The following is a 71665-nucleotide window of genomic DNA, read 5'->3' on the forward strand; positions in this document are numbered from 1 at the left end:
GCCCCTCAGCCCCCCTCCCACTCTGGCTGCCTCTCCAGGCCATTCTGGATTCACCTCCTGCCCCTGCTGCTACTCCCCCCCATACCAGTCGCCCAGTCAGTTCCTCCAGGCCCCTCCTTAAGACTCCGCTTTGTGCCAAGGAGCTGACAGGAAAAGGGGAGGAAATGGCTGGGAAGTGTTTGTCCCCTGTGTGCTGTGCTTCCCTGCTTGATCAGCGTCCAGCCTCCACCCCAGGCCACCACCTCCCTCCCAAAATCAGGGGCATCCAAAGGGGACATCCAAAAACTAATCCCAAAGTCTCATTAGAATAACACATTTCAGTGCTGTGATCCCCTCAGACATCAGCCATCTGGGGGAGCCGCAGCACATGCTTCAGGTGGAAATGGGTGTGCAGAGGGGAACAAACCTGGCTGTGGAGGGTGTTTGGCAGAGCTGTATGCCACCCATCCTCTGTGGATGTCCATGTCCCAGATCTAGACTCTTCAGTCATTGCAATACATTCAGATTTTCCAGTGTTGCCTCGAGGTGCAGCTAGACTAACCCGGGTCTTGAAATCTTCCCGTTAACTGTGAAGTGAGTGTGTAGGACCAACAGAACTTCTCAGGGAACTATTGAAAATGAAGGTCAGGTCTTCAGCAGGTGTAAATAGTGCAGCTCTGCTGCCTGTACTAGTGTCTAAAGGTTGAGCATGCAGTCTGCACATTAAAACTGTTCTCTACAGTAAATGCACATCAGGAGCTGGCATATTACCTGTATTTTTTGACTTTGTTTCTATTCCTACCTGATTGTTTATATCTATTACGATCACAGTTTTGGCAGAGTGAATCATTTGCAATGCAAAAGGTACCAGTTCCTCCAGGAAATAATGCACTGAACAGACACACATCTTCACATACCAAAATTTTCGTCTCTACTTGCCTTTCCCTGTCCATTTTGTGACACAGCAGTGGTCACAACAGGGCCTCTCCAGGAAGAAGAGGAGTGACAGGCTGTATGTGCCCCATTGCTTGCCGATTTGTGAGGGAATTAGTAACAGAGATTCGGTGGTTCAGGAGAACAGATGCAGAGAATTGCCAAAACAGGAGAACTAATGTCAGTGAAACATCAGCAGGTACAGTTACTAACGAAGTCATTAGGCACACATTTAGACAATAGATAGTCGACTGCTAGTCCAGACAAATTCAACAGCCACAGCAGTTGCGATGTCCTGCAAGGAATTATGGAGAAAATCTTTGAAGAAATAACTAAATAACTTTCCAGAAGCTGTAAAAACAAGTTGGTGTGTCAAAGCTCAGATATAACAGTCAAGAACACTGAAAAATTATTGTGGAATAGAAACTATGCTATATTTAGTAACTAACACAGTAGTTGCTCTTGTCAACGCTTGCTTATGCCAGCAAAAAGAAGTATCAGAGGTAAAAGGCCTTATTATCTATTAGAAAGTTCATAGTCCTGTGCAACCTCATTATATAAGTTGCATGTAATCAAGGGGCAATCATGCTACCAGAAGATATACAATAAAGTAGGAACAAGTAAGTGTCTTTTACAGCTCTTCATGTGTGTCATCTTGATACTTTCTTCCCACCTATTTTTCAATCCTATTCCTTACCAGATTCCTCTACATTTTGCTATCTCATGTAAATTTGGTTCATCCGCTATATATTACATACACAAGCAGAAATATACGTTGTAATTAGCTAAAAGTTAAAAAAAACCCTTCAGAAAATCTAAATCAAAGTGCTATACATATAGATTCATGCATAATCAGGGGAAGCAGATGCACTTTGACTTCTTTTCAGGTGGTTCCCAAGATGGCTGAAGGCACACATATTGGGTGGATTCAGTGGTCTCAGAGGCACTGGTATGCAAATCTGAAGTGGGTAGGACTGTTAAATCATGTGTTTGTCCATAACTCCAAAGATCTTTTACCTAGTCCCATGGCAATGTTGTGACCTATCCTTTCTCACTGTTAATTTCCTTAAAAGTTATCAATGTCACATAGAAAGTAGAATAACTTACAAGAGTCTTGGTAACAAAACTGAGGCACAGCTAACAGTCCTTCTCTTGCAAATGAACAGAACTGCAGAGTTCATCATACTTCTCTCCCCTTTATTTTCCCAGCAGAGTCTTATTAGACAAAGAGCACGCATAAAACACAGTTCTGTACTGTATCACAATAGAAAGTAGACAGAAGTTTCAGGATAAATGTTTTACACTCTGTATTGCTCATTGCTCTGTGAGTAGCACCCACTTCATCTGAGGCAGCTGTCTGGTGTGGGATCTTGGGTCAAGAGTGAGAGATATCTTACCATGGGGTGAGCTACTCTCTGTGGATGCTTGTCTCTTTTCATGGCTACTGGAGGAGCCAGATGGTGTGTTCAAACTGGCCACCTAATTTTTGATAGGACAGATGAATCCCACCTTGGTCCCATCTGATTGCTATCACAGTCATGTTGTACTGGTCTGGAGCAATATAGGAAAAAACTGACCCAGCTAAACATACCTGCCATTGCTCCAAATGCTCTTCCACAGCAGCCTGCTTTTTCCTGCTTTTTCCCAGCAGCCTTCGTGTTCATCTGGATTCAAAGTGCCCTCCTTCTTCCTCTGAGGGACACTCAGCTGTATATCCTTCACAGTCTCCAGCAACAGTTACTGAGACAGGAGTGATCTCACTGTGGTCAGGTCCAGTCCCTTACCCTTGCAAACAGCCCTGCTGCACCTGTGTCTCCTGAGGTTGTCCTCCTTTTCAACATGCACTCATACACATAAACACACAACTTCACCAATTCCAGTAGAATGAAAAATTAAACTGATGAAAAATTAAAATTAGACTGAGTTGCTCAGTGCTACCAAAATAAATGTATCAGAACACAACTTGTGTTTCAGCTGAGCAGAAGTTTGTTTGGCACAATGAACAGAACATACTCATTTCCTCACTGCTTTTCAGTTTAGTTATTCAATCAGGAGGCACCATACAAAGAACAAAAGAACTATACAATTTCTTATTTTTGGGATTTCTATAATTAAAATCATCTAAAAATTGCATATGTTTTTCTTTACAGGCACAGCTAAAGAAAATAAAAAAGCAGAGACATAGTAATATTCATTGTTTTATTGTATCCTTTTATATCACTGACTAGAACGCCAGATTTAATAATATTGGATGCAGGTATAAAAATAATCCAATCCTTAAAAATTATATTTTGCTACTACAGTACTGTATAATTAGTGGCGGCTGAAAATATGATACAACTTTAAATAATACTGGTTTGGAAAACATCCTCAGAACTCCAGCGACTTGGAAGCAAACATTCAGAGATAAAGGGAAGGAAATGGAGCAATGTCAAGAACATAAAGCAGGTTTACATTCAGAAGAACAAACAAATGCTGAAAATTTACCTTTTGAAACAGAGGTGACAAAAGCTGAGCTTTACTACTGCAATTCTGAAAGCTGCTCAAACAAACCATTATGCTTTTACACAAGTTTGATCTTCTGATAGGAGAAGGTCCTGCAGAATTTAACAGGGTTTAAAGCAAATGACTGAGTTAAACAGAATTTCCTTTAAAACTAGTAAGTATTTATTCCGTTGTTTTGTTTTTTATAGTAAACCCATCCTAGGAGATTTTATTGGAGACCTTTTTTGTCAGGTGAATTCTAGGGCACTGCACAAGAGAAGTGATCAGTGATAAGTGTTTACTGTATTCCACAGGACTTTTCCATATAGGATTTTGCAGACCTGGGGGCTGCCTGCTGCAGTCATTAAGCCAAGCAAGCCTCCCATTCCTTCTAGCATTTTACCAGAATAAAGACTTAGCATTTACATACCACTTTTGAGAAACATCAGCCCCTGTCTCTAGGTGTTCCCTCAACAAGGATATTATGCACATGCAATACAGACTAGACGCAGAAGAGGTGTCATCCCACACCTCACAGTACTGATGCCACATTTCTGTAAATCAGGTGTATTCCTTTTTTTTATTTATTTCTTACCCCTTCATGAATATCTCTCCTGCTTTTGAATTTCAGCAATTCAAGGGAATGAACAATTAGATACACATTGAAAAGGTCCCAAACTCTTATGAGCACATAGCACATACCCCTTCTGAAACTAGGAGATCTTGCTTCATTTCTAAAGAGACAAGTAAGAGTGAACTGAAGAGTAGTTGTTACGTGTGACTGCAGGAAACATCTCTACATCCCTAGAAGATCTTACATGATAGGGAACAGGTTGGCTGACCAGTAAAACAAATACACAGAATTCACACTCACTTTCTTCTTGGGAAGGTGTTTCAGATCTTTAACCCGTTTTGTTCAATCTCACATAATACAGGTCTTGCTACAGCAGTAAGTATACTTTAAAAAAAAATAGATACAACATGGAAAGGCAGCAACAGTATTACAAAAATAGGCACCCAGGTGACTCTGGTGGTGGAATAATTCAGGACTAAAAAAAAACTTTAATACAGTCCATGGGAGAGTTACCCCAGTCATTATCATGGATGCTGGATTATATCCTTTGCGTGTAAAGAAGAAAAAACATTAGTCGGCATAGGAAGAGCATTTAACTAAAATGCATCTGTTCTTGTTAATTTAAGGGTGAAAACTGAAGATTAAAGATTACTATGGGGGAATGAAAAGTTCAGCTGGACTTGGAATGGATAGGGCCATTGACCAGCATCAGGGACAAGTCTCAGCACTTGGTGTATCTGCAGCAATGTCCAAACTCACTTTAGGGCTCACTGAGGTCCCAGCAAATAACCTTTACAAGTATTGGCACAAACAATTTCACAATGACCAACACCTCTCTCTAACGGTAATTTATTGCTATTTTAAAAATCCTTTTACTATCACTCAGTTTGGAGGCAGATACTGATTCACGAGAGGTGACTCAGTGACTACTATGACAGTAGGACTTACAAGAAGTGCTGTAATAGCAGTGAGATTCATTGCTGCTGTGAAACCTAATGCTTTAAATGTGGAGGTAAAAGGGCATACATGTGTCCTGTTTTTATCACAGATAGCCCAATTCAGTGCTGTGAGGTTTCAACAGCATGAAAAGAGATCCTGATTTTCCCAGTGCAGGTTGGAGGGCTGGCCAGGGAAAAGCAGCGGTGCATGGGAAGGACACAGGAAGGCTGTGTGTTAGAACTGCCTTTTGAATGATCCCTCAAATATGCATTTTGCTGATCTGTTCACTGCAACTGCCTCTCCTATGCTGACTGCCAGGGGTATTTCTATGGGCGAGGGGCTTTTGTCAGTACAATTGGCAGAGCACTGTAGCAGCAAATGCATGCCTGTCACAACTTTTCCTATCAAGCAACAGAGCTAGCATTTTTTCCAAAATTAATTAAAAATACACCCCCACAACTGCCCATGGGCCCTTGCTGACTGCTCCCCTAGCTTTCCACAGCAGACAAGAGCAATAGCAGATTTATGTGCAGTGCTGGTGTAGTTTTTCTTCCTTTCCCCTCATCTGGCTGAACCACTTGCATCCTCCTTACAAAAAACATGCCAGTTCACTCTTATCCTCTTGGATAGTGGAGAGCAATTCCCCTTGGCAAAACCACCCAGTGTGCTCAAAATTTGCAATTTGGTGTAGCCAGTAATCTAAACAGTCTGAGAAATGAGCTGCATTTATTTAGACATCCTATGGGGAGTTAGGTAGTGAATAGAGAAGGACCCATATTTGAAAGTGGACTTGATGACACATAGACACCCTTCTTATACCCAACAGGAGCAACAAGTCCTACTCCACTGCCAGAGGCTGCTTAGTCTATGGCAGACAGGCAGAGAGGATCCCAATGGCAGCTTTAAACAGGGGCAAGTTGCACTGAAACAGGTCACATCCCTGCTGTGGCTGAGTGAGTCCACGCTGGGGTGTCGCAGTAAACAACTGCAGTAAAATAACCACTATAAACTGTGACAAAACACAGGGCCCTGCACATACTCCTTCTGTCCCAGCAGAGCTGGGAGTGAGTGGCACTTGGCTGAAGACAGAAGCACCACAGCACAGGTTGCAGCTGGGCTGGTAGAGACCCAGAGGCTGAATCACCCCAGGCTGCATCTGTCACCTTCACAAAAACTTCCTGGATCACTTTGTGGGAAAGCACCTGCACTCATCTTGGTGCTGGCTCCTCCTGCCTAAACTCTCTCTTGCCTGCTGAGCAGGACCTCATAGGACACCCAGAGAAGGTGTGGCAGATCAGGAGAGACCCTTTCCCTCCCCTGCGGATGACGCATTGGCTCTGTGATTCCTTTCTTAACAAAGTTAAACAGAAGGTCAGGCTGAAATGGATAACTCCTCATAAGAAATGCCCCAATGTTTACCTTCTTTGGCAGAGAGAAAATTTCAGTGCAATAACATTCTCTACTTTGGGACCAAGTTTTGTAGTCCTCACTCAGAAAATCCTGCTGCATTTACTGAGATCCCTTCTCCTCAGATGAGGCTTTAAGAAGAATTTGAAGATCATTAAGAAATTAAAATTAATTACTTACAAACTTTTGTGTGCTCTCAGTTGGATATAGTCCTATCTCAATTTCACTCAAATCCCTTGCAATTTACAATGTCCTGTGAGATACAGACCAGGAGTTTTGTTCACAGACTCCATGTTACTCTTTGCATAGAAGGACTGATCTGCAACTGTAAATTGGTATTTCCTACTTTGAACTTGACACACACGAGTGCATGACCCAGCCTTTGAACTAATCAAGCAATTAAATATCCTTTCCTCTTAGCATTTGCCTAACTGCTTCCCAATCTGAGGAATTGCTGGCATGTGGTCAAATCATAGGATTCCCATCATTGCTGGGACACACTTCCTTTTTGACAAGCTGCTTTAGTAAACAGGGGCAAAGTCCAGTGCTCATCTATATGCTTTGGATTTAGATTTAGCATGATTCCCAGCTTCCCCTTTTCTTTTTTAACAGAGACAAAACCCTCCTCCATACCATGGGAAAGGCAGTCCTTTCTGTCCTGGGCACTCTCAAAAACAGAGGCAACTCCCCCACACAGAAATTACCCTGCCAACCTTCTCTTTGAAGGATCCCACAGCACAGCAGAGTCAAGTCCTTAGTTCTCATCAGCCAATGGATCCTGTGCAATTAAGAGATCAGCTGCTAAAGAAAGGGACAAGAACATCATTCATGGACTGGAAACACTGATAAATGTGGCAGGGAACAGCTAGTTCCTGTGCTTTACCTGTTACATTATTTTGGATACTGTAATTAAAGCTTTCCTCAAATATAGCTCCCTGGGCAGCAATACTTCCCATAAGCATCCATTCCTTTCCTTCCTACATTTCAGATAAGCTGTGTACTACCAGCTGCAAGGCTGATTATGGATCAGACAGGCTTGAAGTTGCATGCATTGTCACCATAAGTTCATGTAAGTGCAAAGGATACTGCCCTAGGCAGCTCTGCTTTTCTGAAAGCCCACACTGCTGTTTCTACATAGTAGATAAAAGGCATTAAAAGACTGCATTTGTGTGCTATGGTTGGTGCACCAAACTGTGTCTTCTCAAGCACACTTGTGGTGCCTTTCCTGTCTTGCAGTTTTGAGAAAACAAAAGCAACTTGAGCAGGGACCAGAAACCTCTCAGCCAACACAGCTAATAACTGACTGGTGCTATCTCCCCTTCCTCTGAGTACCTGGTACTCACTTTTGATAGGGAACACAACAGCCTTTGAAGTGCTGGGAAAGGATCTGGGAACTCACACCATCTGTAGGATGCACGTACCTGCTCCCTGACAGAAAGCTCCTCATCACCCCAGGTTTGCCTCCAGTGAGTGACCACACAACACATGAGCATCTGAACTGCTGCTCTTACTTGGGGTTAGGCACTTTGGGGGACACATCCTGTGATCCTTAGTGCTTCAGTGAGCTGAGCTATCTTACAGACTTAATTGTAGGCACTGTGTCTCTTAAAGCATGGTGGGGGAGAAGGGAATATCAGCTTATGTACACACTACAGAGATGGTGGGCTAATGGCTAAGGAACTGTGCAATTTGTTATCCTCATACAAGCAGCCACCTTGAATTAAAAGCATAGTCACATTCAAGAGAAGGACTGAATGTATCTGGACCCTGTATCTGGACAGGATTTGGATCACTCAGATTAACAGTGCAGTAAAGATAAGCGGTAAATACACTTCATTATATTTCCTGCATGTGGGTCGGGGCAATCCCAAGCACAGATGCGGAGAATGGACTGAAAGCAGCCCTGAGGAGAAGGGCTTGGGGTGTTGGTTGATGAGAAATTCAGTGTGACCCAGCAATGTGTGCTCACAGCCCAGAAGTTGTGTCCTGGGCTGGAACAAAAGCAGTGTGGGCAGCAGGTCAAGGGAGGTGATTCTCTCCCTCTGCTCTTGTGAGACCCCACCTGGAGTGCTCCTTTCAGCTCTGAGGGGCTGAAACATAAGAACGAGTGAGTCCAGAGGAGGCCATGAAGATGCTCAGAGGGCTGAAGCCCCTCTCCTACAAAGACAGTCTGAGAGAGTCGGGGCTGTTCAGTCTGGATAAGAGAAAGCTCTGGAGAGAGACGGAAAGAGAAAGCTTTCAGAGTAGCCTTCCAGTACCTAAAGGAGGGCTATAGGAAAGTCAGAGGGACTTTTCACAGGAATATGTAGTGATAGGACAAGGGGGAATGATTTTAAATTGAAGAAGGTAGATTTACATTAGACATAAGGAAGAAATTCTCCACTATGGGAGTGGTGAGGTACTGGAACAGGTTGCCCAGAGAAGTTACCCTGTCCCTGCAAGTGTTCAAGGCCTGCCTGGGTGGGGCTTTGAGCAACCTGGTCCCTTACAACCCAAGCTATTCTAGGGTTAGTAAGATCTCTCTAAGTACACAGTTCAGGTCAGAATACACTCCATGAGCTTTCAGTCTGATGTCTGTTCAGACTTTTGCTAATATGACTTAACATACCTGGGTGAGTAAACCTGCCTGGTCTGAGTCACTCGAAACTAGGATGTAAGAAAGAAAAACACTTCAACATAAGTGATCTTAGCTATTCTAGGAGTGCAAGCATCATGTTTTTTCTCTGTTAAATGCAACTGCCTGCAGTGAGTCTTATTTTCCAATGTCCTGAAAGCCTCCACAGCTCCTACAGAAGGCAAGGTGGACTGTGGAGATTATAAAATGCAATGTTTCATCTTCAGTGCCCAGAATTCAGGTTCATCTGCCAGCCAAGGCTGCAGCATTACTGATCTTTCACAGATTCCTCCTAAAGAGCATGCTGAATGCACAGGTCATCTTTTTCTTCCCTGTGAGCAATTATTCAATATTATATTGCTGTTTCTACAGGCATTTAAATCCCTGCAGGGATACAGAACCCCAAAGGATCCTATACGGAAGTGCCGTGATGATGTGCAGTGGCATCACTTCTGAACAACATTGGTTGACAAAACAACAATATACTTGGACTCTTCCCTATATATAGAAGATTTTCAAAGCAGTACATAGGAACAAATGTCTTTTTTCAGTCAAAATTGCAGTGGTATGACTAACCTTCCCACACTCCTTGGAGACAATCAACCCATGAATTCAGCCAATATTGCCAGACACTGGGCTTCAGCAAGGACCCAGCCACCTGGAGAGCTTCTACCGGTAAAAAGGTGAGGGCCAAAAGTTGAGCCAGCTTCCCTGTTGTGCACAAAGCAGATAGCAATGCAGCAATGTAAAAGGGAGTGGACAAACTTGCCCTACCAAACACAGTTGCACAGTGAATCTTTGCATGAAGGCTGGCTAAGAAGGCAAGCACAGTCAACAGTGAACGAGATCTGTAAACAAAACACTCCCTAGTGGTATTCAATGCAGAGTGCTGGGCACAGTTCATCTGCCCATACTGATCCATGCTTGCCGTGTAGCTCAAAGAGTGAAGATGCAGCATAGGACGAATATGGAGTACATGTGTTAGCTTCCATCTGGGTCTTTTAGGGATGTGCACCTTGAGCCATTCCCTCCTCTTCCTCCTCCTTCTCTCTGCTGCTCAGCAAGTGTAACAATACCTCAGGGCAGCAATGCTCGGCATGAAGTTCAAAGTCCTTCCTGTTAAATGGGAAGAGTAAGATCGATGTGGCCTGAATTATCCAGGAGACAGATTGTACCTGGGGAACAAGGGCCACAAAACTGTGTCCATCTTCCACTCCCTCTCCACTCTCTGCTAAAAATAGTCTCTTCTTCTGGTTTCATCACTAATGAAGGATGGATTGTATTGTCCAGGGTAGATGCATGAATGTCGAGATCCAGGCAAACCAGTGTAGGGAGGATAAAGTCCGTTTCTTTCCAGTTCAGGATTTCTCAGTCCAGTTGGCTGTATTAGCAAAAAAAAAAATTAAATAAAAAGGGTCTTATTCTCACACTCAAATCCTCCTTCAGGCACAGCTTTACCACCTTTCTCAGCAGTTATTTCAGTAGCTAGAAGGAACAACATGATTGCTTATGATTTCTATTACCTATAGTCATTTTTAGTGTGGGAGTTACGTATTGCCTGAAGGGATTATTCTGATGAAATCTTGATTTCGACATCTGGCCAACGAGCAGACTTGAAGTTTACCTGACTCCACCAAGTGCAGTTTAAGTACATAGTTAATTTTTAATCCAAAAGAATTCTACCGATGAGCTCAGGAATTGAAACCACTCTCACAAAAAGAATATTGTCCCAGAGCCATCCTTAAAGGAAACAATTCCAGAAAATCAAAGCTAGTGTCCTGCTCTGAGTATTACCTAGGAGCACTTCTCTCCCCATCAATGATAGATACCTCCTCTCCCAACACAGGCCCTCAAATTATATATCAAATACAAAGTGATCTGACTTTCCTTTCTCTTTCTTTCTCTTAATTAAGGCAATCCCCTGGGGACACTTGGCTGAGGAATGCTGATGTCTACGACCAAGATTGTACAGTCCTTTCACCCAGTGAATAACAACAAGCCACTTGGTTTGATCTGTTACAGAGCAGATCCATGCAAAGCCCTCATCACCCACTGCTTGCTAAAAAGTTCCCCTTTCTAGTTGTCAGCATAATAAGGGTATAAAAAATAGTTTAGAAAATTCATTTTCATTTCCAAATATTTCATTCTTAGTGGATTATTTTCTTTCATGCTGCACAACCCAGTAAACTTGCTTACTGCAAAACTTAAAATACAAGCCAGAAAAAAAAGTAATGTTTCTCTTCTCTGCTCTGGAAAGCAGGGAGTCCAGAATGTGTGATGTGGGTGAAATCCTGTGACCTTCACTCTCAGGAGTAACCCACACACACTTTAAGTACATGTAGCTGTAGATAAGTGACAGATGACACACCAGCATCACAGCTCTGGATACAAACATTAGCAGATGGTACCAACCATAACAGCAAGTCCTATGTTTGTTCCTTTCTGTGCCCTACACAGCCTATTGCTCCTTGTTCCCTCAGAGCTGAAGGGATGCTCTTTTTGTACCCTGGAGAGGGAAGGAGTAGAAGAACAGAGGGGTCCTCAGTGACCAGTATCTTCCCATTTTGGGGTGAAGTTCCCTCGACAGGGGTCTCAACCTTCCGCATCATGAGTGAGGGTGGACAGGACAAAAACTACCTACAGTGAATCCTACCAGTCTATCCAAAACCCTTAACTGTCCTTCTCTCTAGGATTGGGCTTTTTGGGCATTCTAACAACATGTTCCTGGAAATTTCTCTATTATTCTTCCTAATGACATCTCTTTGTGATATTCAGCACAGATAATAGTTAGAGCCCATAGGACTCCTGATGCCTTGCTGTCTATGGAAGACATTTGCTTTGCCCTTTTATCTTGCAGGAAAGGGATCTGTACTTTCAAAAATAAAGGAATATCTCTTTCCTGTATCAGGCAGAAAGAGTTAATAGTTAAGCTATGGATAGATACCGAATAATACACATCTGTCATCTGCAACAGGTTCTTGGTGCTTCCATTCTCCTGCATCTCGATGGTCTCTCTGCCCCACTCCTGTGCCCGGGGATTCTTCGGATATTCAGCATAAGGTGACATCTGGAAATCCCCACTCTTGAAAATCAGTTTACTTATGTCATTTTTATTCTTCCTGTTTATAAAAGAATGAGGGAAAGTGAAAACATAAAACTTATCCCGCTATCTTGTATGCACTTCTGACATGATCTCAGGAGAGATCACCACTTCATATTATGAAATTTGACTGGGAACAAAAGTCACCTCAGAAGGACTACAGTCCAATCTTCTGCTCTGAAGCCAAGTCAGATATGAAATCAGACCATGATACTCAGAGCACTATGTAGTAGGATTTGAAATCTCCAAAGACAGAGATGGGATTCTCTCTGAGTGACCTGTTCCATTGCCTTACTGTCCTCTTAGTGAAAGAATTTTCCCCTACATTCAGTTTGAACCTCTCCTGTTCCAGCTTATGCCCCTTGTCTCTTAAAAAAGCATGTGGTCATCTGAGTCAATGAAAAAATCCTCAATTTTCTTGAGGAAGAAGAATGTATGGGAGGCCTCATGCTATTTAAGTCTCCAAGTGATTAACTATAGGCACTTCTAGACACTATGTTAATTCCTAAGAAAGAAGACTTGCAAGGACCCTGTCTGAATGACACCAAATGCCCCTACATGAGTACCATGTTGTGTGAGTGGACTTCGGTGACACTTCCAGTTCAAAGCAGAGTACCCTCCAGGAAGCCACATAAGCTGCCAAAGGCCAGGACTCATTAGAAGGTCAGTCCACCCCTGCAGAGATCTGCACTCTGGGGTCTGGAGTTGTACTGGCCATCTCACCTCCTGGCTGAGGCTTGCTGGTCCCCCTGGCTCAAAACACAGGGTAACAGGGGCACACCACTGTGCCAACCAAACCACTGCCCCATCTATATTACCAATAAATCCAGCTGCCAACTTTATCAGAGAGCTTTGAAATCCTAGATTTGGGGACTGGAATGGCGGGGAGAGGGTGTTACTGCAAGGCATCCCTTTTCAGAATACATAAATCATGAAGCAGAGCTTCCTCAGCAAGCATATCTTGCCTCCAAACTGAAGCTGCCTGCTGGTACTGGAACTATGTATGTGTGCGTGTGTGTGTGTCTGAGAGGGAGAGACACACAGAGTAAGAACACATGCAGGATTTGTCCATGAAGGAAAATGAAAATAGCCATAAATACACACAAACAGCACTTGAAAAATGGCAAGTATAACCTCCCCTGTTGCCTAAACCTCCCTTTCCTCTTAGGTTGCATTTTTGGAGTCTGCTTCCTGGCTTCAGAGCCTTAAAGCTCTGAGTGCAAAGGACTCCTTTGCCTCTCCATCCTTGCAGGACATGATTTCCAGGTGTATCATTAAGGGACAAGCAGTTCAGTTGTTTAGCCTAGCTGCTGGAAAAAAAGAAGATACGCCCCAAATGAAAGCACAATGTGATACCTCAGAATCTCTGATTAACCCACTTGCTTAGCTATCCTATGCTTTCACCTATGTTTTGGTCCTTCAGAGTTCACACATGAAGCAGTAAGTGTGGTGTAATCCACTGAGAGGACACCATGGATGAGCCAGGCCTGGTGGTGGTACCTACCGGCAGCAGGTGACGATCAGTGCTATGCCCATGATAAGCAGAAGTCCCCCTCCTGCAGCCGCAATCACCACGGTGATGAGCTGATACGCTGCAGACAGGAAAGACAGAGACTCACTTAGAAACAGTGGTGTGGTTTTGAAACACTAAAGTCAGCATATCCACAGTCCTCATGCAAAGGGATTAACTGTTTATTTCCTATCTTCCCTCCCTCTGCAATTTCAAGGGAAATAGATGGTGTTGGGGATCTCCTGACAAAGGAAGAACAAGTTTTTGTTTCCCTAGGGTATGGATTCCCTTCACTGATAGATCAGAATAATTCAAATTATATTTCATGGATTCACTTTGGAATATCTTGCTTCAAGACTGCCCACTATCTGTGCCCACTATACTCATGACAGAGTATCCAGGGAAAGGAGATCTCCTTTCCTTAAGACATAGCATTAAGACAGCTTTGTTAAATAAGGTTGACAAAATTTGTTTCAACAGAAAATGAAGAAACAAAAAACACTGACAAAAGCAGTGTGTACCTACAGCATTTTAGACATAGTCATTTGCAATTATTTATTTCAAATCTCCCATTTCTGACACCATGGAAAATAAAGAAAATTTGTTACTCACGGTTTCCACAGTTGAATCCACCTAAGCCAAATGGGCAGCTGAGAACAGAAAACAACAGGGAGTTTCAGCTGCTTAGTTGTGCTGACAGGTCACCAAAGCAAGGACGGTGGGGTAGGAGGAGGGCAGAACAGTCACCATACCTCACACAGGTCTCATTTTCCAGCTTATATCCATCTTCACAGGCTAAAAACAGAGAGAAGGGTCATGAGCACCACGTAGTGGTGCAGGGAGGCATTTCCCATCACTGCTTCCCACGGCAGCCCCACCCCAACCACCCTTGGGGCCCGGCAGCAGCACGGCTGCACAGCAGGAATGCGATGCACTTTGATGGGATGCAGTATGTCCTCTGCAAAATACCGTGCACTTAAATTCACCTCCTGCTGGCTTTGACAGGACCATTTCAGGGCTTCCAGGCAGAGCCAGCTTGGAGTCTGGCACAGGGTGGGCAGCTGGTAATGTAATTCCCAGCAGAACTTCTTCTTGCCCAAGTGAAAACTCACTGCACACTTGCACTGCTTCCCACAAAACAGCAGTGTAAAAAATCTGCAAGTGCCTCCAGCTTCTGTTTTGAAACCTCATTTGAACAGCGCTGCTTTAGCATTGGTGCACGTTATTAATTACTTTTAAATGTTAGTATTGCTACAAAAAGTTGTGCAAATACAGTTATGGTAACCCAAAGTGGTATGATAATGTTTTTTTCTTGCGTCACTTTCTTTTCTGATCTTTCAAATTTGCAGCAAAATAAAATTTTGAGATATCACATTTTACTGTACAATAGAAATTAAATTTCTTAGGTCTAAATAACCCAGAAAACTGCTACATGCAAAATGTTGATGGAAAACTGAAACCATTGCTTCAAAATAAAATAAATTCTGTGTTTATGGACAGCTATCCCATCACCTGAATTATCTGAGGAAATTATACTACCCTTCTGATGAACAGGAAAGGAGATGATACATTGGACACACAAATATAAGATTCAAACTACTGATGAGATCACTGCTTTTCTCAGCAATAATGCTGCCAGAGGTCTTGCAGATCTGCTGCCTGAGCAGAGGCAGTGAAGGTGGTCTCTCAAAGACCTGAGCAGGAGTGACACAGAGTTGCTTTGGGCAGAGGGACAACCCAAGGCCAGCACATGCAGCAGCCCCTGGGGGTCTCCAAGACATCACCCAGAGGTCTGGGAAACCCCTGCATCACACTCCACAGGGAATTGTTAAGTGAAAAAAAAAGTGTTCATGGATTTTTTTCACCCTCAAACACTATGTGCTTAAAACAGGTGAGGCAGCAGCTCTCAAGCCCTACTCCCTCTGCCTTGCTCTCTAACTGTGGGGATAACCCATAGCCAAAAGCTCTGGCACTGTCTAACACCAGCAAGCAGAGAGAAGAGGAGGCTTCCAGCAGAGGTCCCAGCTAAGCTGCAGCAAAGCCCTCACCCCCTCCTGTGCTGCTCCCAGCACGCTGGATGCCTTTTCCTGCTGGAACAGCCAGCGATTGTATTGTCAAAAACCCAAAGTGCGGGAGGGGAGGAAAGAAGACGGACAAATGTTGTCTATTAAAATGGGTTGGTAAAATCATCGTAAACCAAGAAAAAACTAGCATTCTGGCTGGATTCAGAAGTTTATGGCTCTTCCAGTACCAATAACAAATGATACTGATGCCCGCAGTGAGCATGTGACTGTGACCTCCCCGTTGTAATACAGGTCACAGAACTTCCCTGAATTTAATTCCAGTTTCAAATCAAGAAGGTGAATTGGAGCTACATTTCAGAGAAACAGCCAAGACTGATTTTAATATTTTCAGTGACAGACAATCAACCACAACCTTGGGTTCAGATGCTCACAAAGTTAATTTCCCCATCCATTAAAAACATTCACCTTCTTTCTGGTCTGAATTATCCCAGTGTCAAATTCCAGACTTTGGATGTTTACTTACTAGATTGGAAAAGGTTATATGTTCCCATTTCTCCTCCTCACCATCAAATAACTCCTTTACCTTAAATAAAGCCAAGGGCACTGAGATCTTTGAGTCTCCCTAATTATTGCAGCTTTTCTCCGAACGGTTCTCTTTGATCCTCTTGATTTCGTTTCCCAGAAATAGATGTCAGAAGCCCAGGGATAACAAAATTTCCCATCTTCTGCCTGCTCATAACGCCTAAATGCACCCTGGTGTCATATTACCCTTGGAAGCCAGAGCTGGGAATCTCTTTTTTACCTGCCGGACCCCCTTCGCAGCTCTGCCCAAGTCTCGGCTTTCCAGGAGATACAACACACAGTGTGCCTGGCACTCTGCTCTTGGATGCTTGGCCTTGCTTGTGGCCATATTGAAAAACTGTTTGCCTATATACCATTTATGAAGCATCCATGTCACTTAACCATTTTCCCTGCAGGATGTGTGGACAGATGAGTTCATGCACTCACATCATGAACATTGCATCTGCAGACACAGACTTGCAGCCACTGATACCAACAATGATGGGGTGATGATGTCTATGATACCTGGTCTTGCACACTTTTCTTTGCCCCTATATAGCCCCGCTACTCCTTCACTACCTCCCTCATTACATTTATTTTGCCATAGTTGGGGACAGGTAGGGTGAAGTTCATTACACAGCCCCCCTGCTGCATCTCATTGTGACACTTTTTGTACTGGATATATTTTTCTCCCTCTAAGATGGTTTATTTGAAGTGAAGGAAGAGACCAGAGGTAACTGGGCAAGACTTAAGAGCCTCAGTCAAGAAACAGCAGGGCAAGGGCAGTAAATCCCAAAGGATCCTTGTTGGGCTCATTCATAACATTGAGGCATTAGCAAAAGATGACTGGATGGATTACTCCTTTCACTTGCTAACAAAAGCAGACTGGAAACATTACAGAGTGAATGTTCTACCAAAATGAACTACAAGATTGGGCAATAAAAAAATCTGCAGTGGAAGGGAGGGAACTCACTGGAGTTGCTTTCTTTAATGAGCACAGCAGCCCCACATATCCCAGCTCATTGCTGGAGTGTTGGGAAGGCCTGCGGGAGTGGGCAGGCAGATGCTGGAGTCCACCCTAACCTCAGCCCTAGCCCAGTAACGTGTGTGGGGCACATACACCTTGAGCATTCTCAAAGCTGGAGTTGTGCCTTGAGCAGGAGCAGCCTTGGGACCTCACTGGCACACCCTTCTCGGGCCAGGAGGATATAGGAGCAGTAAAGAGGAAAAGCAAGATCCTGAATATTCATTTCTCTCTCTTACTTAAAAACTTGGTGCTTATGTCTTTTCCTTTCCTCACCCTGCCTTTTCCTGCCACTTTGCTTTCTCCTTTGGCATCTTTCCTGCTCCTTTGAACATGTCCCCAGGAGACCTTGTGCTGTCACACTCACTTGGCAAGCTTTCAAACATTAGCAGGGAACAGAGGAAAGGCCTAATTGTAAGGGGCCAACCAAAGCTATCGAGTTGTGCTCTTCAGGATGCCTTTGCCTTCCCAAAAGACTCTCAGAGGTCTCTTTGGAAACCTGATTTGCTGCTCCTTGCTTCATTCCAGAAACACTCTGTATTAGTAAAAATAGCATGTCCTTGAAAAGTTGGCACATTGGGTTTGTTGCTCTGTTACTGAAATAGCCCTGAAGACACTAAAAGGTTGAAAACCACCAATGACCCAGAGACAACTGAACTGCACATCAAGAGGTACCCTGGCCAACATGTTGAAACTGCTGTGACTCAAGGGACTCAACCCTTCCTTGGTCCAGGAGATGCTTTTTCAACCAGAGGACAGATGCTGCAAAGCAGGACAGAATAAAACCTGGGGGTTGGGGCAGCCAATTCCCCAAGCCCCAGCAGCTCTCCCAGCCACACTTGCCTTCCCACGGGGGAGACCGGACAGGGCAGCACAATAGCCACTTCCCTCTTTGCAAATGCTATATTTGGAGCTACTGCACTGCATTTTCATGACCCACAATGAGGGTCGGATGCTCATGAGACCTCAGTTCCTGTTTAGGCACTGGAAGGGCAGAGATTTTCAAAGAGGCTAGCATATTGTATGCTATATTCATCAGCAAAATAGCCCTAAATATCAAATGAGGGCCATAGCTTGACTTCTGAAAAAGCCTTTAAAAACCCCAACCTCCTGGCTTACCCAGATGGGAACAAGTGATACCGAAAATCTGGTATCTTGTCGGAGTGTGGTACCATGCAGTTGGTACTATCCTCATGCACTACAACCTAAATCCCACATCAAACTTATCACTCAGACACTATGAAGCTGCTCAATAAGCTGTTTCCTACTGACAGCAGTGAGCTGAAGCTGGAACTGAGGCCTCACTGTGTGCAGGTAGGGTTTTTATATTTTCCACGGAAAACAAGATCCATAAGTAGGGAGTAACCACATGTACAAGATGTTAAATCTCTTAGCCCTCTGCAACCATCGCATCCAAGTGCCTCGCAGCCTTTTGGGTATTTATCTTCACAACACTGCTTGGCAAGAGATATGAACAAGACAAATAGAGTAACTTTCCCTGTGTCCCCACTGTCTATGATGGAGTAAGAATTAGGTAAAAATCTCCCAAGTTTCAGCTCAGCTCTCCAGTCACTACATATGCCCTTCTCTGACTCTCTAGGGTCAGTGGAGATGGTCAGTATTTCCTAATAGAAATCCTTCATCCAATGTACAAGATGAAGGGAAGGAAGGAAAACACAAAGGGAAAGGTTTTACCTGGAGCCGTAGAGTGGAGGAGAGGTAGGACTATGAGATGTCCATCCCAGAATCTGCAGCACACGAGTTATTTCTACGCACATTTTTCTCACTCTCTGATCAGATTTGGAATTGACAAAACATCTCCTCCTATTTCAACAGCAACCCAGTAGACAGTGCCAGAAGCAATATATAACCACTACTGCAATTCTTATTGATATGTCATCAGAAAACTGCATTTCTTAAGAAGACCTACAACAACCACTGAAACTAGGGAATGGACACCCTAATCCTACAGATGTTATTTTGATCACTGGCATGCAAAGACCTTGTTTAATACGTAGCAAAACCAGATTTGTTGATCTGAGGAGTAGCTAAAAATAATGTAACGTTTAAGCTTAAAGTTTCTACTAGGAACCCAGCTGAAAAATAAATTCATAATCATTTTCGGATACAAATTTTTAAAATATTGATGATGTATTAATATAAGCTTGTGAGTTTAAAGCACTTCCCCTAAGTTCACTGAGAGTTCAGACAAAATCAAAACAGGCAGAGAAACACGTCATCTCTGCTCTGTGCCACTGAACTGGAGCCCAAAGCAGCCAGGCCCCTTTCTCCCTCTCCTCAATCACTGTGACTCACAGCATGCTCCAGAAAGAGATAATATTATTCCTAGAGAGAGACTGTGTCTTCTGTGTCTGCTGAAAAGCCCCCTAACTAAATAAAAGAAACTTGAGCTGCTAATATATATTCATAATATTGAGCTTCTTGCATGCACAGGGCTACGCACACACACTCATTTCCACCAGAACAAAAAGTTTAAGCAAAATTCAGGGAAAATGCACCACACAGAGAGCAATACCTCTGCAGGAGTGGTCCATCTTGTTGTATTTGAAGTATCCACTTTTGCACCGGCAGAGTGCAACTCCGTCGAAGTCAGTGCATTCCGAAGTTTCCTTGTCACATTCAGGGTCTTTCTGTCCGCACAAGCTGCCAACTGTTGGGAAGAGGTGGCCGACATCAGCATGGTCCTTTCTGAACCCACCATTATGCATATTTGCTTTCCCCAGGCATCACATTCAGCTCATGTGCTGCTTTAATCTCTTTTTTTTTTTTTAACAATGTTTGCTCCATTAGGAGAGAGGCAACATCACCCTATGTCACCATTTCTTGTGGATAATAAATGTTTCAGCTCTGAGGCAGAAGGGGAAATGAAAATGAAAAATTTGGTTTGGCTCAAGCTGAAACACATTCACCCCATGAGACAACTCAAAAAATCAGGTTTTAAGTTTATATCAAGCAAAATATTTTGCTCAGCCCAAACCAATTTTTTTCCATTTCAATATTAAGCACTGGATTTTTTCATTTTTCAAACAAAGAATTTGTCCTTTCATTTACATTACTTTGAAGCAGTGTTTTACTTTAGAAAGTCAGATTTGTTACAATGAGCATTCAGCAAAACTGTGGATAAATGATGGAAATTTTGTCACCACATTTACATTTTTTCCTGGGAGGTCAGACTAAATGAATGAATAAATATTCGTGAGAAATATGATTTTATGGAAAATATGTCACTCATTTGGCAGTCACCTTTCATAAACCACTCCCTGCTAGATCCAATTTTTTTTCTATCTGACTTTTTTTTTTTTTTTAAGTACTTACACAAGACTACAATTTGTTTCTTATGCTTATTTCAAGTTAGAAGTAGACTTTACCAGAAGCATTGTATCAGAGGTAATGTGTAGGTATAATCTGAGTGGGTCTACTCAAACAATTTAATGCAATCCATGGTGCAGTGTGGCTTTAAAATACAGCACATTACAATAAAAGCACACTAAACTTCTCATATTCATGTTTACTTTCCCAAAACGATACAAGGAGTTTCCCTCTACAGCCAAGCTAAACACTGTCACCCTTCATCCTCAAAGCCAAACCTCGAAGCCTTGAACCCCAAAGTCACAAAGCTCCATGTGCAGCAGTTTCCTTGCAGGAGACTATCTTTCAAGGGTGCTCACTCCATGCATCCTGAGGTACCTCTCAAAGCTAAATCTCCTCTATCAGTCCTGCAGGAAGCGAGAACCAGAGCTACAACCAGCAACAAGGTCCACCTGAGAAGATCATGCACAACACTGGTGTCCTTCTCCACATCTTTCTGTGCTGCATCCACGTTCCCCTTTAGCAGGTAGAGGATTCAGTACAGAAATCAAAAGGTCTTAATTGTGAACCATCTTTACACCCTGCAACACTGAAATTGGGCAGGCAGGAGAGACGAGCTCCCTGTGCAGTCTCCAGCAGCTCTAATCGACTTCACTGGAGGGGTTTTGTTTCTTGGCTTTCACACCATTTCTCAGCTCCCAGCCATGTGGGTGGAATTAAGACTTATGCTTTTTTGATCTGGCTGGGCCCCGTGTCACATCCCAGAGATGAAAGGCTGCCCTACAATGCCTCTAATCCTGGGCTGTGTGATGTTTTCACAGAGACGCAGATTTCTCACACATGTGGCAAAGATAAGGCTCGGTATCTGGGTCCCTTTTGTACTGTGAGGTTCTTAAGATGACTCCCATTTAAATAAGATAAAATGATTCATAGGGGCTTTTCCAAATGCCAAATCTTTCTCCCTCTGTTATAAAAGAAGCCAAATAAAACACCCCTTTCTCCTCCTGTCATAGTTCTCCAGATGCTGTTTACCTCTGTGGAATGGTTTCAGGTTGGAGATGAATTGGCAGGCTTCGGTGGGGGATTTGCAAGCTCGAATGTAGCTTTTCACACTGCTGATAACATCGTAGAAAGTCACATTGGATGCTAAAGAGAACGTGGATTGCACTGAAACATGCACAATATTTGCCTCCCTAACAGAAAACAAAACAAAACAGCCCTGAGTATCATGGTTAATTCTGATGTCATCATTAGCACCTTATACATAGGACTCTGATTAACATAAGCCATGCTTATCACAGACACAGCATTACATGCATTGTAACAGACCTTAAAAACAGGAAAAAAACTACACACAGAGAAGAAAATTTGGAGCTGGAATGGATGCTGGTAGCTCACTTTGGAACCAGTCATAAATCCCTCCTGGGAAGCTCCCAAGCCTGTCCCAAAACCAGGCAAGATGGTCAGGCATTCCTCATGCCCTGTACCACTGCCAGGACAGATTGTATCAAGCCCAGCACCAACTCAAGATGGAGAATGTGGATCTCAAGCTGAACATCCCAAATGCTCAAGTTTCTCATTCTTCCCCTGGTAGCTTTAGTCTTACCTGCTTGCCTTAACAGTGGAGTGGTGGTACCCCGGCAAGCCTGACAGTGATGCATTGAGCTGCAGGGAAGGGAAGGAGAGAGCAGCTGTTAGTGCCCCAGAAGATTATGGAGGGAGGCAGCCCAGTGGGACATAGCATGGAATGGTCCTCCTGGGTCATTGACACTATCCCCTGTGCTTGCCAGAGGTACCTGCTGAGACCACAGGGGCTCTGTACATCCCAGCAGTTCATTTGCTCTATAAGAAAGATGCACTGCCCTGTTGCCAGTAAGAGATGGACAAAGTCACTATCGTGCAGCCTTGGACAAGAACAAAGACTTGGGGATTTTGACATGAGCGTCTGCCTGAGGCCCCACTGGGCAGTGACCACAAAGGCCAAGGATGAGCCAGATGTCAGCAGGGAGAGAGCACCGTGCAAGGTTGATCTCAAAGCAGCACCTCAGAGACTGAACATCTTCTGAGGAGCCTCCCTGACCTTGGATCTGTGCAGTTGTTTGTATTTACTCCCCAGCACAAGCTGTGTGGGCTGCATCAAGGTGACTCCCCCCAATGCATTTGGCAGCATCTCCAAATCATTTGGCAGCATCTCCAAATCACCTATTCCAAAAAGCTGGAACAAAGTGCAGCCAGTCTAGGAACTGCTAACAGGATGAACTTGTGCATGCAATGAACTGGATAAAAAACGTACAGAGATGTACCTATCTGTAGCCCAGGGGTCTTTTTGGAGCAACTGATGGCTCAGCCTATGGGGCAGCCAACAGCTCATCTGGTGCTTGTGCTCAGCTGACTGAGGGTCACATGGCTACAATCAAATGGCTGAGAAACTCCACCCAGAGGAAGGTATGTTTGGGTGGGTGCTGCTGCTGGGCTTCATCCCACAGCGTATGGCTGAGAGCAAGGTGGCTGCAGTACAACCTGCTCCAGCATCCATGAGATTTACTAATGAATGGTGGGGCCCAGAGTTACTGTTTTAATGTTTGACCTTGGAGGAGCACTGATGCCCTTTTGAGATCTGGAAAAAGCAATGAAGCCAGAAGACAGTAGGAGAGGATGGAGGCTACTGAAGTGTATATCCAGGCACACCACTTCAGGAAAAGGGATCCGGGATTTTCCAGGCAGATATGCTGCCTTAAGCCCCATAAGGAGCCAGGTTTCTCCACTGCTGTCTTGACAGCTGGGGCAGGGCAGAGGAGAGAAGCGTGATGAGTTTAAAAGACTACATTCACCAGTCCTACTTACACCAGACTAGGGTAGTTCAATGACTGAAAAGGCTAAACCCATGCTGCAGACTCATGGCTTCCCACGACAACCATAAGAGGAGCAAAGGGAACTTGTCCCATCAGCATTGCCAAAGCCCCAGCAAGGAGACTCACCATGGCCAGGATCTCCCTCTCAACGTGGAAGAGCTCTGCATACTTCCCATGGGTGATATTAGGTTTCAGGGGGACCTGGCCAATAAATATTCTCACTGAAAAGGAAAACAAGACAAGTTAGTCAGAACACATGTCTCTGTGCCGTATGTAGATGTGGTTTCATCTGCCTTACATGAGAGGCTGTTTGTATGGAAAATCTCTTTACAAGCAAACAGAAAACTCGCATCTGAGAATCATTGCCCCAGTAAAGCAGAGTCACAGCCTTGGGTTTTTTCCCAAGTGTTGTTGCAATGTTCCCACAGTCCCAGTCAAATTCCAGAGCTCAATGCTGCTGAACAGCCAGCATTTCATTGCAGTGTTCATACATTTCATATAGGAACACAGACTAATTTAAAAGGATTCCTGAATACAGAGAGAAATTGGTAAAATTAGTAACAAGACAAGTTACAGGTACCAAAGCTATTTATGATAATTTGGGGTAAACATATCAAATCTCTTACCCCTCCCTGAAATGGAAGGAAAGCAAACCAGCAAGTCAAAATAAAGCACCGTAGAAAGGACATTTTCATTTTTCAAACTGTTGGAGAGAATGAGCAATGACATTTGAAAAGAGGTCCAAAAGATGCATTTTTCTGTGCTTAGATTCATATTTGATTCACAGCAGTAGAATGCAATAATCTGAGTTGTCCAGACTTGGAGAGATAATACCCCTAAATCTTGTATTAAGTGTCATGAGATACTCAGTGGAAATGAGAACTCAGAGCTCCAGCTTTATGTTCCATCAGAAAAACAAATACGGTTGCAGATAACATTATAATTCTTTCCCATTTTTTTTCCATCCACAGAGCCTATCTTCACCACAAATTTTATATCAGACAGCTTTAATATAACAACTCTGGACAAAAAATAAAATGAGAATCACCTTCACTGTAGTTATATAATCTGCCTGTATCCCATTTCAAGGCATAATCAAAACAACTCTCTAAATTAGAAGCTGACACATTCCAACTCGAAGAAATGTTTCAAAACACTCTTCAGGGACACCTCACCCATGTTTCCCTAGCAAAATTTCCATGCCTCTAATCCTTGTTGATTAAGGGTCAGAAGAAAATCTGTCAAAACAAATTCCCCTATACAATGGGACATTGTAAATCCTTGAGAGTCCACTAATAGAAAGGAGGGGGTCAGAACCTGAGTTCCAACTAATAACTGTGCTGCTAAGAAAATGCTAAAGGTATGAAATAAGACCTTGATCTTACAAAGACTTTCACAGCTGCTTAATTTTCCGCACATGGCTGATCCCACTGAAGCCAGGTTACACAATAGCCCTGCTCACTTCTCCCAAGCCAAGTGCTGTCACCAAAGTTTGTAGGGCTGGGAGCTACAATAAGCTGCTGAATGCTTTTTGGGGGGTTGTAAAACACATTGGGAACAGAAGGGACACATCTGTCCTTACTAACAAGCCTGAGCCCACGGCTCCATTGCTGCATTTTCAAGAATCCCTCAGCTATCTCTGCGCCTGCTCCCCGGGCAGCTCAACACAACAGGCATCAGACACCGTACTCAGGTAAACAGTAAAACGTTCTGACAAAAGCGGTGGCTGGAAGGAACATTAAGCTCCTGAACTAGTCTGAGCCCAAGTTAATTTATTTTAGAAGATTACAGATAATTATTTCCATCTTGTCCTCCCCTGGTTTTTCATTTTTGTTTTCTTACCTAAATTGCACTTTCCTTTTTCCATTTCATATCCAAGAGGACACTGACAGATATAGGAGCCATGGGTGTTGTTGCAGGTGGCCAGCGCAGGACAAGGATTGGAAAGACATTTATCCACATCTACAAAAGCAGAAAAAAATCCCAGGTTATAGTTACTGAATCATAAAAATCATCAACTTTTGGGCTAAAAAAGATCAGCTCGGCTCTCCTTCTGTGACATCCTTGAGCATTATCAGATGCTTCATTGCATCATTTGCACTTACTATTTATCCTGTTTCTAATTATTCTGTTGGAGCTGAAAGAATAAATATAAGCCACTTGAATATTCATTCCAAAGCCCTTGAGGTCCAATGTGGATCCATGTTAATATGAACACTCAGATTGTTTACAGCACTGCTCATCGGAAGATCTCAGAGTTCTTTCTGAAGACAAACAACCCACCGGTTATTGATGGAGAAACCAAAGAATGAACCTCGAGAGCCACAGCTAGACATGGGAGCACAGGCTGCTTCACCAAGTCCTGCCCTTTTCATCCAACCCCTCTTTCTGTGATCCAAAGCTAGTGCTTGAACGCTGATACAGTCTGTAGATTACCCAGTTACAGTGGAGGCAGCCCTGGCTGCTATCACCTCTTTTTCCAGGGCTCCTCCATGCCACCAGCAGTGATACCTGTCTGTGCCACCACTCATAATGCCCTTTCTGCTGGGTAAGCAAGGGCTTGGGGAGCAGAGACCACTATGATATATGGCTTATCAGGGGATTAATGACCATAGCCTCAGATCATTCACAGATCAGCCAACTCAAATTGCAAATTCTGGAGAAGATATCCAATACTTCCCTTCAAAAAAAAAAAAAAAAAAAAGATGTCCTGGTCAAAAAGGCTCCTCTTGCTGTGCATGTGACTCACATGAGCACCAACACATCACACACACATGCAAGGGCAGACCATAGGCAGGGCTGTGGACTTGTCAGCAACAAGGTGCTACAAGACAAACAAGACAGCTTACACACCACTCATACCTTTTTTGTGGCTGCTGCTGAGCACTGCAACAGAGGCAAGGACTGGCTCTGTGGTTAAAGCATGAGGCACAAGAGCAAAACCCACGTGTCCATTTCTGACAGCACCGTGGTACACCACAGTATCACACAGGCTCTGCAGACCAGCACTCCAAAGCCAACCTCTGTGGTGGGAAACACCATTCGATGTAATCTCATACCTCAAACTAGCCTGGCACAGATACCTCAGCATCAGCAAGAAGGCCATTTAGTGTCTCTAATCTAAGCAGCCAGAAATGAGCGGATGTGTTTTAAAACAATGGCTTTCACTTGGCCATCCTTCAGTTTGTGATTTGTACATTTTTTTGCAGGGACTAGGGCAGCTCTTCTCTCATGGTAGTGAGTGCCCATGAACAAAGCACCATGTCCAAGGCAGCAGAAGGATCTTTTGTATTCTGACAAATGGCAAATCTCAATATTCAAGGGAAAGAATAATTTGGCAAAAGCGTGAATCCGATGCTAAAAAGGATACACCACCTTAATTTTTCAATTAAAAAAACCCTCATTCCCCTACAGTGACTTTTTTTTTCATGAAGCCATAGCTATAATTAAAACTAATCAGCTTGATAAATAACCTTTAAATACTTAATTATTGGATGGCATATATATTATTGCCAGTATTTTACTCAGATTAATGCCTTTAGTGCACACAATATGCTACAGCAGCATGAAGGCCAGGCTCTGAACTTGAAACACATAGCCAATTTCCATTCATATAAAACTTCAGTAAATGTATTTACTTGAGAAGATAAGGAGCCTGGTAGTGGTAATAAATGATTATAATGACACACTGAGCCAGACTATGGTACATAGTCTACCAGGAGAAGCAATGGGCCCTTGAGTATGAGATTATTTAATGAGATGGGGAGAAAACAACCATAGGTTGTAATAACAGAAGCAGTTCCAACACAAATTCCAAGTGCTGGCCAACTGTATTTTCTCATCAATAAGATAGATATTAATTGATATCAATTGATATTGTTAACCTATCATCAAATATAAAATGCAACCTATGCTTACCTGGAAGGCCAGCCAGCTTTATTTTCTCAAAACTGTCAAATTTCAGCTTAACCTCTCTATCATAAAAGTTCACCAAAGTACTCACCCTTATTCCAGCAGTTCAACTTGATTGCTAAACCCTTAGCTTAAAAATACCAACATGGAGACAGAGTTCTTGCCCTCAAACCCTGCTGACAACAGACATGTCATACATACATACACAACCCTTCGATGATGCTTAAAATTGGGATCCAGGTGTTCCCACCCTCCTCGTCCCTGCCCCACCACTGATGAGTGTGCCATTATACACGTTACCTGTCGCTGGAGATGACGTCTTCAGCCCCACCGTGCTACTGGATGGAGGAACAGTGGTTGGTTTGGTAGCAGCCAAAGTAGTTGCAATTCTCACAGTGGTCTTGATGGTTGGAGGGGCTTCAGAAGGACTTGTAACAGGGATGTTTTCCTCGGTGACTTTACCAGGCTTTGCAGTGGTGGGATCCACAGCTTCTGTGCTTTCACCAGTGGTATACATGTGCTTAGTAGCACTGGGTGTTTGAGCTCTGTGGTCCTTTGTGGTGGTAGCTTCACCTGGGGTTGACCGGTGACTGGCCAGTGTTGTCAGCACAGGAGGTTTGACCGTGGTCAGTGCCACTGCAGGGACAATGTTGCTGTGGTTTGTTGCACTTGGTGAGGGACTAAGGGGTACATCTGTTGGACCAGCCCGTGGAGCAAGACTGGCCGTGGTGAGCAGTGGTGTTGCCTTCTCAGAGCTGCCCTCCTGGGTGGTGGCAGCTCGTGGCAAGGCAGTCTCTGTTACTATGACAGGAGTGGACACAGTGTGTCCACCAACCAGCTCCATAGGTGCCGTAGGGAGAGGAGACACGGTGGAGTTGAAGGTGGTACTGTTTTGGGGCTGGTGTGTGACACTGTGCTTGTTGGTCTCTCTGGGTGAGCTCCCAGCCATGGCAGCTGTGGAGGGCACCTGCCTGACCACCGTTGTAGCTACAGTGATGCTTGCTTGATCATTGTCATTGGACTGCGAGATGGGTGAGGATGATGAAAACAGAGGCAATAAAGATGCTAATGAATAAGATGGGGAGAGCAATGAGGAAGTGGGCAAGGAGGATGACAAAGCCTGCAGAGGGGGTGAAGATGCCATCACAGAGGACAAGTGTGGCTCACGTGATTCTGACGGTGTGAACAGATGACTTGGTGGTGGTGTTGGTGACAGCGAGTGATGCAGTGATGACTGTGAGGAAGACACTGGAAATGCTGATGAAGATAGAGATGATCTGTTAGTGACCAACAAATCAGAGTCAGTGTTGAAGACAGTTGTATTTTCTACGCTGCCTGTAGAAGCAGAAGTTGACAGTTTGGAAGAGTATACCAGTAGTGGCTCTGTAGATGGTTCAACAAAACTGCTATCACTCGATGCATTGGTCCACCTGTCCTGAGACACAGAAGATTTTGATGCATCAGAAGGGCTGGAAATTTCAGAAAAAAAGGTGGAACTTTCTGACGAGTCAGCAGAGGTGCTGTTGTTGGAGATAGACAGGAGTGTCCTTTCTCCTCCTCTGGTATATGTGGTTGAAATGTATGTGCCATCCGTATGAGAAACAGAGGTCCTTTTCTCAGTGGCATCAATGCTACTGACTGGCTGATGGCTACCTGAAAAGTCTGGAGTAACAGGACAAAATATATTCATAAGACAGAGTAATATGAAAGTATTTTGATGTTGTATTAAAACCACTTGTTAAATACAGAAGATGTTCTCGTCTGTGAACTAGTCCATGCTCTTCTAAAAATTTAGAGCGCCATCCAAGCATGGGTATGGAATTAGGGGTCTTGTGCACTCTTTAATTGGTTCTAAAATGGGGAACCCTGACAGACACAAGGCTCCAGTGAAACGTGTAGGTTTCCAAAACTCTGTTCTTCACGTATTGCTTTTCTAAAGTGATTGAGCACTTAACATTCCATGATATTTGTTGCAAGCTAAGCAGGAAAACCCATCTGTTCTCTTTATCACTCATAATTTAAAAAACTCATAACCTCTTCCTTTTATCCTCCATTCCCATCTACAGAATATCCATCTTCTTCAATTTGTTTTTAGATGCAGTGAACTTATGCCTCTGCAAGATGAAATTATTACATTATGCTAATTTCCAGCTTATCATAAACTCATTGATTCAAAACTTTGCAGTTAGGAAGTCCTAAATAAACAGCACATTTGCCTGCAAAAAATTCAGATTATTTAGCATAAAAGGTGCAGTCAATCCCATAATACAAATGTACAGCCATCTCTAAAAAAAAATAAGGTATTAAAAATTTGGTTTAATTTCACAATTGACTTAGGTCATCATGAAACACTTCTGAAAGCATCATCCAAAAGAGACTGGTTAGGATGCAAAAAAAGTAATGCAACCATCAAAAAAGGAGGGTTCATGATTTCACTTCTGGAACAGTTTCCCATCTATGTGGGTTCTGGTTTTGAGTCCTTTGATGAAAATAACCCCCTGAGTGAACTCACAGGTGGCATTGCATGTAGTAATGAATAAGAACTTTATGTACAACATAGATAAAAACAGGAAAACATGAATTCCCCACAAATGTACAGCAGGAGACATCAACTTACTTGTGAGATCATTTTGGAAAGAAGAGTAAGTGGGTATCTTGGAAGAATGTACAAAGACAGTCTCTGTTGCAAGGTCTGTGAAGCCCCTACTGTTGGTAGAGGTGTTGGCTGTCCCACCACGTTCCACTGATGTTGGCTTAGCTGGCCCTGGAGAGCTGGCAGCTTTGGCATAGGAAGAAGATCCCTCCATGCCACTAGCCAAAGTGCCATGCATTGTTGAGTGCAGTATCCTCTCTTCACCACCAGCAGATGTGGATGAACTGTACACAAGATCAGTGACAGGGTTGGACACCCTTTCCTCAGCACTTGAGCTGCTTAGGGAGTGATGGCTGCTGCTAACGGCTGGAATAGGATCAAAAAGCAGGCATCTTGTGAGCTCTACAATAATTCTGTTTGGAAATGCAGATTAATAAAATTGCACAGATAAACACAGATTAAAAACATATGAAGTAGATCTCACATATCTATCTATCTTAAATGTGGATTTGACACAAAAAGCCTATTCCAAAAAACAGGACTGTCTAAATCCAGAGGGACAACTAGTACCATTAGTCATAATAGTATATTTATGTTATTTATAATTATCACCTCAACCCAGACAAGCAGTTGAGGTGTCCCACAGTGACAAGCTATGTCTCATTCTTGAGGCCTTTCCTGCTGAGCATCAACAGCTGCAGATATACAACACCAATGGGCAGAACCACCACCATTTATAAATCCCACCCATGACACCTGCAACAGCTGTGACACATGCTAGTGGTCATATCAACACCATGGAGGAGGGGAAGGGAGCAGCAGTCAAAAACTATCCCAGAGCTCAGAAAAACTCACTGGAAGGTTCACCAGCAGTTGAGAAGTAGGTGAAGACCCTGGATGAAACAGTGACCTTGGGCTCTGGGTACCCTGCTTGGCCAGATGGCATGTGTCTCATCCCAGGCCAAGCTGTGGAGGATGGGAGGGGGCCAATGCGGGTCCCCCCAGCTGTGTCCAGGTGAGGTGTGAGGCTTTCTGCCTCTGTGCTCCACATGCTGTGGCTAGCTGCAGCTTGAGATGTCCCCTCCCTGTGGCTGGAGAGTGTGGTCGAGATGTACGTGGTCTCAGTAGGAACACCAGAAACTCTTCTGCCTCTCCCTGAAATTGCAAAGTACAGATATACATACATATATATATACACACATTGTGTATTAATAATACCTTTGAGGCCTCTACCAGTAGTCAAATCTGAATATTTCAACCCCCACAGCAGAGGTGACACTTGGTGACAAACATCACTTATTTGCTAAGTGGGATTCCCAGATTGTCTGTGCTTTTCCCCTTTACACCAGAAAAATAAAACAGATTGGGGTGCATGGTTTTTCTGAAGGAGAATCATGGCAGGGAGGTAGAACATGGTCTTGAATGTCCTGCAGAAAATTCCTTGGGTGGACCAGTGAGTTTCAAACCATTCTCTTGTGGGACCCTGGCAGCAGAGCTGAGGCTGAAACATACAATAACTGGGATATAAGGAAAGGCAAAAGGTCTACCAGTCCCCCACCACATCTCATGTCAGACTCCCCCGGTTTGAGGCTGAGGCCAAGGCTCCACGGCAGCCTTCACAAGTGGTCCAGAAGAGCTGCCTGGTTGTCCAGCTCCTGACACAAGGAGCTCTGCCTCAAGTGCCATGAGGTGAGTTACTCACCAACTGTGCAGTGCTCAGATGCCCTTCACTATAAACCAGGCTTATTAAAACTGCAAATATAGTTTAAAGCTAGAAAAGGAAGGGTGGGGGCTTGGGAGGCAGGTGAGGAGGAGGGATGTCCTCCACAGCAAAATGGGAAATCACAAGACCCACCTGAAGCACTTGGTGAAGGAGAAGGCACTGAGATGCTGGGAGAAAATGCAGGCAGCAGCTTTGTTGGAAGCTCACTGAGTCCAGCATCCCCCTGTGAAACGTCACTCTGCTTCCCAGGCTCTTCTACTGATGAGGACAGCAGAAGGACCACGTCCAAGGTGCTGGTGCGGGGTGGAGTGGGAGCAGAACTCCCTGCTGCACTGGATGCTCCATGGGTGTCCAACACGGGTACAGTGCTCCTCTCCTCACCAGTGGTGATTATCCCTGCACTGGGTGTACTGATGAGAGGCAGGTGTCCTCCCATTGCTGAGGTCCCTTCTGCTGAGAAAGGGCAAAGCAAAATGAATTTATGCGCTCTAAGCTATGAACAGGCAGGCGTGCTCTCTTCCACCACTGCCCTCAGGCTGACGGCACAGATAGAACGTGTCAGAAGATCCAAACCTGGAGAAAACACTTTCTGTGCAAGGAGGTGCTGCTCACAGGAAGACACCCTGAAGAGGGTACTAGAAACAAGTCATGGGAGCACTTTTGGGTGCAGTTCTGCTCCCGGTTCAGTACTGCTCCCGGTGCCGCAGTCCCACCATGGGCACCACGTGCCCACACTGCCACCTCAGCACCAGCAATGAGCAAGGTGAGATTATGCAGCACCCGAATTCCTGATACTCAGAACAAAGCATGGCAGGCTTGTATGGGATCAGTATATACTGCCTTTGCACCCCCAGGTGGGAGTCAGGAACGACTGGTGCTGCTTCTGCTTGTATAAACAAAGCCAATGGGGCAGACTTGAAATTGTGCTGTCTCTGAAAACACAGCAAATCTCAAGGCCAGACTGCTCTGGCAGTAAGGCTGGGTTTTTCTGGTGATTAAATATAAGAATCTTCCATTTTTCCCTGGAAGTTGAAATTTTCATCCATAATGTCCAACACCATTGTCCTGCACATTCTAGCATATCCTCACTTCTCCACAGAAATCTAATGTCTACAGGCAGAAGCCCCACAGAGGTGGCCAGAGCTCACCTGGGGAAGCACTTTCCGAAGCAGATGGTGAGCCTGTGAGCAATGGATTCGTGGACGTCACGGTGGCACCTCTGTCTCCACCACCCGAGGTTCCCAAAGAAGACTGGGAATGGCCTGCAGAGCTGATGTTTTCGGTACCAGTGGTGGACATCTCTGTCGTTTGTGCCAGCCTTGTGCTGGCTGGCAGAGACCTTAACGTCCTCCCTCCACTCTTGGTGCCTGTTATGGAAATGGAGGTGCCAGTGGTGGGGAAATTGGTTCTCTCTGTTGACAGGATGCTGAATGACACACGGCTGCTTCCAGGAACTAAAATGTGATAAAGAAACAATTTACATTTTTACACATATGAAACTATAAATAAAAATGAACTTAACTTTCCCAGAGGCAGCAAGTACAAACACAACTAGAAAATATGAGAAGATGTCAATCCAGAGAAAACAGGAAATTTCCAAATACATAAATCCTTCCTAGAAAAATTTGTCTTCTAAAAAACATACTTTTATGCTGAGAAAAGTGCTATTATATAAAAACTGTTGACATACTAATGCTGTGCACTTGATTTTACCATTATGTGCCTGAGTGCACTCCACGCTGCTAGAACAAATATCGTGACAATCCAGAAAAGCCTGGCAATCAGTTCAGACAAGAGTTCTCAGTTCAGACTGAGAAGTCTGAAGAAATAGGATCAGGGTGATCAGACCCTTCAGCACCACAGTATGAAGGACCAAAAGCAGCATGAAGGACCTCAGAGACCACATTCAAAGCTGCCCTAAATTTGTTGAGCTGGTTCAGTTCCTGGGAAGTAGCATGGTCCAAGAGGCAGGACAGAAGGTAGGAACTGAAATCTGATCCCCAAGACTGCAGGGACATGATCTAATCCTCACTTGCTTAGTTCTCTTGCCTATAACACAGAGATAGCAACTGGAGATATTAAAAAAGGATTGCTATTTGAACGTTAATTATTTTTCTTGGCGTGATGGAACTTTCCACACATGTGCCCCTTCTGCAAAAAAATTTAAACCACGTATTTTTAGTCAAGCAAGAGCTGAAATATTTCAGACGCAAAATCACACTGCATCCTTCCAAACAGTATATTATGCACAGCAGAAAAGAGTCGGGCAAGTGCAAGCTGCAAAAACAATCCTCCTTTGGCTTATAAGAAAAATGGTATTTCCCTTCTAACGTGAGCTCACCTGGGGAAGGGTCTTCCGAAGGAGAGTGAGAGTGTGTTAGGGAAGAGTCTGCCACCCGCTCGGTGAAATCCGTCATTTGTATGGACCCGTGAACTCTGTAGGTCTCTCTCACAGGAGATGTGGACAAGGATCGGATTGTGCCCAAGGCCCTGTATGTGCCACTGCTGGATGTGGAGACTTCTGCTGCCCACCGGCTGCTGCCTGTGGCAGACCTCGGGGTCCTCCCACCCCTGCTGCTGCCCGTGGCTGAAATGGAATCGCTGGTGGGTGAGGAAGGGAGTGGGTTTTTCTCTGCCACTGAGCTGTTAACTGGTCGTTGGCTGCTTCTGACACCTAAGATACAATAAACCAGGGTTTGATTTATGCATACAGAGCTATACATTTGAGTGACTGTTTGCATGGTGTGCATTTCTAAACTGTCCATTGAGTTGCTCTGAGAAGAGGTGAATCTCTCAAGTTCAAGCACATGTGCCCTACTAAAAGCCATGAAAATCAAAAACCCATGTCCTACAGACCAAGCCTGCATGACAGACATAGCATGAGACAACAGCTGCAAATCCCCAGCAAGTATCTCTGGCATGGTAAAAGTGTGTGCATCTATTTCTAACTGATGCTTTTCCCAGCACAGGAGTTTCATTAGCAATGAGAACATTGATGTTTTTCACTTTCTCACCCAAAAGCTGAGATCCACTCTCCCCCTTCCCACCTACCCCGCTGCCAGCCCTGTGCAGACAGTAATAAAAACATCCATGTATCCAATAGTGACTGATGGCCGTATCCAAAGAAAAACGGTGCAGGGATGTGAAGTCTCATCCAGCCCCAAGGCAGACAGCTTTCAGACTGACAGATTTACCTCTGGACGTACTTTCGGAGGCAGAGACAGAGCCTGTGAGCAAAGGATCCCCGGGAGGGGCTGGGAGATCAGTAGCTTCCCGTGAGCTGTTGGGACGATGTGTCCCAGTCCCTAAGGAGGAGGAGGTCACCCCCAAAGAGCTTGTGGGGCCGGTGCTGGTGGCAGAGCCTCTTGTCAGCCCAGCTGTGTGGCCATTTGCAGTCCCCACTGCCACACTGGGCACATCAGCACCATGTGTGCCTGAGTGCAGCGTCACCTCTTCTGCAGCTGAGACACTCTTGGGTTTGTAACTGCTGCTAAAGGCTGAAAAAGGAGAAAAGAAATACAAAACTGCATACACACAAATGAAAACTCCTGGGTAGTTTTCATCCCTATCTACTTCATCTACTACCCCTCACCTCCTTTCATCTACTATCAGTAGATGTAGACAACATATGTGTGAATATTCAATACGGAAATATTTAATACTGGGAAATCATTAAGATGGGGGAAAAACGGTCTCTAAATAGGAACTGCTGAAGTTGTTGCTAGCAAAATTTCACTGAGAGTTTTCAAGGAAAATCTATCCTCCCCTTCCAACAGGAATAATATTTATCCATACTTTCATTTCTGTGAAATGTTTTTAAATGTACAGAATGTGCCAAACACAATATTATTCCTCCTTTCTTTAAAATAAAAAGGATGTATTTTGTTAATAATAAATCTTTAAATAACGTTCTGAGATATACAGCTATATCAGAACTCACTTGTGGAAGTGCTTCGTGAAGCAGGTGGCAAGCCTGTGAGCAAGGGGTCTGTGACACCTCTGCCATCACCATCCTGGGCACCCATAGACATCCCAGGGGTCTGGGCTGAAGAGCTGATGATTTCAGTGCCAGAGGTGGAAATCTCTGCTACACTGACCAGCCCAGTGCTGACTGGCAGAGACCTTAACGTCCTCCCTCCACCCTTGGTGGCTGTTGTGGAAATGGAGGTACTGGTGGCGGGGAAATCTGAAGCTCTCCTCTCCGTGGCTGAGTTGCTGGATGGCTGGTAGCTGCTTCCAATGGCTACAGTACAATAAAAAAACTGGATTTATACATATAAAATTATAAACAGATGGATCCATTTTCTTCCCAGATGCTTACAGCACACATACAGATATTAAGCATGGGAAGTTTTCAATCTGGACAAAGTGCTCTTTTGGAAAGGCATGAATCCCTCACCGCAGGAAGACCTTGCACAAAACTCAGGGCTTGCTGCCAGACTTCATGAGAGCAGGGTGGCTCAGACAGCAGGAAACCCCATGGGAAAAGGACTGCAGAGACTTGCCTTTAAATCCCACCTCTGTTCTAAGACTGGTGGAAGTCAGCCCAGGCTCTCTTAGTGGTTTTTTTGTGGCTTTAGAACTGCATCAAACAGCAAAGGGAGGAAACTTGAGTGCAGCCACATCGCCATATGAGCCTGCAGTTCACTACATATCCCAGGGCTTAATGGGACACAGGGAAAAATATTTAAGGAAGCACAAAAGAGGGTAAAAGAACAAACTGTAGACTAACTGAGCTCACCTGTGGCAGTGCTTTCCAAAGCTGGGCGAGAAGGGGCAAGCTGGTGCTCCGTGGAAGGCCCAGGGAACCGTCCCTGTGCCAGGGCCACTGAGGAGGGCACAGAGGCCAGGGGCTGAGCTGTGAAGCCAGGTGCTGTCCTTTGGATACCGGATCTCTTCTTTCCTGCAGCCCTGGTGCTGCTCCCAACAGCTGTGGCAGAGGGAAGGGACATGTCACTGTGAGAACCCCAGAGACGTCCTTGCTCCTGGCAAGCCCTGGGCACAGGATAAGGACTCAGCAACACAGGTCTTCAGTAAATTCACATGGAGTGGGGCAAAGTCTGTTTTTGAGAGCTCCAGAAGTTGGCTGCTGCAGAGCAAGCGAGGGGAAGCCAATTTGTTAAGCACAGGCATCTCACCCTGTCTAGCTGAGGGCAAACCCACTCGGCGTGGCCATAAGTGTGGGTTCCCAACCTCCTGTCCCACTCCAGCACCACTCGGGTGGGAGATACAGCTCAGGTGGGGCTGGGAGCTGCCCTGGCTCTGCAGTTGGCACTGGACCAGTGGAGATATTTCACAGCTGCAAACACCCACCCTGCAGAAAACACTGTGATAAGGTCCAAAGAACCTTTTTTTAAGTGGAAAATGCTGGGGGTTTGGATCAAATTATTTTTTCCACTGCTTTTTCCTGCTTTCAGCAGGGAATTTCAGCTAACCATCCAAATAATAAAAAACAGAGCACATGTAAAACAGAGCATCTTCTCTGTTTCAAGAAAGCAAAAGCTATAAAAAGGCTTTATAAATCTATAAAACAAAGCTGTGGGCCAGCAGAGCTCACCTCTGAAAGCGCTGTCAGTGGCAGGCGATGCTGTGAGCAAAGGGCTTGTGGAGTTCCCTGTGACACCCCTGAGGTGTAGCATGACCTGGTCTGCACCAGTCTGGGTACTTGAAGCTCGGAGGGAGGACTGGGACTGTCTCAGGGAGCCACGGAGGGCAGTGCCAGGGCTGGTTCCCCCACTGCTCCCAGAGGGGCTGGGTGAAGTGGCTGCAGTGTCCACAGGGGAGCTGCTGGACAGTTCTGTGCCCACCCAGCTGCTCGCCAGTCGAGAGGGGCTGTCAGTGCCTGCAAGGGAACAGGGGAAAGCAAATGAGAGCCCAGAGATGGGCTTAGCTGCCCACCCAGCATCCCCTGCTGTTACCCTCCACCTGTCTCACAGACCACAGGCCCTTGTCTGCACTATGCTCACAGCAACTTTGTGTTTCAGAGCTGCACCAAGTAATTTATATTTTTCCATGCCAGGAGAAGTCACCTGGGTACTTCTCTCTGCCCTCATGCATGAAGCAAGTCAGAAAACTGCCCTGAGCAAATAGTGGAGAGCTGGATCCACAAAGCTCTATGATGCTTAACCAATGCCTAGTTGCTCAATGGCACCTTTTTCCCAGGTGTTGGAACACTTGTTCAGTGTTCCCAGGCTGAACTGGGATGGCTCACCCGGGTGATGAGATTCTGAAGATGAAAGTACCAGCACTGTTCTCATCATGTTGTTAAACCCCAGCATGTTCCAGACCCCACGGTGCCCACCCTGTGTCCCCTCAGCCGAATCAGTGCTGATGGTTTCCAAGCCTGGTGGTGTCCTTTCAGCAGTTGCAGGGCTGTTGGGAAAAGCCAGAGCCCTCTTGCCTCTCTCCTGGCTGCCTACAGCATGGTGATGGCTTCCAGCATCTGGAAAGCAACACAGAGAGGATCATGTTCCCCTTGAAAAGTTATTTTGTCTTGGCTGGGTGGCAGCAGCATCACCTGCAGTGGTACCCAGCCCTACCCTGCAATAGGTAGGGTCACAGTTGCATCCCTCTGTTTAACAGAGCACAGTTTAACTGCAAGAGGAATTGGCAGGGACAGAGGGTTTCTGCCACCAAAAATTAATGGCATTTCAAACTTTGTCTTCATTTGTGAATGGCAAAAGAAACACTTTTTTTTTTTTTTAAAGACATTAAAAATGCAGAAAGCAGTAAGGAGCTGATGCCAGGACAGCCAGCAGCTGGCAGCCTGGGCATGCCAGCTCCACATTTTAGTCCCTAAGCAGAAAAAAAAAAAATAAGAAGGAATTAAAAAAATTAAAGAAAACCTCTATGCTCACATCTCAGACACGTATTTCAGACGGAGACATTAAGAAAAAAAAACTGAGGTGAGGATAGGATGATCAGCACAGACTTATTCTGCTGCTGTGGGAAACAGGCTTTGATGTAGGAGCAAGATTATGAACAAGTCCAAAGGAAGTGTTCACTTGCAGGATTTCCATGTGAAGACCTCAGCTACAAATCATGACAGAGCTGGTCAGGCATCCCTAACTCGGGCTCTTATAACCTAGGTTGGGTTAGTGATGGGGTTAAGCTCCTCCTGGGAAGGAGGCATGGGAATGCCAGGGGGTCTCTGCTCTACACTCTGTGGATGGGCAGGACTCTGTGAGTACTGCTGGGTGGTGAAAAACAGAGGCAGCTCCTTAGAATCATCTTTGCTGTAATGTTAAACAAAAAAAAAAAAACCAGCTTTCCTGAGATTGAATTTCTTCCAAAAGTCTGCATTTGTAGCCGTGGGGCAGGAACACCTCCTAACCCACTGGCTATGCTCAGTCCATGGGCTGGGCACAGCAAAACGGGACCCTCACATCAATAAAACTCACCAGGAGGATGGCTGTGAGTGGGCAGGTGGGTTGCTGTCCCAGCAGACAGGTTGTCTGGGGGTCCTGCTCCCAGTGGGGTGACATCCCCATTGCCAGCCAGAGGACCAATGTGCCCCATGACCTTGCTCCCCACTGGCACCGCTCTGTGCCTGGCAGGAAGTGATGCCCACTCCCTGCTCCCAGCCAGCATCGTCACCAGCTCCACACTGTCCACCGGAGCACCAGGATTCCTTATCCCTGTGTCTGAACTTCTTCCCTCCGGATAGCTGCTTTCAATGACTAAAAGGCAAAACAAGAAAAGAATTTAGATCCCATCAGCACTGGCTGTGCAGGCTCGGCTCACTGCAGTAACACCAATGCCAAGCTCTGAGCTCGTTTACTTACACGACAGAAAAAATTTGCATCATCAAAGCAGAGACCTGACATTTATTTTTCGATTTATACCAGTGGAAATTAGATTGGTCTGTGGGATCAAATGCCGAAACCCACCTTTGTGCACAAGATTAATTCAATTCAGCACCCTCATACTTTTGTGTGTGTGTGTGTTAGGAGAAATAAATCTTTAAAGGAGCCAAAAGAAAAGTCTGAAACAAATAACTGATGGAGATAGGCACAGTGTAGAGTCCATGGGAAGAGTATGTAGGTCTCCTGAGCTGATGGGCAGCTGGAGCCCAGCACAGCCCATGTGCCCCATCCTGAGTGTAAGATGGGAGAGGAGAGGGCTCCACAGCTCTTTCCGCAATGAGCACTTGGCCAGTGTTTGTTTCACACCTGACCTCAAATCCCATCACCTGCAGAGAGCTGGTGGGAAGCTGGCTGAGAACTGTAGGGGAGTCAGGAGGGTCGGCATAACCCATCCAGACACCACAAGGGACCAGGGACAGAAGAGATCAGTGTATGGTGGGATTATATTGCCCATCCAGGCACTGAAGCACCCCAAGGTGATGGACATTTTGGCATATCTGACAGTAATTTCTATCAGAATATGAGAAACAAAATGAAGTTTGTGTATCTACATGTCCATTTTCTGTGAGCAAACATGGCCATAGCCCCTGCTCACCCTGCATAGACCTTGTTTCGGTCTGCTCTCTTGCTCCTGATACAAGGCTGCTCCAAATCTCCACCTCTCCCATCATTCATAGTCATTTTCCTTTTTCAATAGAAAATGAATAAAACACATTTATGGAATAAATGTTGGTTCCTAAGCCAGCATGGTAATGCTGGCTTTAGCTTTGCTAGCTCTTCCTCTGCCTCCAGTTGCTCCCCACCATGGTGATGCCTAACGGCAGCAACCTCCTCCCCCCCCCGCACAAGTTTCTTCTGCATTTCTACTATCAGCTCTATCTCATGGACCCAAAAATTACTTCTCACAGGGGCATCAATAGGCATTACATGCTTTAAGGGATCTTCCAAAGTACACAGGTAGCTGTGTGCATCCCTGGAATACAAACATATTCCCCAAATAAGTCCTAAGAAAGGACTGAAGATGTTACTCAATAGCCAACTTCTCATCGCAGTCATTAACACTGACTGCCAGCAGCAGCAGCAGGACTTGGTGCAGTAGCTGTAGCTTCAGCCTCGGGTCTGTCATCCAGCCTGGAGCTGAGCAACTAGTAACAGCTGCTCTGAGTGGTTCCTGTGAGATTTGCTGGAGGAATTGGGGTTTCCAGCCTGTGGTACCACCCAGGGCTGTGTGAGGATTTCCCTGCACATCAGTCATACAAAAACCAGCAGCCACCATCTACTTTACAGCCCCGAGACTTGGCTGGCACTGCAGCCTCAGATGATCTCCAAAGCCCAAAACAAGTCAAAGCAAGTCCAAATCTGAAACAACAAGATCCCAGTTTTGTCCATCTTCCTTATAACCAAAACATAGCCCCTGGGCTAAAGTAGCCCAACACACACTTTTCTTACTGAGTAGGCAGAATGGGAGCCTGGCTAAGAAAGCTGCAGTTTTGGGAGGGGAACTCTTCCCATTTTGCAGTTCAGAGATAGACGAGGCTATGGGACTTGTCCTGCGTGTCATGTGCATGGCATCAACAGGGCCATGGATGATACACAAGCAGCAGCTAGAGGCACCATCTCTGCCCAAAAGCTCTGATGTTGAAGGCTAAGCTTTGCATCTGTTTTTGGCCTCGGAGCATTTTCTATAAAAAAATTGTATCTCAGAGAAACACCGGTGGGACACCTCTCCCTTGTCTTGTATGTCTCCTTTGGAGTTGTTGCACCTACCATGACTAAAGTGGTAATTTTCGAAATGCTGTCCTCTATCCATCTGCAATAGCTCCAGTGGGAACTCACCAAAAAAAAGAGGTGTACGTTGGACAGACCGTATTTCATCCTGGGAGTCTGAGCACCAAGAGGGCCAAGGAGAGAAGAGCTGTAGTGGAGCAGAGCCACTGGGGTACCTTTACTGACAGCCCTAGCACTGGTTGTGATGCCCACCTTGCTGAGCACATCAAGCAGCTGCTGCCACCCAGAGCCCGCTGTGAGCCACCTCCTGTCCCATGAAACAACCTTCTTGTCCTCACGATTTTGACAAAGGGATGCAAAGTGGCAGGGGACATTTGCTATGTTCATCTGCAAGCCAATACCCAGCCTGTAATTGTAGCCCACAAGTCCATTTATAGCAGCCCTGAAAACTGTGAGCGTGCTGGAGGGCAGCACACTGAATTTCTCTCCATTCCCCTCTCACTAAAAGCTTTCAGCTGTGCAGGCCGTACTGACTGCAAAGCCTCAGGGGCCAGCTTTGCTGCACAGAGAGAAGGCAAAGCAGCAGATGCTTAAAGAAACCCTTAGGAGATGAGTATAGACAGAGGCAAATCTGCTTTCTCAGGTTGCCAAGTCATTTGTCAACAAGGGCTCTGCACAGGCAGGCTAAAATATATAGCAGGACACCACAGCAGGCATTCCATTGCCCCTTCTTAAGAAGTAACCCTGCAAATGCCAGCAAACAGCGCCTTCAGCTACGAACCTTGATTGAATGCAACCAGTTCAAAAGTAAAACTGCTGGTTTCTTGCCTGGTGGTTGTTTGCCCTGGAAATCCACCTCAGAGTTTTCTCTATCCTCTTTTGGCTCTGCAGAGCTGCTGGGAATAAGCTGGAGCACAACCCTTCCCCTTACCGTGGGTGCCAGCAAACCTGGCTTTTAGTGCAGCCAGGGAGTGGAGGGGCTGAATAAGAAGGTATTATTTACACAGGCTTTTTAGAGTCATCTGGCATTTTTAACTCTGCCATGCAAGGTATGTCAGGTCCTGGTGCAGGGAGGAAAACTTCGTGCCAGCATGGGCTCAGCTCCCCAGTTCACTGGGTGCAGAGCATGAGCCATGCTGGAAAATCCAACCCACAGCATGTAGTAACGAAACCCCAAAAAATCAGGTTGTTCAACAAAATAGACATGAAATCTCAGCTGATCACACATCCATCAAGCCTGCCAGAAGTGCAAGACAGACACAATCTCTTTTTTGACTTGCCTGCAGACATTAGACTTCAAAGACAACCCTCCTCTGGAGCGGATAGACTAGATCAAACTTCTTCCAAAAAAATCTACACAGGACCATCTGGCCTCCCCTGATGCATTAAAGGTCTAAAGCAGAGCGGCCCTTTAACTCAGGTCCTGATCTGTCACTAACAATTTTGTCACATCCTAAGCTGCCAACTGCTTTCCACAGTTTAACTCCACACGACCACAGCCATTGACAAGTATTTGACTTCCAGCACAAAACCCTCCTGCCACCTACTGCACCGGTGTTTTCCTTCCTAGTTAAAACTAGCAGTGATGCTCACCAGACAGGTCGAGGCTCAGAGTTACTTTTTCTTTGCAAGCATAACAAGTCCACAGCTTGCTGCGAGCTGAGTTATAGCTCAGCCAGGACAAACAGATCAAGTTCCAGCTGATTTCTGGAGGCTTTCGGCTTGCCCCTGGCAGCCCAGTTGGATATCTACCTTGTGAGACTCCTGAAAATTGCCTTTTGGACCAACAATTTTCTGACTCCGTTCCTGATGCAGCACGGGCACTGCCCTGTTCCAGAGGTGGCTGCTACCAGGGCAGCATCGTGGTGATGCTCAAGACTCAACCATGGGTCAGTACAACACCAAAATTTTTCTGCCATGACTGTGATCTCACAGAGATATTTTAGGGCAGGGAGAGAGGAGGGATGTATCCTGCTAACACCCTGGGAGCAGCATCCCCACAAACAGCACCTGGCAGGAGCATTGCAGCCAGCCAAGGCACACCACAAGCTATCCCAGCCCCACTTCTTTCCTGCAGACTGGATTTTTTCTCCTCGAAGGGCAGAAAAATGCTTTCTTGCCTGGGGAACACAAATTTAATCCGAGTTTGCACACAAGGAAAGCCAAGAGCAGTAGATCGGCTGTCCAGAGTGGCCCTTCACTCCGGAGCAGTCCCTCCTGGGGAGGGCAGCGATTCCCTGGGGAGCATTCCCGGTACGGCCGCCCATGCAGCGGCTGTTTTGCCAGGGCAATGGGCCACCGCGGGAGCATCCCATGCAGAGCCGTGCGCGCGTGAAGCTAAAGCAGGCTCCTCCCGAGGACAGGCAGCTATAATTGCAAAGCCCACATCTGTTAACGTTGCATAATCTTAACATCATCCGAGGTTCGCAGAGGGGAAAAAAAAAAACTAATCTCAACTTGGAAAACTCCTTGCGGGCTGTAGGAAAAGGTTAGGAAGAAAGGCAGGCTACGAGGGAGAAGGAGTGGGGAGCAGAGCCGGGGCTCTGGCCCCGCAGCGGGTGGCAGGGGTGGCTGCGGTCCCTGCCGGGGCCGGGCTCTGTGCTCTGTTTTGAACGGCTGCTGCGGATGTCGGGATCATGGGTGGAGGCCGGTTAGGAGCCAAGTGAGTTTGTGCGAACAAAAGCTAAAGCCCTAAATCTGGACCGTCCAGGGCTCTTTGGGATTTTCAATTTCCTTCCTTGTTCTTGCTCTGAAAGAAGCAGTTCGAGTTGGGGGGAGAACGGGGGGGGTGTGGGGGGTGTGAAATGGAGCTTAAAAAAAAAAATTCATACTTGAGATGGGTCAGTTGAGCGTAAACACACTGATAATATTGCTCAGGGAAGGTCCCTCGTGTGCACTAAGCACGGGAAAAATGCAAGAGGTTTTTAACCACATGTGGTCAGCCCTATTTTGGTGGGGTTTTTTTATATCAAGAAAAGGAATTATTCCAGCTGGATTAAGAAAGATGGCAAGACAGGGTGTATGGAGAAGAAGAAGCCTTTGCAGAGCCACTCACCCTGTTGTGGGGATTGGTTTGGATGCAGTAACCTATAGACACCTCCTCTGGCAGTGCCCTGGTCTGGTCCTTCTGCTCCTTGCCCTCTCTCCACTGGGTTCCAAGCAAAGCGGGACAGCAATTCACAGAACTTTAAATCATTTTAACCATAATAGGAAGGATTTATGCAGGCATCAAAGGTTGCTCGAGCATTAATGTGTCAGCTCAAGAAAAGTGATGGGGTCTTAATGCCAGCAGCAGCCCCTGGGAGCTCTGAGTGCCAAGGTCCAGGTGGTTCATGCCTATCTGGCTACTACCAGCGATGGGTGCCCATGGGGGTGGGGACACTGGCATCATCCTCAGCCCCTCCCAGTACCAGGCCATGGCACTTTGCTTGCAGTGCTGCTTTATGAGACAAAACTACTCTGCACTTCCACACCACCTCCCATACAGGACATTGGAGAATGTCAAAGGCCATTTTTGCCTCCTACAGTTTTTATCATTATCCCAGAGCCTAATGTTTGGAGATGCCACAGGAAAAAAAAAGGATCCAATTACAGCTCTTACAAGCAGTACCCAGAAGCAGGGGAACAGGTTTTCCAAAATAAAGAGTACACAGATATCTGTATATCCAAAAGCACAGGATGCATGCATATGGAGTGACCACAACTGGGGATAAAACCTGCACAGTGCAGGGACAGGATATGGTTCTGCTTATCAAGCGGTTTACAGGCTCTTAGTTTTGGTGTCCTAAACACTTCCCTGGGGACAGGCAGGCTCCCAGATGACCAGCTCAAGCTCATGAAATCCTAAGCTTCTTACTCATCTTTCTTGGACAATTTGGTTCAATCCACAGATCCCTGGGACCACATGGATCCATGGTACCACCTGTGCTGCCTGAAAACCACCAGGCCAGGGCTCAGAGCAACTCCTTAAACCTCTTTTCATTAACTTTTGTGTTTAAATGGCTTTTTAGCAACTGAATTAAAAAAAGAAAAAAAAAGTCCTGTTTTATTACTGAGTCTTTGAAAAATATATTCGAATACAAGCCCACTTCCAACAGGGATAAGCTGCCTCATGACTACCCATACTTCTAAAAACTACATAAACATGCCAAGGCTCCAGTAAAATCCCAGTCCATCCATCCATCTGTCCATTCAGTGAAGAGGGGACTGAGCCTCCAGCACCTTGGGACCCATGTCCTTTCTGTCTTTCTTGAGCAGAAAGCCTGACATAGCTGTATTTTCTTGCTTGACAGCTCATTTATATTCTACCTCAGAAGTGTCCCTCCAGGGTTGCCTCCTGGTGTTAATGTGGGAAAAGCCCCTGCAGTCCTGGGGGTGGTGAAGGCAGCACCAGCTGACGGGTCCCAGGAGCACTTACCAAAGGGATTTCTTTCTTACTGCTTTTAGTAAACATCAGTAAAACTAAGCCAAAATAAATCTCCCAAACTGCACAGCTCTCAGAGCACTCACACCTCCTCTCCATCCCCTTTTCCGCTGCCCTACTATGCTGAAATGTCTCCAACTACCCTGCCTGCACCATGGATCCCAAATGCTAAATCCCAGCACCGCCAAATTCACTTCTAAAACCCTCTAGGTTTTTCTGTAATGTCCTGCAGAAATGTTACACAAAATATCACCCACGCATTGCTTCTCCTTCTGCTTTCCAGGGTTTTTAAAGTCCCCTGGAAGCTTTTCTCATCGGGAAGGCAGTTGTGCCCTCACCAGCACTCACGAAGCCAGAGCAAAAGCCACATAGGAACCCAGCCCCGTGTCGTTTTTACTTCTGCTCCCATCCGAGGGTAGTGCTGCTGGAGACTGTCAGACGGCTCGGGAGGAAGTCTCCTGGCAGGGTTCCACCAAAGTGGAGTTGCTAGGTCACTGGAACAATAAAAAGGCAAGAAAAAACATCCTGGCTGCAAAAAAGAGAGGGGAAAAAAAAAAAAAGAAAAATCCATGGTGGTGTGTACAGTGCTGGTTAAGTGGAAAGAAGCAGGCTGGAGAGGCTGGAGGGAGCAGGACCATGCCACTGTCCACTTTTGCAAGCACGAGATTTCATTTCTAATACGGATCTTTCTCCAGAGCTCTCACACAAGTAATTCCAGAAACCTGGAATCTGTCTGCAAGGTTTGCAATTGGTGAAAATCTCACATGGGACAATATTTCCAGGGGAGGTAATTTGCTGCTGCTATGGAGAGATTAATTGCCCTTTGCATGTTAGCCAGGCATCACAATCCATTGGATGACTTTCTCATGCACCCCGGCAGCTGCCCATAGTCATTTTAAATGCATGCATATATCAATATAAGAAACCTGCCTCCAAGCCTGGCTGTGTTTCAGTGATAAGGGGGTGAGCAGCTTCACGAGGGGCAGAGTAACGCACAGACCTGGGGTACTAGAACCTCTGTAAGGAAAGGTGCTAGAGACTTAGAAGCTGCAGGATAAAATTTAGCTTTCTGAAAAGTCTAATTTCAGGGCCAGAAGGGAGCATTAGCTCATTCTGTCTGACCTCATGATAACTAAAGTCATTCCATGTAGCTTATTTACTCCTAGTATAAGCTCAGTGACTTGTATTTGATTTAAACAGATCTTTCAGGGGAAAAAAACCCCAAACTATTGGTATTTGTGATTATTTGGGATTTTACTTAAAGCCATAAGAACAATGGGCTGAAGCACAGATTTTTCTGCACAAAAGCTCAATGCCTATCAAAAAAGTGATGCCTGGCAGTGTGAAGCATACATGCAGCAGGAGCCATCTGCCCCAGGGGCCAAGAGCTCAACCTTTTGCAGACGAAGGAGAAAACAAGATTGCATTTTCATGTCAGACTCTGGAAAGAAAATGACAGGTCACTGCTCCGAAGTGGTCTGAGCCCAGGAGCTGCTTCCCACAGCCAGGAGGGGACAACAAATACTGGGAAGATGGAGGAAGAAGTAGGAAAAGGGGTACTGCCATGAAGAGAGGCAACGCTGGGAGCAGTCAGGGACTACCACAGGTCCCTGGGGGCTGAGCCATGCTGCTCACTGATGCAGGTGGGCTTTGGTCCAGGTGTCTTGACCAGAGCCTTGCTCCAGCAATGCACTTAAGAATTGCTCCCTAGGGAACTATTCTCTGTGCTTAACATTAAGCACGTGCCAAAGAGGTTTGCTGACTGTCAGTCGCACCAGGGATGATGACCAACCTCAGAACTGAGCAACTTCTCAAGGACATGGTGGGGATGAGAGGGATGAAGAGCTCTCCTGGATGCAGGAGAATCACAAGTGGTAGATGAGGTTTGGTGACACACAGATAAAAGGTTTGCTGGATTCTTCCCCCCGTGTAAACTAGCAAAATGTAATCCCATCCCAGGGGAAAATGGCAGTACCCCAAGCCTTACACCCAGCTCTCACCTCCCAGCTGAAGGTGGGATGCAGGGCATGATATCATGACAGTAAGAACCCCGGATGCTCCCATAGCTCCCACTCTTCCAGCAAGGGACAGTGAGACTTGTGAAGGGATGAAGAAAAAGAGCAAATAGGCAAAAAAATAAAGCAGCTTAAAGATAAATTAATCCCCAGAAGAGATAAGGGCCCCCACCTCCCTTCCCCCATCTGCTGCAAAAGGATGATGATCTAAATTGCATTTCCTAGATGACACCACACCGATCTGACGCCGGAAGCGGAGGTGGCAGTGCTCAGGATGCCGCCGGACCTCCTTCTTCCAGGGGATGAGCCAGGTCCTTCCCCACTGGCACTCACCAACCTGTCATCACTGACATGCAGAGGAACAGCATGCCTGGAGGCAGCTGGAGCAGACTCCTGCTACCCTGCACCACTCTCCCAGTGCCCCTGCAGTCACACGTTTCCTTTCTGAGAACCAGGGGGGAAGGGATTTACCATTTCCAGTGCCTTTCTGCACGTGTTTCGGGGAGGCTGAAAAACAGACGCCTTCTTTCAGGTGTGGCCAGCAGTGAAGTGGGTGACAGAGAAGGGCAGAACTGGTCTGTCACCCTCCAAGCTGTCACTGAGGACTCACGGGGAGTCAGGGTCAGGTCACATCCTACCTTGATGCATACGGGCACAGTGTGCTGAGCAAGGTAGCACAGAGGAGCAAGAGGCCAGAAATCCGTGCCCAAAACCCATCTGCCCACACACCGACCCAGATTACTCAGCGTAGAGCCACCTCACACCAACTGTCCTGGCACGTTCGTGCCATCAGGTGACCATCAACTTTAGTCTTAACCCAGCATGTGACACAGTTTACCCAGCACCGTATGATCTCCAGTTGTACCAGCAATTTGCAGGACAGGATCATGAGGATCTCTGTCTGCATGGTGTGGACTGTTCTCAGAGACCACAAAATTGCTGTTACTCCCATTTCCAAGGTCAGAAGCCTCCTGGTGCCCATTTGGCTTTCTTCATGCATCATATTTGCTCCGTGTCCCTAAGAAAAGACCATCTTTATGATTATTCTGATTATTCTTACTCTGATTATGTTTCCCTCCTAAGAAACATCCTTTCAAAAGGCTTTTATCTGCAGGGTTGGCTGCCAGTCTAATACTGCAGCCCCATTCTGCATTTGCTGAAAGAGCTGATAATGTCCTAAAAAGAATTAACATTTAGATGTTAGCCCTGTAACCAAATCTGAATCAAACAATGATGACTGTTCAAATGCCTAAAGCTACTCAGGGGTATTTTCATTTAAGCTCTACCAAGCTTGTACCAGGGGTAGGGAGCTTTCTAAAGATGCCTTTGTGAGCACCAGCTACTAAAACCCTTCTCCTTGTCCCTTCAGACACAGATACAATTATGCCCAGCTCCGGCACAAAGATAAAGGCTGAATTACAAGAGCAGTATTATGCTCCACAATCAGGGTCCTTGATTCCAATTGACAAGGAAAGCAAATCATGTGCAGTCGTTTTGCGGATGCTTTCACTCCTGGAAATCATTCCCATCACAGGGATAGAAATTAGTTCAATAGACAGGGTTATCTTTTGCGTTTCCCCTCCAGATTGTTAAATTACCTTGTCAGTTTGTGAGATCTTACAAGTTATGCAGGGTCAAACCTAGCCAGCATTTGTCTGGGATATTTCTTTGCAGAAGGTTTAACTACCAGCTGCTACAGTTTCCCTGATAAGAAAGTGTTTTCTTACCTATAATGGCACAACTGTAATGGGACAGTTATTCAGAGATGCTGTGAAACCCTTCTTATTTTTAAAAAGGTGTTAGATAAATATCTTCTGGGGTGATCCTGCAAGGGGAGACATCTCAAGATCCCTCGGGAGATGTCTTGAGATGACTAGATCGCTTTCAGACCTGCCTTTTGCTTTTATAGAGCACTCAGAACCAAGGCCAAATGAAAAACCCATCAAATATCCAAACCCCAACTTCCACCCCTCAACTTACACATACTCCAAAAACTGTTCTCCTCCCCCTAAAATAGATCCTGATGCCCTGGGTGGGTGGGTAGCAGTACCCTCCTGCTAGGCTATCACAGAAGGTATCTTTCAGATAATATATTAAAGCCAAATCTTCAACTTAGTGTGATTCATCCCTGCTTCAGCAAAGTTCACCAGAGCGTGACGTTTCACATCGGTCCTCAGGGCTTAAGAGATTTTCCACAAGAGGAAGGGTGTTAACGCCAGCATCCTAACAAGCAGTGACGTGAATAATTGTGCTCTATAGATCTAAATTCCTCTTGTCACTCCAGATGCAGAAGTGCCTTTTAGCATGCTCTTCAAGAAAAAAAGAGGCCTCCTTTGCTACCAGCAACCAAAGAACCCTGCCCATCAGTCCAAAATGCCTGCACAGGGTTTCTCTCATGGTCTGGAGATCCTTGCAGGAAATCTAAGAGTGTTTCTGGTAGCAGAAATGACAATGATGTCTGCCTGGTTATAGAGGAAAGAGGTCAGACTGATCCTGTAACAGCCTTTAAAACCTCTGCCATCACAGCTTGCTGAAAAATGCTGAGAAAAACGCCCTAAATGTGTGTGTGCAACATGGTGTCCTCTGGGAAACCCAGCCTGGGCTGCACCCCTGGGACAACAGCTAACCCTGCTGAGTTAACCCTTTGTGCACAGTTTGCATGCCTTTCTATCAGACCACTTAAAATTCCTCCTCACTCTGTTCCTCCTGATTTCATCTCAGAGCTAAATTAGCTCAGAGTTAAAAAGAAAAGGGTGTTTCCTCCCAAACTTCAGCTGCGAGGTCCTCATTGCCATCAGACCACTGTGTAAAAGGTCCCTCAAACATCTTTGTGTTTGCCTTGGCAAAAGAACTGCAAAGGTCATGGCATTTCCAGAGGACTTTTTCCAAACACCAAACTGGCAGTCCAAGATGGGGTGCTCACACAGGAGGGTAAAGGAAAGGACCTGCAGCATTTACTCCCCTTGTGAGTGACATGGTCACCCTCAAACAGCTTAAACTGGCCAGACCACAGTCAGGATGCTGTGAAAGCAATTCTAAAGGTTGTCCTAGCTTCATGTCCTTGTAAAGAGCGAAAAGGCAGATGGAGCTTGCTTCTCCCAGCAGAGAGTCAATCTACCAAAGTCAAGGTGCTTGCACAGGGACTGCTGGACAGAAAGCAACTGGGTTTGCACCCAGTGTTCCTGCTGTGTTACCCTGCCTGTCTCTGCGTGCCCTCTCTTCTCCTAGGGAAGCAAGACAATGGAGAGGGTCACACTCCTCCTGCAGATGCATGGGCAGAGCCCTGCAGGCAGGGGTGTCTGAAACAGTCCTTCTGTCTGGACTCAAAACCCTCTGGAGATCAGCTTTGAGTTAGTGGTATTTTTTAAATACACCCAACCTGGGCTTCTTGTGTGACTCCTGGAACTGCAGCTAATGTTTCCAAGGCATTTTTATCTACCACCTCAACAGCCAGAATGTCTTTTTTACCCCTCTAAGTGATTCTCCTGTAATGACAACTCCAGGAGTTGCGGTTTTAAGGAAATACAGCCAAATCTTAGGAGGCTCTTGACACAGATCCTGACTTTTGGCAGCAATGCTCCCTCGCCCACAGCTGAGATGCTGACTGCAGCTTGGGAGATGCTTAAGTAACCAACTGCAAAACTATTTATCAAATTACTCCAAGTCAAGGGCATAGCAGATGCAAAAGCAGATATAATCCTCCTCAACTGCCCTGCCTGCAGAGAGGACAGGCAATGGGAAACTGCTCCATTCAAAGCCACAGAGGGACAGGGGGCAGCAGCATGGGAGCAGAAGCAGCTTATAGGATATTACACCCCATTTTTGCATTTCAGGCACTCTTTAAATTATACTTTTATACCTCATACATTTCATATTGGTTTCTGAAGAGATGAAGCTCCTGAGACAGTTCTGTTTGTCCTCCTACAATGAAACAAATTAGCCTGGAAGGCAGAAACCTCCAAGATAGCAAGTTCCTACAGGTTTTGTGAAGACTAACACTCTACTAGAGAAGACTCTAGTGAGTGTCCGACTTGGGGAGCTGCTGCACCCAGACCAAGGGCTCAGTCAACGCCCTGGCCATGGGACCCACACACACTTAGCAGCCATAGAGTTGAAAATAAACCATGGTACACACTAACACCCCCCACCCTGTGGCAAGCAGAAGAGAACAAACCACAGGTACTGTTCACAGAGTAAATTTCTCAAATGTCTCTCTCTTCCATGGGTTTGCCCAAACACTGACAACTCTAAAAATGAGCCTCTTTCTCCCCTGGTTTTATACAGCCAGGTTTTTGTTGCCAGTGGTTGGAAACCTTGCATCATTTTACCCTCATCTGTTCACCTTGGCTCTGCCTGCCCCTTCTCCAAGTTCTTCAGGACTATGGGTGGCCATCACCCTATCCAGCACACAGCTGAGATAAAAAACCAAATTAACAGCAAAGGAGGGATGTGACCTAAGATCCCAGAATCTGTATTATAAACCTCACGGTACTCAGATCCTACAGGAGGCCCTCATTTTAAGCAGGAACTGGTTCTTATTCCCTTTTCCCCCTGTTCTCTCCAGAGCACTTCAGTAGACTGGGTCTGACAGCAGCGTTACTATAGCACAGGCAACAGCTATGCTAACAGCCTGGAGAAGCTGAAGTTTACAGAGCTTCCTTTACTCAAGGGAACTGCATTTTTCTAAGATTATATTATTACTTGGGCTGGTCGCTCAGTAATGCAACATCATTTCCCTTTTGGGTGGGAAAGTTCTCTCCTTGTCCTCTGATGCAAATGATTTCAGCCTGAAAGGATGAACGCGGACTCTGCATGAACTGTGCCCCTTGCTGAAGCAGCAGGATGTTATATATATAACACCTGGGCATTAAAAAATATATGGTGATGGGTGCACAAACACAAATCAGCTGTATGTATGCAGAAAAGGGTGAGAGAGAAGGGTTGTCAGATGTGACAAAACCATTTTCTCCTTATAGGCACCCACAGATTTCATTCTTTCACAATGCCTGTGCTTGTAGCCCTCTTGCATCTCCTCTAGATGAATATCCCAGCAAATGAACCTCTCGTATTTACAGAAACAGCAAATTACAATGCAAATATCACAAAACTGCTCAGAGAAATAAAAATTTGAATTTGTAATCAGGTCTGCTGCCACTGAAAATTGGATTCTGCCTTCTGTGCTCAGCCATTCAGGAAACAGAAAAAAACCTATTGTATGACCTACATCTTCAATTGAATGTAAATAACAAGGCCTGTGGTTGGGGTATTCAGGCCTCGTGACAAGCTTGCTCACAAGCTACAGACCATGGATTTTGTATCGAACATTGTCAGGGAAATATTTTGAACAACCAACCTTTAATTTGCTTGGAGCACCTTCTGTCACACTGGCTGGTCAACCGCCCCAAAGTTTCTCTGTACCATTTCAACAGCAGAAAGATACCAGAACGGGTGCCAGGATCTGGCCATGACTCCTTCCAGAAGAGCTCTGTGCGTATCTGAGTGGATCAGCTCAGATTTAAGCAGTGCTGTTTGTCTGCCCAGAGACAACCTGACACCCTCAGACCCTCCTCACCTCCCACACCACAGAAACTCTCTTGAAACTACTTGGGAAAGGAAATCCAGAATCCAGAGTGTTTACACTGGCTATCTATGATCCATCCAGCTCTATTTTCTCTGGAGGTATTTCACAGGTTGCAGCCCTGCCTGGAGAACCCCATGCATGTCAGGGGCAGCTGGGCTGGGCAAGGCTCAGACAGGCAGAAAGGCAGCATTTCTGTGCTGCAAAAAGGCAGCAGGCTGAGCCACAGCTGAGCCCTGCCACTCCATACCTATACTTGTTTTGGAAATGGTACATCAATGGGGAACACACAGCACCAGCCAGTAGGTCTTTCCAGCAGAGACTCCAGAAGAGTCTCTGGGAAACACAGACGTTGGTGGTGTCTTAATCTCTACACCGCAGCACTGAAACTGTCACCATTTTGAGAGATTTTACTGCCTTGATTAGCATGTTAATTGACATAGTTCTTTTTTCTGTTGGGGTTGTTTTATTAGCTTGGATGAATGCTTCACTAAAACCATCACAACTAGGCTGATGCTACCAAGTTTTATGTTTTATGTTTTATGTTTTGGTTGCACAGGCACAGTCCCAGTCTCAGCAGCATCCGTTTGTTTTGCACTACAACAACCAAGACCAACAGCCTTTCTAACCTAAGGCCTTCTGCTAAATGAGCATAATCCTCTGCCACCTCTGAGAGATGAGATGGTGACCGAGCCATCAGCCTCACCAGCTGCGACATGTCCCCTGCACATGAGCAGGATAGGGAGAAAGGAGGATGGAGCACGTAGAACAGCTTGGGAGTTCAATCACAGAGAGTCTCTGACTGCCAGCCCAAAAACTGGTATCTGTAAGAGCAGGTAAAGGAAACAAGTTGTCCCAGAAACCCCATGCTCCCCTAAACTCCTCAGTATCTGCAGCTTTTCATACTGAAAAGAATATTTGCTGAGGAAGGCACCCCTGCACCAGCAAAGCTGGCATCAGCCCCTGCAGACACAGCAGAAACCGCCCATATCCCTCGTCCTCCTGGCCATAAGGAAAACTTAAAGCAAGTTAAATTATCCCTTCAAAGAGATGACAGCTTCTGGAGCAGTACACACTGCAAACACCTGCTGAACAGGCACAGGCTGGTGCTGGTGGTTTGGTACTGGGAAATTAAACTTCATGGAGAGCCCAATACCTCTTTAGCTACAGCAGCTCTCCCCTTACCCACTGTGCCCTGCTCACAGCTTAGCACGCACGTTCACTGCGCAGTGAGGTGTAAATCAATACGCATCACTGTGTGCTCCCTGACAGCCAGGTTACACAATTATCTCTCAGACCATATTCATTTAGCACTTAAATATTGCACAAAGTGGTTCCACAGATTGATGTGAACCCAGCTGGTCAGTGCACAGCCCTTGCTACCTTCTGGGGCTTGGGATGGGAAACGGGCAGAAAAGATGATCTCTAATCTCCCTCCTTTTCTGAAATACCTTTTTTTCTTCTCATTTCTTTTTTGCTTTTAATTATGTACCCCAAAGGAGCAGAGCTAAATCCATACAACCCCAGGGACTTCGTGTTCACAGCACACCAACCAAATACACTTACAGCTCACAGAGGAGCAGTGAAGATGCCCAAGGCAGGAAAACCCTGCAGCCTTTTGATAGTGATGCGGAGGCGTGGGGGGTGATCCCTCCTTGTCCCTGCACCGCAGGGGTAGGAAGCATCATTCCTGCACCACAGTCACCTGAGATTGCATTAAAGCTAGACAGCAGTGTCTTATACTCCTCTGCATCAGTGTGACCACAGGCAGAGCCAGGCTTCTGCCCCCCAGGAGCCACAAAATACATACTGCAAAATGTGAGGAAGGTTTGGAGGCAACATACTTTTTTGCAAACAAGCATCCTCAGCATCTTCGTCCCTCATGCCTAAATTTGCTTCTTCCTCACGCAGAAAGTTTCAGAAGAAAGTTAAAGAATACATAAATAAATACAGATTGTTCATCCCCTCTAGGAGGGCTGGAAAGTTTCTTCCAGCAGCCAGCCTAAATCTCTGCTGCAAGCAAAGATGGTTCATTCTCAGGTGATTTCACACCTTATTTCCGGGGCTGTCACCAGGGGAGCTGCAAAGAAAAGTGACAGTTGGCATGGGAGAGAGGGAGAATGGACAGAAGGACAGACACAGATGGCAGAAAAGCAGATCAGCTTCTCAGGGCAAGCCCATTGCCAGCAGCCACATGCTGTGCTGGACACAGTGGCAGGGCACCCGTGTGGGTCAGAAGTAACAGGAAAAGGGACACTGAAGAAAAAGGGGGTGACCTCAGCCATAGGGACTTTTTCAGGGCTCAGTCCCACCTCTGGTGCCCTTGTGGTGTTGCTGGGATTATTACCATTTCACAGATGGGAAACCTGGAATACAGAAATCTGCAGGAGGACAGAGATTGTAACCAAGCTCTCACCTGCCCAAGGCTAGCAGCAGACAGTGCCCTTTCGTTCGACTGCCACCCATGTGAAGTAGTTGCCAGGAGGGATTTCATGCAGGGCTTTGACAATATTTTAACTTTACTACCACCAAGTTTCTTGCTTCCTACTTCGTCTATTTCTTTTTCCTGTGTTCCTTTCCCTGGGTTCAGACTGTATTTTAAACACAGGCAAAAGCCATCTGTCCTCATCTCTCCGCCCAACAGGGAGGGCGGCAGATGCAGACTGAGGCACAGGCTGGCCAGGAAGGCAGTGAGGCTCTGAGGGCAGCCCTGCTCCCTTGCCTCACGCTTTGTGAGAGACTCAAAAGCCCCATTTCTACACCCACTGCCTCACCATCTGCTCGCTAAGCCCTGCCTGAGAAAGGGCTTTTGCCTCCCAGTCTCAGACTGTCTCAAAGGGAGATGTAATCTTCATTTCCATGTAGCGCTGGGGTGATGGGTTCACAAGAAATGCTCCCCCCACTCCAAGCAAGTGTTTTCAAAGGTGGAAAATGTCTCCGAGGGGCAGGAGCAGTGGTGAGACAAATAAGGATTTCTTAAGCACCTGGAACTCAACCTGAGAGTGATTCAGGAGATTTCCCCAGCCTGCCCCCATAACACCAAACAATTCCCTTGACTGACAGGCATAGAGCTGGAGCTAACAGCAAGTGAATCGCAGCTGTCAGGACCCAGCGTAATTCATGATGCTGTTTGCTGGGGAGAGAGCTACTACTGGGCTATTTATCACTCCTTCATGATGCATCCCCCGTTCCTTCTGGATGGGGTTGACATAATTCACGAGCACCTGTAGCTGCTGAGCACTAGCTGCACAGAGCAAAGCCTCCACCACTGAGCCAGGCAGCCAGACACTGGTAGCCTGACAAATGGATTTTCCAGCATGTGGACAGATAGTTGAGCTTTTCAGACTCTTAACAAAGGAAATGCATTCCTCCGCTGACTCTCAGGAGTCATCAAGGTCACAGGAAAAGATGCCAGATCGAAAGCTGAGATGAAATTAAATATTTTTTTCTGTCCACTGAGGAATTTGTGCAGCTCTCATCGAATAATTGGTGAGCACTTTGCTGGCAAGTTGCAGAATTTATTTTCACAAGATTGGTAGCAGGTAAGATAGCATTATTCTCTCCCAGTTTGGAGGGCAAACCGATAGTTGGAGTAGCACAAAGAAGTGGCTGTGCTGGGAACAGACCCAAATCTCCTTCATTTTGAGGCAATATCCTAGTCACCAAGATGCTCTCACACAAACACTGCTAGTTAAGAGCTTTCTCATCCACTGCAGGGTACGTTCCAGCTGATATCCTCAACTGTACATTTTGTCTTGGGTTTGTGAAGAAAACTAAAATGTTATAAATGTTGATTTGTCACATTTCCTGAAATTGTACAGCCCCATGCAACTAAACTTAATCCCAAGTACCAAAACATGATAATTAAAAGATGAAATTTGACAGTCCAGCCCAGGCATGTGATCAATCCTAAAACCTACTTAAAACCTGTGTAGGACTAATTTGACATATTGTCTGCAGGTGGTATAATATGTCAAATTATGACAATATGTCATACCTGCAGATACCCAGCACTTTCCAAACTCATTGAGAATTAGTCACCCTTAGAGCTATGTGCTCTTTTCAGTGAGCCAGTTTACTCAGTGACACTTGAAATAAACCCAGCTTGTTCTGGGAAAAATATGGTTTGTCCTGTACTGAAACCAAATTCAGCACAATTTGCAAAGCATGAAACTAATCCTTGTTCCTGATAACTACACTGTAGATGTAGCATGCAAAGAAAAATGTGACCTTATACATGACTAATCTGACAGTCTCTAGGAGACATAGAAAGAGAGGGTATTTATAGAGACCTGAGAGCATCTGTCCCCACACCTGGATGTGGGTCAGCACCTGAGATGAGGGCATGTCTGGAGACAAGCAGAAGGCAAGCCAGACCCTGAAGGCCACCTACAAGAGCCACCAATTTCCCACCCGGGCAGCATTTTGGTGGGTCGAGAGTGCTGCCAGTATCCTGGTATACCCAAAAACCTTTCTCAAGTTCCTCTGTGAAGTTTCCACCACTCACCTTCCTAGTCAGTCCGCGCAGCTACAGCGTGTTTACACTTTCCCACTCACAACTCCCATCCCAAACCTTCACCCACTGAAGGAGTTGACTGTAGCACGATGAGCTGGGCAAGATTACAAAGGGAAAGGAATATGGGGGGTGGTGGGGTGGTGCTGGTGTTACATTTCGCAGCTGAATCAGCTCTGGGTGATGCCGGGATGCTCAGCAGTCGCGGTGCGGCAGAGGGTGCACGGAGTCCCACGCCAAGAGAGACCCGCACGGTGTGGGACCCCACGCACTCTCCGCCGCACCGCGACTGCTGCCGGGATGAAATCCCGTCCCTATCCCCATCCCCATCGCGGGGCACTCACCCGGGCTGTCGGCTTGTCCCGCGGCGGGAGGCGAGCAAGGGCGGCCGAGACGGTTTCGGGACGGAGGAGGAGGAGGAGGAGGAGGAAGACGCCGTGGGGAAGCGAGGGGCAGCGACCCGGCTGGTGGGACCGGGACCAGCCCCAAGCCCAGCAGCAGCAGCAGGGTGCAGGCTGCCGGCATGGCGCTGGGGGTGGATGGAAGGGGAGGCGGGGGGGGCAGGGGGGTGGTTGTTCACATACCCGGAGCGGGGCAATGAATAACCACGTAAATAGCGATTTTTAATGAATTCCCGCTGCCCCCCCCCGGGGCGGCGCCTTAGAAGTGCGAGGTGCCCATGGCGGAGGGGGCGAGGGGGGGGCCCGGCCGGCAGCGGCAGCAGCCTGCGGCCAAGTGCCGGCGCCCGAAAGTAAAAGGGCAGGCGGCGGAGGCTCCTCCTCGAGCCTGACATCACCCAGCCGCGGCTCGGCTCGGCTCGGCATGGCCCGGCTCCCCACGGCCCCCCCCACCCCGGCCCGGCCCGGCCCCCAGCGGCCGCCCCCTCCCGCCCCGCGCAGCCGTCGGGCCGCCCGTTCCCTCGCCCGGCTGCCTGCAGCATCAGTAACGAAAATAATAACAATAACAACAATAATAATATTTAAAATTATGCTTCTTTTTACTTTTACTTTGTTTCTCCTGCTGCATCCCCCAGCCGCGCCGGGAGAGCAGGACCCCCCTGCCCACCGCCCCCAGCCCCCGAGGAGGTGCCGCAGCGACACCGGTACCGCGCGTAGGTGCGGGCAGCGCGCAGGTCCCGCACCCGCGCAGCGGCACCGGCGGGACACGGCCGGTCACCCTCCGGCTCGGGCACGGCCACCCCCCCGCTCCCGCGCTAGATAGCCCCAAACTTAATTCCCATCGAAATCAAGTCCTTGCCAAATAACTTCAACCCCGTTCTTGTTTATGAAGCTGACCCGCTCCCTTTTAAATGTCTCGGTAGCATTTGAGGCTGCAAGAAGTTGGTGAATTTCCCAGGCCAGGCTGTACGGAAGGCAAAGGATTTCCCTTCATTGTTCTGAAATTCCCCTTCATAATTTCATGCTCCTGGTTCTGCGAGAGAGCACGCCACGGAGCAGTGGGTTGGGCTTTGCCGAAGCTGCCGGCATCCCGATGCGCCAGGTTTAGGGTACTCACTGAGCTCTCGCTCCCCTGGGAACACAAACTCACCTGGGGCAGCCTCTCCTCTCGAATCGTTCCTGGGCCCTATGCTTTTCCCTCGAGCTAGTTCAGAATCGGGCTTGATTTCCACAAGCCAAGAGGAATCCGACCTTTCAAAGGGGAGCTACAAGTGACAACGCCCGGCATCCAGACAGATGCAGCCTCGGACGAAATTGAGGTCTGGTCCACAGTTCCCCACTTCGCCATTCACGAAAAGCAGAAGCCGATGATGATGAACACGAACTCTCTTGAAAGCCTCTTTCCACCCGAGAGGTGGCACTGATGAGCCCACACCAGCATGTCAATGGCATTGGCTTTACCCCGACACAGGACTTGCTCTCTGGTGCTCAGTTTTTTCCACACCACTTCACAATGAAGCACATTCAGAAATCCTCACTCTGGTGCTTGAATAATAATGGATGAAAACCCTGGGAAAGGCCACCTTTGAAGCATCCCTCTATCAACCCATTCTCTAGTCTGCTACAGCTTTTGGCATCTCCTTGCTTCAAATTTGCTTAAACTCAAGGAAAAAGTCAAGCCAATGTCAGTTTGGGACACAAAGCACAAATCAATCATGATTATGCTTTAAGCACAGAAGTAACCATCCCAATCCTGGCAAATGAGGTGATCTGAGTGACCCAGAATCCAAAGGCAATCACTACCAAGGAGCATGATCCTCAGAAGATATCATTAGGCTCCTTCAGCCTGTGCCAATGTATTTACACACTCTATGTGGAATAGGTTGTGCAAAACAACCTATTGATAAGACAGAGGGACCAATATGCAACTAAGTAACATGCCATCATGGGAGTGAGTTAAAGCTCATGGGAAGAGCTGTGAAATATTTTTATACTTTGGGAGATGGTGCAGGGAGCGCAGAGCAGCAGCTCAAACACTTGGGGATATCTTTGGCAGGACTCCCCTCTACCAATTCCTCAGGTAATAAGTAATATCCATAAGAAATATGATTCTTCAGAAAGTTTTGTTAGTCCCTGGAATGAAAGCCTTGCCAACCAGCACTTCTGACGCTTTCCTACACCTTTTAACTATGCAATACAGGTGAAGCAGTAGAGGCACAGAAACCTCTCTAAGGCCAACAATACACCCTCAGGGCTGCAGGGGGCAAATCAAAGCCAAACCTGGCCCTGACATGAAATAGATGCTCTTGTGTCCACTCACTCTCAAGGCCTACAGCCCTAACACTAAGCCTAGAGCTCACATCCCTTTTCCCTCACCTTCCAAGGAGACTTCCCCAACATCTAAGCCACTTAGCAGCTCCCTGCTCTTGCTGCATTTCTGAACCAAACAGGGCACTGGTAACCACGACAGGGGTGACCAGCAGGACCCTATGCCCATATGCACAGCCAGCACTAGGAAACACCAGCAGAAGGGCCCTCTGCTGCCCTTGAACCAGCCACATCCTGTCGGAGCTTAATATAAGTGGGAAAACAGCACTGAGCCAAGGAATGCCCATTGCAGCCTCTGAAGCACATGGCAGTGGTGAGGCTGCTGCCAGCCCCAGCAAAAGCCTCATGGTGTGAACCCATGTGCCTAAACCAGTACTTACCATCATGAGATAATCTCTCTCCTCTCTCCATTATGGTTCCAGTCACGAGCAGCACATTATTCACAAGCACCTGGAAAGGAAACACCAATATTCAGACAGTTTCAGACTTCACAAATACAGTCCCTTCCCCCACAGCTGCCTGATTTGCCAAGATGTAGTGCCTGTAAATCTAAAGCTACTGTGCCACCTTACTTTTATTCCTACCTTCATGGTTTCATAAGGAATATCCCTGAATTGAAGATGTCAATTTATGACTGATATTTTTTAGCTCCAGCTCCAACAGCCACATGAAAATATCAGGGAAAAAAAATCACTTCTTTTGCTTTGTTTTTCCAAAGTGGGTATTGTTTTATCCATTGGAGCTGCAGAGAGTCGTGTGGACGGGATACCAATCCTGCCACCCATGTGCCATGTTAGACACCCTCCCGGGAGGACCAGGAAGGAGCATCAGTGGTGCTGTGCTGCAGCAGGATGAAAGTGAGTGTGTGGAGCATGAACACTCAGTGAAGGCCACCACCACTTGCCTTTTCCTTGTATGGTGCTGGAGTTGTTTATCCCTGTGGCACGACTGCACGCTCCACTGCCGCATCCCGCTAATACTGGTTACGGGACAGCTCCAGGCCAACACTGCTCCCTTCTCTCCTTGAAAGCACAAACTAATGGGAGATTTAAATGCATGAAATCATGTCCGAGGAGCCAGATGGACCAGGCAGAGCCTGATGTAAAATAATGCCACAGCATCCTCCTGAAAGAGGCTGTGACCTCAAACATCTCTCTGAATTATGTATAAAATTCATTTAACACTTCCACCTGAAAGCAACCAGTACATTCCACACACAGCAAAGGAGTTAAAAACAAACAATCTCATCAATATAGGAAGCCTCTAACAAAACTATATATAAAATATGATGGATATCGATTTATTGAAACCCACCCATCACTTTGTTTTGGGGGGGGAAAAACACAGTGTGTTTTTGTTTCACCTTGATTTCTACTCTTCAGATTGACGGCTTAGAGACACGTGACAGAATTTGATGGGTTCTACATTGTTTTGGTCTGAAATCACTAAAAACCACAGGAGTCTGTACAGAAGAGGCATCTCTGTAGCACTTGGTCAGGATTACAGTGACCAGCCCCTTCTCTCTGGTTCTGTAGGAGCCTTTTGCGGCCCCAGCCAATGTCATGAAACTCCTGCAGCTCCCTTGAAACTCATCCCAGATCTGTCCAAAACTTGGATCAGGCTCATAAACCTCAGACAAGTTTTAAGCTGATGATGAATTAAGGTACAAAGTGAATATTTTCTCCTCCTGGAATTTGTTATTAAAAGCCCTGAGTTTCCAAAGTGGACAAATAGTTCCTAACTGAGTAATTAATTACCTTCCCATCTCCTCTCAATGCCGCAAGCCATCCATTAATGGATACCAATCATCTGAAAGGCACTTAATACCTGACCATTTTTCTTGAGATTTTGGGGGTGGTGGTATTTTATTGATTTATTTTAACAAGAACTGCTTGCCTTGTACCTCTGTTGGAAGCAGCTTGTTCTAGATACTTGACATTTGGAGGTCAGGATGAATATGGGTCTTGTGATCTCTCTTCATCCCTCACAGAAAAATACACAACTTGAAATGATGTTGCATTTTGAATCCTGTCATTGGAAATAAATCCCTTGCTTTCTGGGGGGAAAATAAATCAATCAGCTGTTCAAATCCATCTGAAAAGAAGCAATTCTAAATTTCTGATTTATTTCTTCTAGAACCCTTTTCAGCCAGCCTTGGTTTGGAGCACATCAAGGAAAACCCAGACATTTTAGAGCTGAACGAAACACTTCAGAATGTTAAATCCAGAAAGAAGCCCCCAGTGAAGTTTGACACTTGGATCCAACAAAGTTACAGGTGCTCTCCTTGACCACTCAGTTTCTGGGAGCACCCGTGCTTCTCCCCACTCTTGCACAAGAGGGACAACTCCCAGCTGTGAGCATAAAAAGCATGAGGGTACAAGCATAAAAATTATGTGGTAAAAAAAAGCCAGGAGGAGCAGAAAGCAGAAAAGGAAGGAGCCTCTCTTGTGCCGTACGGGTTTTAAAGTGATTTATTTTTAGCCTGCAGTTTGCTGCTAGAGCCTCTCATCCGTAGCTTTTAAGGCTGTTACTGCTGAGGTCTCACCTTGTCTTAGGTTTAAGTGATGCTACGGCAAATCTGGGTCGCAGCAACACAGCACTGCGGAATATAACAAGTCCATTATATACCATTTTTGTATGGAGTTAGCAAATTTATCCCTGTAATTGCCTTTTCTAAAATTCACCAGGCAAGGGCAATCATTCAAATAATCTCCATTTCCCGCTAACCTAAATGTTAATCCTAGGCTGGCTCCTGTGCTTCAGCAAAACTCTTCTGACCTTGCAGGTGTAAGTATGGTGCTGTTTAAGAAACTCTGTCTGTCTGAATCAGAGGCACATGGGCAAGAGAATACCAGCTCGTGGAGCAGAGAGCCACCCCCTGCCTAAATTCATCCATGCACAGGAGCATCATTTCATATTTTGTCACCCTTCTTTGCTACTTCAACAGTATGGTCACAACTGTCTGCTGTGAATAAGTGACCGTGGCAGATGTGTGATATTTTGGCCACCATACACAACACAGACCATCCAAGGAAACTCAAAACTGATCAAGAGAAGCCATGAGGAGAGAAAAAAAAAGACAAGTTTGAGCTGAGATATGGATTTAGGGAGCGTGATTCATTCTCCTTGTGCAGACTCTTAATGGGACACAGATCCAAGTGGATGACAATTTATACCAATTGAGGAACTGTCTCCTAATGCCAATATCACAGTAAAACTTCACTTTTCTTCTGCCCATTCTTAGTCCTGACTATTTGTTGTGCAAGTCTTTTGATGCAGAAAATTTTGATTTCCAGACCCACTTAGTGCTGAGGGGTCACAAATACAGCATGAGCTTCTAGGCAGTACTGCAAGGCAAGTAATAAAATATTTATCCTCAACTGCCTTCTATCCTTGTATGCTCTGCAAAGGAAACCATCAAAAGTACAGCCACCAATTTACAGTTAGAATCTTCAAAAGGAACAAAACAGAGCTGCCATATCCACATCTCTCTCGAAAACATGTTTTCACCCCTTGACCCATTGCAGAACATTTTAATTTCTTACATAATAATAACAAAAGGATCAAATTTCAAACCCAAAGGAAAATAATTATAGATGAAAAAAAGGTTATGTGGCTTAGAAAACAGGAAAGCCTTTCCACAATGACATTAACAAAGCTGCAACCTTGACATATAACAGGACATATGATGCTCAGACCTGGGTCCCAAACTCACCTTCAGGGAACCTGAAGCTTCATGAAAGCCTCAGCATGTGCAGGCACAACTTGGCTCTCAAGGGGGTGAAAGTGGCACATTACCACTCATAGAAGCAGTCCTCACCTACATTTCTTCCCTTCAGCCACTAAGCATGAAGCTAATAAACTCCTAGCCCCTTAACTTCACCCTTTTTTTCTTTTTTAGAGTGCTACTCAAGCTACAGCCATTTTTGACATGACACCACGATCTTTAGCTGTACAACTGCTTTCTTGCTTGCTTGCTGGAAAAGCTTCCTTGATGTGCAAAGCCCTGCGTACCCACAGGGCCTGAACTCGCAGATACCCAGAATGTGGTGTGGGACTACTGGTGCTAAAACAAGGCTTCCTGCCACTCTTACCATTAGCTATGCCAGAGTTAATGCTCCAGGAAAGATTAGCATGTCCCTTTCCAAGCATTAAACAGGGAAGTTGTTATAACGTGTAATGGCAGCAAGGAAATCAGCCCTGCGTGATGCATTTCTCCCTTGTGGATGCGAGGGGAGGGAAGGACCAGTGCCTGTATTAGCAGGTGGTGGAAGGAGCTGGTTCCTGCTGTGGTGGTAGTGCCAGTGGAGAGGTGGCAGAGTTTCTCCAGCAGCAGCACGTAGAGCCCAATGATCAGAAATCCCTGGAACAATGTGCTCTGCAGAGTATCTCCTCTGCTGCCAGGTCCTAAGAGCAGCAATTGCCATCCGGTGCCAATGCCAGCCCTGCCACCGCCTTTTTCCAGAAATACCAAGGCACAACCCCTGCACCCCAGATGCTCCCTCACTGGGCCCCTCCACAGCAGAGCACAGTGCCTTTTCCAGCTGCCAGCAGAAGCTTCATCAGCCCACAAACACAACTGAAATTGTTCCAGAGGATGCTCAGATGCAAAGAGCTGCTGGATGGTGGTGGCAGAAGGGGACAGCTGCTGCACACTTAGTCAGCTGAAGGCAAAGCTGCAGGGCCTCTTCCCAATACTGCTAGACCAAGGGAGACACTGTATTTCTGGCCCATCGCACCCCAGTTTTGGGGATTCGCAGGGACTGCAGTGTTGGAGAGGCAAACACTCTCCACCAGGTCATCTGGTTTTATCCTGTGCATCTCCTCAGCGAGTGAGGTACACAGCCCAGGGACCTTTCTCCACCCTCCCTCTCTATCTCCTGACTGATGTCTTATTTTAAGAAGGGAATTAAATTGTTTAGTAGCTAACAAAGAAGTTATCTAGAAATTTCTGCCCATTAATCCCTTCGTGTCATGCTCTGGGGTTTTCTTTTGGTCAAGCTACAGAGAAATGCAGGGCTGGGCATTCCTCAACCTGAAAGGAAAGGCACCATGCATGTGACTGGACTTTATGAAATGCTAGATTTTACAGTAACAGCATTATGGTTGGGTATGAAACTGTAACACGGATTGTGTTCAGCACCATGCAGCTTGCCAGCAGTGGGTCAGCACCGAGGAGTGTTCAAAGTCTGCACAACAGCAGTATCTGCCAAGGTCAAGGATGATAAAAGCACAGGGAAGGCTCCCTGGAACCACTGGTCCCAGGAAACTCAGGGGAAGCTTCAACACCGAGCCACATCCACACAATGGATCCAGATTCATTGGAAACCAACAGCAAAAGGCAATGGAAGGAAGGCGCCCTGGAAAGAGTGTTTCCAACACGGAATGACTGACGTGAGGTGACTCAGAGCTGGTCACACAAACACAACTTCCTTCTTGCCTCTCTTGAGATAATTAAGGTTAAAAACACTTAGTAAAACACTTGTGACCTTGAAAAATGAGTATGCTTTCTGCAGTGCACCAGGGTGGCTCTTTTCCTCATGTCAGCAGAAAGCCTCCTGTTCATCCCTCTGTGAGAAAAGTGGAAGAGCCAAAGCTGCAGCTGGGTCAGACCATGAGATGGGATGGAGCATCCCCCCCCCCCACCTGGTAACACCAGGGCACTGAGCACAGGCAAGCAGAATGGTGCTCAAAGGCATTGAGTGTGCCCAGAGAAAAAACAGAGAGGAGTTCCTGGCATCTCAAGGTTTTATTGCACAGAAGGAGAAATAAATTATCTAAAGGCTGAAATGATCAGAAATGAAACAAAGTGAAAGGCAGTGATTTGCCTCTCCTTGTAAATGCCAAGTTACAACAATATTACACAAGTGATGTGTGTTGCTGGAGCTTGCCTCAGCCAGAACCCTCGCTCATGCCTGTGTGGGTCCCTGCCAGGATGGCTGCCTGTAGGTAGGACAGCGCTCAGTGGAAGTTTTTTTCCCTGAGGAGAAGAAGCAACAGTGATGAGAGGTCCAGATAAAATCTCATACCCCCCCATAGACACTGCCCATCAACCCTAAGATATGTTTTGGAAATCCTGCAGCACCCTCAGCTGAACTTCCCACATCCCAAATCATGGCAGCAGGAGAAACGGCTCATTGTGGGAGCTCACTGTGGGCTGGACTTTAAGCAAAATAAGCAAAGATGAGGCTAAACTTATTTTGTTAAAGCACTTCTGAATCATCTACCCCTTTAGCCAGGAGATGCTCTATATGGGCACAGTTATGTTGTCAGGTCTTAGGTTTCATATCAGTGAGCATGTGGCAAATCACTGTGAACAGCTTCTAAGACATCATTTCACAGTTACAGGGAAGAGGTCATTAATCTGCATTACTGCATTTAAATGTGCAATTTCAGTTGTGAATACACTTCATAATCTTCTTGCACTTGCCACTGATTCTGGCCTATTGTCTAATGCCTTAAAGTACTTTCTAAGATCTTGGTAATTGAAATGCTGAGGTAGAAAATTACTATATTACAAGCAGGGAAGTTCATGCCGAGGGGAGAAGTGAATTGACCTGGAAGGTCGCATCCATCTGTGGCACAGCTGGGAGTGGGGTGCCGGCTCCTGCGGTCACCACTCCCAGGCACAAAGTGTCCCTAGTCACCCAGAGGACATCCAAAATGGGGTGTTGTAAGCTTTTATAGTGGCAACAGTCTTTAGACCTCAATAGGGCTTATAACTGAATTCTTTTAAACAGCTATATTGTCCTCAGAAACTCATCACTCCCTTGGACTAGCCCTTTCATTTCCAATTTTTCCCTCAGTTTGGGTAAGATTTGAAGCCCAGCGATGTTGTAGTTTGCATAAACAAACAAGCTTCAAATACATAAATAACTATTCACATTCTTTATGCATTAATTCAAGTATTTCACAAGGCACCGCGGCACCCATTAGCACTTCTAAATGCTTTTTGAAGTAATGGATTGATTTTTTTTGTCCGTGTGTCCTTCACTGGAATTGGTTTCCAAATTCCTCTCTTCTGATGAGTGAGGATTGGTGATAGCGGTCCCGCGAGGCGAAGTCAGCGTTCTCCTCGGTGAGCTGCCTGGTCTCCATGCCAACTGTTGCAAAGGACGGTGTCACTACAATCTGCTCCTTGGGAGATGGCCTTCTCCTGCAAACAGAGAAGTAGAGGTGCCTGCATCACCCCTTGGTTGTCATCTATTCCCAGACACGCTCTCGGCTGCGCAAACAAGGCAGGGTTCTTCGAGAAGAGGCTAAATCCTTCCAGGTGCCCTTTGGAGGCAGAGAGCTAACCTGAAAGAATTTTTATTAAAATACACACAAAAATTGTACTCCCTTCCCCCAGTAAACATAGGAAAATATACCTTTTCTTAACAAATAAGTTTCATCTTTGGATGTTGACTACGGCAAACATTCTACACTGTGCAGGAGAAGAAGGAGCATGAATCATTTCTAATGAAAAACACCCTTCTTATAGTTTCCGAAGCAATAAGAAAAATTACAGTGATTTTTGTAACTCTTTTTAAATAAAAGGTGAGATTTTCCTGCAATCTCTTTATCCCAGAGGCTGATTTTAAGAAAACCTGATTACACATCTTTAAATCCAAACTGCAAGAGCATACAGCACTGACTAAGATCTCGTCAGGCACTTAAGAGCCTTAGAGGTGTCAAGAACCCTTGTGACTCGATAGGAAGGTCTCCCTTATTCCTTTTCATCCTTATGGCCCCAGCCTCCAGGTAGATAATTTTTGGTTGATTTTAATTTCACACTGACTGATTTTAGAGGTTAGTTTGATTTTTCTCTGTGTGCTTTAACCATCTAGTAGGTAGTAGAGTGAACCTCGCCAACGAACTCTGAAACGCTTTCACTTTAATATTAAACCTCTGCCAGAGATTATTTGAGCGACCTAAAGGATTCACTTGCCACAACACAGTGCACACCCTCTGCACCCCCTCACCCCTCTTCTGGGTAGTCTGTCTGATCTGGGCTCTCATCCTCTAAGGCTTAGGCAAGCTGCAGCCTTACACTGCTGTGAGAGGCAGCAGTACCTGTGTGAACAAAGCTATTCAGGGCAAGAGGTGTAGAGGACAGGTGGGTCTTCAGGGACCCAGTCCCATACTCAGAGGCATCCAATGGTCTGGTAGAGAGAGGGGATGGACGTGATGTGGGACAACTGTCTTGTCTGTTCTCAGCCTGCCATGGAGACCTCTCAGGGAGGTCCCATCTCCCCTGGTTTCTTTCCCTAACCACCTCTGTTACCAAAAGCACGTGGCCATGTTATAGGGACTGTGGGCAGAGGCAGAAGCTGGCAAGACAGACATGGGTATGTGCCAGTGTGCTTAAACTGTGCTGGACTTTCATTTACCTTAAAGGAGCCACCAAATTTGCACATATAATGTATGGCAGCTCATGTTGTGCAGTCCTTCCTACAGTGTTCACTCACCCCAACCAAAAAGCAACCAAATCAATTGAGAAACTCAAAGCCATTTCAGGTGGTCACAACCTGCTATGGGAAACCCAACATGATGGAATTAATAATTAATAGCATCAAAACAGACTAACAAAGCTAGTTAATAACCAACCAAACAAAACCCTCAAGGTCTTCTGGGAATCAAACACCAAGACAATGGACTGCAGTCCCATGCAAACTCAATATTGAATGGTTCCTTCACCAAAGACTCTGTTTACTGTATTTATAACTACTTCAGCTTCCCTCCCCAAATCTCCTCTCTGAAACTTGAGCGCAGCTTCCATGTGTGCTGGTTCCACCACTACCATAGTAATTCGCTTTCAGTGAATGGTGGGTGGAAGAGAAGGAGTGTCCAATTTCTCATTTCCTGCCAGATTTTCCCATTCAACCTGAACCATAAAGGTTGAGCACAGACCTCTGGGGTAAGACAAAGCTTCAGGCACCAAGATATGATTATCAGCTGACATGCCTACACACAGAGCAGCAGAGACTCCATTTCCCCACATCCACAGCATGTGCCAGGCTAATGAGACCAAGCAGCTATTTTTACCATTAAGTAAGAATAACTTTGAGTATGCAAGAAAGGACAGACAGCCTGCTTAATAAGCAAGTCAATTCTTCTACCCCTCTCTGTGCACATCAGTGGGTCATGGGAACAATGAGGAACATGTTGGTCACTGCCAAGTGACTGGTACCAACCTGCACAAAGTGATCAAAACCGACTTAATCCAGCCAAAGAAACTGAAATTTGCTGCTGATCCTATGGAGAAAAGGCACGAGAAGTCAGTATGCTGCTAATTCTTTCATAAGAGCATTACACCACTCAATTTTTGCATAGAATCTCAAACCAGCATGCTTGTTATTAACCTGCAAAGATTTTGTGGTGGTGAGAACATTCTTGCAGTTTTCCTACATGCTGTGGCTTTTAAACACTTGTCAAGAAATGAACCCAAATTTCCCATGGAGAACAGCTATCTCTTCCCAGCCTGAGAGCTTGTCGAACCCCAGCAAAGCCAGAGCAAAGCATGGACACCCACTGCAGTACCTTTTCCTCCATGGACCACTCAAGGAGAAGGGAGACTGGACCACTCACTCAGGGAGACTGGAGAAGCCATTCAGCCAACCTCAGCCATGGCAGCTGTGGTCTCACCATTCATTCCCTCTTGTCTGACCCCACAGAGAGCTGGCTTAGCATATTACACCAACACTTTTTTTCTTTTTTTTTTTAGATTCTCTGTAGAGTTAGTTTCCTGCGCTGGCTCCCTGCAGGGGCAAGGAAGTGCTGGAGATGGAAGCAAAAGCAGCAGGAGAAGTTTGTGGTGAGGGACAGAGAGAACAGAGACCTGTCAGTGGCTGCTGGATTTGGCTTAGGCTGCTGGGGGGGCAGAGAGAGGAGAAGAGATGTGCCAATCACAGGGCATTTCTCCTCTCAAGGCCTTCGTCTAGCCCTTAATCCAGAGCATCTCTCAGGCCAGTGTCTCCCAGCCTTTCTAGACAAAAGGGTTGTTCGAACCTTTGAAGAACAAACTCACGGATCACCAGAAGCCTTGTGACCACAAAATAACATTCACTCACAGCCAAGTAAAAACCAGGCTGAACTTTGTTTCCTTCTAACATTTTCATTGCCATGCACTGTTTGTGTATGTATGTATGTGTGTATGCATAAATAGGTAAGTATGCCCACACTGTCTTCCTTTAGACATGTAGAGCAATGCAAACCCCTCCAGTGGCCTTGCTAAGGAGCTATAGGCTCTCATGAGCTGCTTTCTGAATGTGTTTCACTGTTTAATTTTAAACTTGTTCAAGTTTAATCACATGCACAGAGCCTTCTAATGCCCTCTGCCTAAAAGTATTTTCCCAGATTATGTTCCCAACACTTTCAATGTGTTTAGCTCTGGAATCAAAAGGCTCTCTTGTTCCACAGTTACGAATGCTGAGATTTAGTGAGATATTCATTTTCCTTAAAGCTTTCTCAGGTGGGTTTAGATTGATTAAGTTTATTAAAACTAATTTATAGTGGATTTTTCTCATTGCTGTTATACATTTACAAACTGCCACCCCCATTAAGTCTTAGTATTAGTATCTGGTTTTGCCATTTAAAGTACAATATAATAAAACAATAAGCATTACGTTCAAACTATCAAACCAGTACTATAGTTAGAATCCAATAGAAAATTAAAGAGTCAGAGAGAAAATTTATTAAAACTAGCAATGAAACAAAAACCTCATCATTCACTGTGTCACCTGCATATTAAACACAAGAGTCTCAATTCCTAATTAAGTTAAATTAAAGCTTAATGAATTTTTAAGCAGATTTAATAATACAGGGAAAAAATACTCACCAAGGGGAAGTCCTGGGCTCACTTTGCCAATGTAGAAATACAGAATAACTGCTGCACCCAGGCTGACCAGGGTGTAGATCCACTGAATGACGAACGTTATGATGAGGGACACAATTGCCTGTTGGAAAGACATGGTTTGGGGTTATCCCAGGGTCTGTAAGGTAATATGATGTTGACAGTCCTTTTTCTGCAAAGCCCAGCAGCTTCACTGACCTCCTGCTCCAGCAGAAGAACTCTCTGTGGGAGAACTGGCAGTGTGGTGCCCGGAAGGACTGTTCACCTTCAGACACAGCCCAACACTGACCAGGTCAGCAGCTTATTCCTCAACCTGGCAAGATGAGCATGGACAGAAACTCTTCAATAACTGAGGCAGTGCTGGGACTTTCAAGTTCTTATGAGAGCATCAGGAAATGCACTTCTTTTTTTTTCCCCCTCAGAA

At 45.9% G+C, this 71665-nt stretch overlaps 2 protein-coding genes across 4 annotated transcripts in view; both read right to left on the reverse strand.

Annotated features, from left to right (window-relative positions):
- Positions 1-3097: 3097 nt before the first annotated feature.
- HEG1 (heart development protein with EGF like domains 1) lies at positions 3098-58375 on the reverse strand. 3 transcript variants are annotated; one of them, XM_027637070.1, is made up of 23 exons: positions 58026-58375; positions 38960-39238; positions 37771-38001; positions 37117-37401; positions 36301-36489; positions 35500-35802; positions 34766-35056; positions 33901-34233; positions 32708-33013; positions 31692-32012; positions 30692-30991; positions 29861-30202; positions 27544-28905; positions 25174-25293; positions 23458-23552; positions 22086-22144; positions 21512-21672; positions 19686-19820; positions 14293-14335; positions 14153-14190; positions 13535-13622; positions 11875-12049; positions 3098-10311 (listed from the first exon to the last, which is right to left on the reverse strand). In XM_027637070.1, exons 1-23 carry the CDS (start codon positions 58204-58206, stop codon positions 10162-10164), a joined length of 5787 nt encoding a protein of 1928 aa, XP_027492871.1. In that variant the 5' UTR covers positions 58207-58375; the 3' UTR covers positions 3098-10161. The 3 variants fall into 3 exon arrangements, with proteins under 3 accessions (XP_027492871.1, XP_027492870.1, XP_027492869.1); XM_027637069.1 differs by having other exon boundaries at positions 31692-32009; positions 34754-35056; XM_027637068.1 differs by having other exon boundaries at positions 34754-35056.
- An 8766-nt stretch (positions 58376-67141) lies between these two features.
- The window catches only part of SLC12A8 (solute carrier family 12 member 8), a 51048-nt gene continuing 46524 nt past the window's right edge, over positions 67142-71665 (reverse strand). Inside the window, exons 12-14 of the mRNA XM_027637476.1 lie at positions 71227-71344; positions 69584-69644; positions 67142-67563 (exon numbers count right to left, since the gene is read on the reverse strand). Of these exons, the coding sequence (XP_027493277.1) occupies positions 67398-67563; positions 69584-69644; positions 71227-71344 (345 nt within the window). The 3' untranslated portion in view covers positions 67142-67397. The remainder of the gene's footprint in view (positions 67564-69583; positions 69645-71226; positions 71345-71665) is intronic.

Source organism: Corapipo altera, unplaced genomic scaffold (assembly GCF_003945725.1).
Source record: "Corapipo altera isolate COAL_440 unplaced genomic scaffold, ASM394572v1 45, whole genome shotgun sequence".
Lineage (NCBI taxonomy): Eukaryota > Metazoa > Chordata > Aves > Passeriformes > Pipridae > Corapipo > Corapipo altera.

Coding starts and splice junctions, on each gene's coding strand:
- HEG1 (XM_027637068.1), bottom strand. CDS start 58,206: ATGCCGGCAGCCTGCACCCTGCTGCTGCTGCTGGGCTTGGGGCTGGTC. Junction 33,014..33,900: donor TTCGGAAGACCCTTCCCCAG/GTGAGCTCACGT, acceptor ATCACATTTTAG/TTCCTGGAAGCAGCCGTGTG. Junction 14,336..19,685: donor GATGGACCACTCCTGCAGAG/GTATTGCTCTCT, acceptor CTCTGTTTTTAG/CCTGTGAAGATGGATATAAG.